General features: G+C 31.4%; 6 protein-coding genes across 10 annotated transcripts; 2 read left to right on the forward strand and 4 right to left on the reverse strand.

Moving 5' to 3' along the window:
- Positions 1-9,740: 9,740 nt before the first annotated feature.
- On the reverse strand, positions 9,741-11,516 carry LOC125873302 (protein CASPARIAN STRIP INTEGRITY FACTOR 1-like). Of its 2 annotated transcripts, none has more exons than XM_049554220.1 (3): positions 11,340-11,516; positions 10,934-10,992; positions 9,741-10,132 (listed from the first exon to the last, which is right to left on the reverse strand). In XM_049554220.1, the coding sequence occupies exons 1-3, from the start codon at positions 11,419-11,421 to the stop codon at positions 10,022-10,024; spliced, it is 252 nt and encodes an 83-aa protein (XP_049410177.1). In that variant the 5' UTR covers positions 11,422-11,516; the 3' UTR covers positions 9,741-10,021. The 2 variants fall into 2 exon arrangements, with proteins under 2 accessions (XP_049410177.1, XP_049410171.1); XM_049554214.1 differs by having other exon boundaries at positions 10,934-10,995; positions 11,340-11,514.
- A 2,709-nt stretch (positions 11,517-14,225) lies between these two features.
- On the reverse strand, positions 14,226-20,085 carry LOC125873228 (chaperone protein dnaJ 10-like). Its single transcript, XM_049554131.1, has 10 exons — positions 19,785-20,085; positions 19,123-19,258; positions 18,149-18,208; positions 17,727-17,806; positions 17,277-17,439; positions 17,069-17,198; positions 15,740-15,898; positions 15,455-15,624; positions 15,154-15,234; positions 14,226-14,660 (listed from the first exon to the last, which is right to left on the reverse strand). Exons 2-10 carry the CDS (start codon positions 19,207-19,209, stop codon positions 14,577-14,579), a joined length of 1,014 nt encoding a protein of 337 aa, XP_049410088.1. The 5' UTR covers positions 19,210-19,258; positions 19,785-20,085; the 3' UTR covers positions 14,226-14,576.
- A 10,988-nt stretch (positions 20,086-31,073) lies between these two features.
- On the reverse strand, positions 31,074-32,426 carry LOC125873279 (bZIP transcription factor 11-like). Its single transcript, XM_049554184.1, has one exon. The coding sequence runs from the start codon at positions 31,844-31,846 to the stop codon at positions 31,346-31,348; it is 501 nt and encodes a 166-aa protein (XP_049410141.1). The 5' UTR covers positions 31,847-32,426; the 3' UTR covers positions 31,074-31,345.
- A 5,471-nt stretch (positions 32,427-37,897) lies between these two features.
- On the forward strand, positions 37,898-42,180 carry LOC125873287 (uncharacterized). 3 transcript variants are annotated; one of them, XM_049554197.1, is made up of 3 exons: positions 37,898-37,969; positions 38,074-38,244; positions 41,783-42,180. In XM_049554197.1, exons 1-3 carry the CDS (start codon positions 37,952-37,954, stop codon positions 42,017-42,019), a joined length of 426 nt encoding a protein of 141 aa, XP_049410154.1. In that variant the 5' UTR covers positions 37,898-37,951; the 3' UTR covers positions 42,020-42,180. The 3 variants fall into 3 exon arrangements, 1 of the variants encoding a protein (XP_049410154.1); XR_007447199.1 differs by lacking the exon at positions 37,898-37,969 and having other exon boundaries at positions 38,037-38,106; positions 38,189-38,244; XR_007447198.1 differs by lacking the exon at positions 37,898-37,969 and having other exon boundaries at positions 38,037-38,106.
- A 10,499-nt stretch (positions 42,181-52,679) lies between these two features.
- Positions 52,680-57,923, forward strand: LOC125873156 (phosphatidylinositol/phosphatidylcholine transfer protein SFH8-like). Of its 2 annotated transcripts, XM_049554041.1 has the most exons (15): positions 52,680-52,885; positions 52,996-53,094; positions 53,652-53,955; positions 54,340-54,439; positions 54,561-54,827; positions 54,938-55,015; positions 55,113-55,214; positions 55,304-55,353; positions 55,465-55,564; positions 55,765-55,854; positions 55,947-56,063; positions 56,461-56,593; positions 56,833-57,236; positions 57,327-57,401; positions 57,648-57,923. In XM_049554041.1, the coding sequence occupies exons 2-15, from the start codon at positions 53,061-53,063 to the stop codon at positions 57,669-57,671; spliced, it is 1,878 nt and encodes a 625-aa protein (XP_049409998.1). In that variant the 5' UTR covers positions 52,680-52,885; positions 52,996-53,060; the 3' UTR covers positions 57,672-57,923. The 2 variants fall into 2 exon arrangements, with proteins under 2 accessions (XP_049409998.1, XP_049410007.1); XM_049554050.1 differs by lacking the exons at positions 52,680-52,885; positions 52,996-53,094 and adding an exon at positions 54,151-54,184 and having other exon boundaries at positions 53,730-53,955.
- A 271-nt stretch (positions 57,924-58,194) lies between these two features.
- Positions 58,195-61,494, reverse strand: LOC125873169 (phosphatidylinositol/phosphatidylcholine transfer protein SFH12-like). Its single transcript, XM_049554061.1, has 13 exons — positions 61,376-61,494; positions 61,028-61,289; positions 60,825-60,924; positions 60,480-60,746; positions 60,307-60,384; positions 60,119-60,220; positions 59,986-60,035; positions 59,803-59,902; positions 59,559-59,651; positions 59,402-59,482; positions 59,205-59,286; positions 58,687-59,060; positions 58,195-58,599 (listed from the first exon to the last, which is right to left on the reverse strand). Exons 1-13 carry the CDS (start codon positions 61,419-61,421, stop codon positions 58,513-58,515), a joined length of 1,722 nt encoding a protein of 573 aa, XP_049410018.1. The 5' UTR covers positions 61,422-61,494; the 3' UTR covers positions 58,195-58,512.
- Positions 61,495-63,660: the final 2,166 nt, after the last annotated feature.

A 63,660-nucleotide genomic window follows, 5' to 3' on the forward strand; every position in this document is an offset into this window, starting at 1 on the left:
ATAAAGGCGAAATAGTCTGGTGGACCTTTGTACTTGTGTCAGTTTGTATTCTTAACCCTTCTACTTACCCTTTTGTCATCTGGACCCTTAAACTCAATAAAACACAATTTATCGAACCCCTCTAACCATTGACCACGCTTATGTGTCTTTAAGATGACTGAGTTAGCAAAAGTGTGTGACTTTACGCTCATATCAATAATTTGTATATTAGTTGGCAAAAGAGAAATACCTAACAAAACGTAAACAAATATTAAGCCTAATCTTGCACGTAATTCTAATTCCTAATTATTTCCTACAGAATATTCTTGTTCTTATCGATCTGGTGAGAAATGTGGTTGAGCATATCGTCAAACTGATCAACCCATGTACCTTAAAATGTGTAAACAGATGCGAAGTCACAAGTTTTGTAAAAGGGTATTTGAAAATTAATATACAAGCATGAAAAATAATTTGTGACCCATGCACTTTAATTTTTCGACGAAGGTGGGCGGGGGGGGCTACGCCAGTAGTTGTAACACCACGCGTACACTTAACCTTCCCTGATTCGTTTGATTGGAACACCTCTTTTTGCTTTGTTTTTGAATAGTATACACGGAGAAGCAGAGACGACAACGAATTCTAGAGGCACTTAGATATTGCAAGAGAAACAATCTTCATTGTAGAAACGGATTCATTAGGCATAACAAAAATGATTAGACAGGATCCCATGAGGCCCTGCAGATAGATTCAGGAGTTACAACAACATGTTCAGGCACACATACAACAGGGAAGCAAATAACTTAGCAGATAGATTAGCAAATGAGGCATGAGGGGAAGATTCAAGGGCAAACATATCAAGGGGAATTCTAAATAGTACTGATAAAGCGAACAAGGAAGATGAGAGTACATGGCCAACATCATGAGTAGAGACAGACAGCACAGATATGATAATTACGCCTGAGCTTTGTCAGCAAAAATTGATTCCTTCAAATTCAAATGGGTTAGATCTGGAGCAAGCCTCTTGGAATCTCTTTTTCTACCTCAGCTGACGGAACGAGAACAGAGAAGAAAGGATCAACAGTAAAGACTAGGCATCTTGGTCAATAGCCACCGGGGTATATATCTACGCAAAAAGGCAGATTTAGACGAAGAAATACATATTTCAATTGAAGAAAGAGGCGGAGGAAATAAGAAATTTATTTTGTCTTATTTAGACAGATCCCAACAAAATTAGCAGAATAATAACTTACTTCTTTATTATCTCAATATCATATTGATCCATCAAATTTAATTCAATCCACCCATTGGATACCCTTTTCCTAATCCTAAGTACAAATAAGTAAGTGATGTTTTATTTCAGGATTATTATGAGCTTTAACCATTCGGTCATTTAGTTTACAAAACAAAGTGTATAAGTTGTGTATATTTTATACTAAATATACATATACATAACATGTACACTAATAGTATATATTTTTCGATTATATTGATATACTAGTTGGTGGAACGATATATATCCGTAACTTTTCCTTTTATTTCCAAAATGATGAAAATGTCAAACCTTTGGACTTTAATCTATGCTGATTGGTGAGCCTCTAAAAATGTTTTGGGCTTGTTGATAAGTAGGTAACTTTTGGGTCTTATTGAGACCAATGGGCTATTCTTGCAGCAGTTACCACCAGCCCAGTAAGTTTTGGGTATCTGACCTTGAGAATTGAGGCCCAATGAAATGTAAAGATGTTTTCACTTTATTATTATTTATTATATTAATAATTGATGAATGAGTGTAGTAGTTTTTTTCTCTATTAGTATGTGTATAATTTTACAACAAAATTAATTGTACACGAAAAAATATAGTTCATTATCCAAATATATAAATAACTTGTATGTACGTTCACCTTAGTGGGTGAAGAGGTTTTGATATTTGGTGTGTATGTGTATGGGACGAGAGGGACACAATCGATAATAATGAAATCTTATACCTAGTGAATTTTTCACTCTACCTATTCCGAACAAAAAGGACTAGTGATATAACGATGGTGTATCGTTATATCATCGTTATAAGCATGAAAAATAATTTGTGACCCATGCGCTTTAATTTTTCGACGAAGGTGGGCGGTGGGCGGCTACGCCAGTAGTTGTAACACCACACGTACACTTCACCTTCCCTGATTCGTTTGATTGGAACGCCTCTTTTTGCTTTGTTTTTGAATAGTATACACGGAGATAGTGATAAGGTCTTGTAAATTCTACCCTCCTTTGCCCTATTTTGTGGGATTATACTGAATTTATTGTTGTTGAGTGTTGTTATACACGAAATTGCACATTTTATAGTAAGCTTTTTCTTTTTTGAAGTACATGCATTCAGGTAAACTCTTTGTATGTAATTATGTGTATATATATTATCTCCCTTTCAGTTTTTTAACCTTTTAATTCATCTTTTTCTTTAATATTTAACACTAACTGAAGCTATTCAATTGTTCTATGATCCATCTAAAGTAATTCTTGGGCCCAAAAGAATAATCTTGTGCGTGTTCCTTATTATTTTTAACTGCCTTATACACGCTTAAATTGGTGAAATTTCTCATGTAGTCCCTTTTTGGGACAGGTATTTACTAAATGATCCCTTTTAATACTACTCTTGCAATTTATAACCTTTTTAGACCATGGTCGGAACTTGGAAGATTCATTTGAGAAACTTAATTTTATGAGGAAATGTTGGATCGCAATCTGAAATCTTATGAACGTTAGATGATAATCTGATGTTTCGTTACTCGTTAGGACCAAGGTCTATATTTGTACAAGTATTAAATATATGGACAAAATCTAAATAATGGCCTACATTTTGAGCCATTAAATTGAAGAGGAGTTTTCACAAATATACAGCCCCAGCACAATATTTTGCTCCTACACAGCTATATATATATATATATATATATATATATTTAAGTTTGCATCCACATACTCAACATTTTTTTTTTTGCAACGATGGTGATAAACCCTTTATACATTATTATATTGTACAATATTTATACACTTATACAATAAATAATGTATCAATCATGTATATAAGTGTGTAATAATTTAAACGATGTATGTTTTGTATACAAGTATATAACATGCATGCCATTAACTACTAGCTTCATATAGACGATCTATAGTGATTTTTAGTTGCTCATGCAGTTTTTGTTCAAAACCAATCCAAATCTCCACCAAACGAGTTCAAGTTTCGTACACATGAACTTTCATAAACTATCTCCAACAAGTTTAAGCAGTATTCACTCCAAATTTCTCATTTTACGACCTATATCTTACAAAACTAGTACTCTAACTACGATTTGTCGACTAACAATCAAGAGGTGGTTAGGTTAAAGAAAAGAAATAGGGAAATGGCCTAGCTTTCAAATTAATATAACCTATTATTAATTAATGAGGAATTTTCGTAAATAGCCACTATAATAAAATTTAATTGTGCTCCATAGCTACAATTTACATATTTACGGGATGTAACTACAATTTAAGCTGTCTCGTTTGATTAATTCGCAAGTGCATAATTTGCGGGTACATTTGTATAATTCAATTATTTTTGTATAAACTTGAAATAACGAATTTATACAATTACAAACATCAGGAGTGTAAACAATTATACAAATTATATTATACAAAAGTTATACAAATTTTGAATTATACAAACGTGCGAACTATACAAAACTAAAAAGTTGAGCCGCGTAATTATAACTAAAAGTAGTTTTCAACTTCTACTACTAGGCATGCTTTCTCTCTCGGCGCAAGTTAGCTTAACCTGCGCCCACCATGGGTAAGCGAGTTCGTATGCCCACACAGAAAGCGATAATGGCACGGGAAGCACTGCAGATGAAGGTTAACTCACAACGAGGACGAAAACCAGGTCAGGGAGAGGGGAATACAACTGAAACAAGTAAAATGGAAACTGAATCGAGCAGCAAATCAATAGGATCTAAAGGTGTAGTTGAATTGAGTATGCAGAGTGGGGATTTAACTTCAAAGCAGCTAAAAAACAAAGCTCCAATAGGTACAGGGATGGCCAGTACAACGGAGAAGACACAGAGTAATGGAACAGTACCATGCAATAAGGATATGGTGAGACAACAACAAAATCAAGCGTCAACCATCTGGAAGGGGATTATGCAGACTACTGGTGACAGGAGCCCTATGGAATCGAGTGGGAGTAAACAGTCATGGGCAGATGAAGTGGAAGAAGAAATTGCATCATCAGGTAAATCAATTTGGGATAACTTTGATATTGCAAAATTGTCTAATGCTGGGTACAAACTGGATTTTGTTCCTCCAAAAAAGAAGGGGGATATTGTTGAAATAGAACTGGAAGATATAGAATCCGAGATTATGTATTGGGGAAATGCTGTGGTATGTTACGTGTTGGGTGCACATCCTCCATTTCAGGTGATACAGGGGTACATTCAAAGGCTATGGGGGAAACATGGAATTGATAAATTGGCTATGCTAAAAAATGGGGTGATTGTAAGATTTGAGACAATTATTAGTAAGCAAGAGGTGTTACAGGGAGGGATTTATCATTTTGACAACAAACCATTCATAGTAAAGGAATGGACAAAGGAGCTAGAATTTACTAAAGAGGAATTACAAATTGTACCAATCTGGATTAAATTTCCAGGGCTTGATTTCAAATACTGGAGCAAGGCTGGACTAAGTAAGATTGGAAGCTTGGTTGGCAAACCAATGATGGTGGATCATAACACGGAGGCTAGGAATGGTCTAAATTTCGCTCGAATATTGGTTGAGGTGGAAATGGGTACACAACTACCAGATGTAGTGAAGTTCAAAAATGAGAAGGGCAAATTGGTTGAACAATCTGTGCAGTATGATTGGAAGCCAATACTTTGTAAGTTTTGCAATAAATATGGTCATGAGGAAGAAGTGTGTAGATTGAAGAAGAAAGGGCCTCAAATTACTCAACATCCTCCAAAGATAGATGGTAAGGGGGAAGGACAAAATAAACAATGGCAAACTAAAGAAGGTCAAATTGGCATAGTGATACAACATCAAGATAAGGGACAACAAGAGAACAAAAAGACAACTGACAACATGAAAGAATGGCAAACTCCAGCTAGAACAGGGAAATCTCCTCCAAGGACACCTCCAGGTCAGTCATCTCGGATAGAAAGCATGAATTCTTTTCAGGTACTACAAAGGAAAAATGAGTTGAAAGTTGATGCAGAGAAAGTGGGTGGACAGACTATTCTTAAGTCTGGAAATGGTTAATCTCCTCAGCTGGAATGTGAGGGGTCTGAATGGCCCTAATAAGCAAAAGTAAGTTAAAATCCTTTGCAATGAAGAAAAGGTAAGCTTGATAGGCCTACTGGAAACAAAAATAAAGAGTGGAAAGATTGGACAATTGGCTGATAATATGTTTGTTGGCTAGGAATATATCACAAACTTAGAAAGACATTATAATGGCAGAATATGGGTTACATGGAGGCCAGATTACTATCGAGTGTCACTCATTAGTATGACTGCTCAATAGATTACATGTGAGGCTATGTTTATTCCCCTGCAACTTTCTTTTGAAATAACATATGTATATGTTTTTAACAACAAGGAGGATAGAAAGGATTTGTGGGCAAGTTTATTAACTCAAAGCAAAAGTTGTAACAAACCTTGGCTGGTGGTAGGTGATTTCAACTCCATGTTGAGTGCAGATGACAGAATAGGAGGAAACCTTGTTACTTGGGTTGAAATCATGGATTTCAATGAATGTGTGACTGAATGTGGACTGATGGAATTTCCAACTCAGGGGAATAGATATACATGGAGTGACAAGCATGAAGAACATAGAATTTTTTCAAAAATAGACTGGATATTCATTAATAGAGATTGGTTGGATACAATGCCTTGCTGTAAAGCCTTATTCTTACCTGAGGGTATTAGTGATTATTGTCTAGCAAAAGTGATGTTGACTGAGGAATATAAGACCAGGAGGTCTTTCCAGTTCTGTAATGTATGGAGCAAGCATCCACAGTTCCAAGAGATAATACAAGAAGGATGAAATGTAAATATAGAGGGATGTATGATGTACAAGGTAGTGAGAAGATTAAAGTTGCTCAAAAAGAAGTTGAGAGTATTACACTCACAAGCTTTCCAGAATATAGTGAGTGAGGCAAATGATGATAGAGCCAAGCTGCAACAGGCTCAGGTAAAACTACAAACAGATCCAAGTAATGTAGAATATCAAAAAGGTGAGAGCCAACTGTATAAGAAATTCAGAAGATCTTCATATATGGCTGAAATATTCTTACAACAAAGAAGCAAGGCTACATGGATAAGACTGGGAGATGATAATACTAGGTACTTCTACTCAGTCATTAAACATAGAAAGTTGAAGCATGCCACAACACAATTGAGAGACAAATCAGGAAACTGGCAAACTGACCCTGTTGTCATTGCAACACTATTTGTGGAGTATTATGAGGAAATTCTAGGCAATAAGACAGTGAATAGAAGGCCAGCAGATGAGGAACTAATAAGGAAATGAATGGTGCTTGCAGAGGAACAACAGTGTAAATTAATTAAGAGTTTTGAGTCAGCAGAAGTGAAGAAGGCAATATTTCAGATAGATAGTAATAAAAGCCCTGGACCAGATGGATTTGGAAGTGGATTTTATAAATCAGCTTGGCCTATTGTGGGAGAAGATGTTACAAATGCAGTGCTAGAATTTTTCCACTGAGGCAGATTAACTCAACCAGTATTGCACTTATTCCCAAGATTGATAAGCCTGAATTTGCCAGTCAATTCAGACCTATCTCTTGTTGTAATGTCATTTACAAGTGCATATCAAAATTAATTTGTAGTAGGCTGAAATCAGCTATTAGTATTATAATTGCAGAGAACCAATCAGCTTTTGTCCAAGGAAGATCAATGATGCATAATGTACTCATTTGCCATGATATCTTGAGACATTACAATCGGAAGAATGCATCTCCTCGATGTCTTATGAAGATAGACCTGAAGAAAGCATACGATATGGTTAGCTGGGAATTCCTGGAGGAAGTACTTATTCATTTTGGGTTTCCTGGACAGTTTGTGAAGTGGATTATGTTGGGAGTAACAACCACCATGTTCTCAGTCAAAGTAAATGGAGGAAGCCATGGGTTTTTTGCAGGTAGAAGAGGATTGAGGCAAGGAGATCCAATATCTCCTTTGTTGTTTGTACTTGTGATGGAGTACCTGTCTAAAACACTACATACAATGAGTCAATTACCAGACTTCAAGTACCACCCAATGTGCAAGAAACTGAAACTTACACACCTTATATTTGCTGATGATCTGATGATTTTTTGCAAAGGAAATGTGGACTCAGTGAATAGAGTGATGGAAGCATTAGCTCACTTCAATGCTGCTACTGGTTTGGAGGCCAATTTGGAGAAATCTAATGTGTATCTAGCTAGGGTAGATGAGAGGGTCAAAATGCAAATCCTAGCCAGAACTGGATTCTCAGAGGGTGTGTTTCCAATTAAATACCTAGGACTCCCTTTGTCACCTAAGAAATGGAAGAAGATTGAGTGTTGGTCCCTGATAGACAAGATTACTCACAGAATAAAAGTAACATATTCTAAACAACTTTCATATGCAGGGAGATTGCAAGTGATTAATGCAGTACTGTTCTCAATTCATAGTTTTTGGGGAACAGTATTCATCCTTCCTCAGAGTATTCTCAAGAAAGTGGATCAGATATGTAGAGATTTCCTATGGGGAAGCAGTGCTGATAAGAAGAAGGTAGCATTGGTTGCATGGGATAAAGTGTGTCTTCCAAAAAGACAAGGTGGTTTGAATATTAAAGGTTGTAGTAATTGGAATAAGGCATCTGTGGGACAATTATTGTGGCAAATTATAGTTAACAAAGAGTCATTGTGGGTTAAATGGGTTCACGGCATATATATGAAGAGTGACACTTCAATATGGACTCATAAAACTCCTATTGACTGTAGTTGGTATTGGAGGAAAATTAATGCACTCAAAGAGCACATGCAGGGCTGGTACAATCACAGAAGATATATGCTGACTCAAACTGGTAAGTATTCTATTACCAAGAGCTATCAAGCGCTCATGGGAACTAAGCCTAGATGGAATATTGCTGAACTAGTCTGGACATCAATGGCTATACCAAAGCATAAATTCATGACATGGTTAACAGTTCAAGGAAGATTACTCACACAGGAAAGAAAGTTGAGACTGCAGATTCATGTGGAGGATACTGCATGTTGTTTATGTGAGGAAAAAGTAATGGAGACTAATGTTCATCTCTTTGAAGATTGCAAATGGACATCAACTGTGTGGCAAGCTATGCACCAATGGACAGAAGTACCAGTGCATAATATTGGTATTGTACAGGTCCTGGAAAACATAAAAGGGAATCGTTGGAAGCAATTCAAAAAAGAGATCATGGCAGCTATCTGCGGAGCAATCATATACCACACTTGGCGTGCTAGGAATTGGAGGAGATTTAGAGACATACGTGTACATACGGAAGAGGCAGTAACACAGATAAAGAAGGAAATCAGTGAAAGATTACACTTACTTAGTAGTTCTAAGAGAGCAAATAAATGTAGACAATTTATTCAGCATTTGTTATGTAACTAGGTATTTTGTTTTGTTAGAGGCCTATTCTCTGTTTCAGAAATAGGTGCTCTTTTATTTGTATATGTTCTTTGGTGGTTATGGTAATATTTTACAGTTGTTACCAAAAAAAAAAAAAATTATAACTAAAAGTAGGTCGCAAATTGTAATTAAGGCAAACTATAGCTATGTTAACTACTCTCTCGGTCCCAATTTATGTGACTTACTTTCCTTTTTAGTCAGTCCCAAAAAGAATGACACATTTCTATATTAAGTAACAATTTGACTATAAAATGCCTATTTTACCTTTAATGAAATGATTTACAGTCACACAAATTTCTATCATTCATTTTGAACCACAAGTTTTAAAAGTCTTCCTTTCTTTCTTAAACTCCATGCCGAATCAAACTACATCACATAAAATGGGACGAAGGGAGTAATTAACTAGTATATGTTTGCTTAAACACATAATTTTCCTTATTAATTATTTACACTAGCTATTTAGTATTAATCTAGAGTAACATAAAATTTTCCTTATTTTCATTTTACTTATTTAATTTTCAATTCACGATTACATGTAACAATCTTTGCAAAATATATAAAGATCATCATTCTAAATTTGGCATGTTTTAATTCAAAATTCCCCTAAACTATTCGTAGTCTTAATTTCCCACCCGCAATCTCTTCCTACTAAAGTAAGATATACTCGTCCGCCATGGACAAACACAAATTTAAACCAAGCATGTATTTTTAGTCCTCCTGTCGGAATTCTTGTCTCTAATGCCCGTTAATTAAAAGAACTTATTTCGTTATGCAAAATTTGCGAACATTTTTGTAGATAGATTAACCGTTATCTGATATACAAAGACTAGAAGATACTCCCTCCGTCCATTTTTAGTTGTCATGATTTTCTTTTTTTCAGAGTCAAACTATAAGAATTTTGACTAATATTCTACGATCATCATATTAATATTCAAAAGATTGCAATTTATAGTACTTTTGGTATAGTTTTTGAATATTAATTATTTTGTTTAAAAATATTGAATTAATGTAATTTAATTTAAATTTAAAAATTAGTCAAACTGACTTTCGAAAAAAACAACATGACAAGTAAAAGTGGACGAATGAAGTACATAATTCATTTATTTTCTTATATATATATAATAATTACACGGATAATTAAGTATATATTACAGACAAGAAGAAAACTACATATCCAGTACTCATGCAAAAATATAAGCAAAGTTTACTAGGATTAGTATATCGATCGATATTAAAGTAGTACTATATATAACTGCAAACATATATAGTAGTAACGTAACACATATGTAGTATTAGGGTAACTCATATTCAACTATCAGACTAATTAGGGTTTCCACAAACCCTAATTATAATATGACATCGATCATGATTAATTTGGTATGAGTTTGAAAGGAGGTTTGGATAGAGCAGGTGTTGGATCATATCTTCCATAATCCTTTGTGTTCATCTTAAGAACCCTTTCATGCCTTAATTGCTCCTCCTGTTTACATACAAATTACAATTAATATATTTAAAAGTTTTAAAGGAGAAAAATAAAAATATTTTTTAAAAAACTTGTTTTTAAGTAAAGTGAAGGGTCAAAAACAGACCTTTAACTATCCAATTTTTCGAATTTCATGTGTGACCTATGAAGCATGCGACTTTTCTATAACTAACATAACTCAACTATCAATCGTTTCATTTTCGTACCTTAACGATGGTGAATCCAGGTAGGTAAAAAAGAACAACTAATGGTTCAGGTGTACTGTTAAATAGTTGCTGATAGTTCATGTATGAAACTTGTACACCCAGTGGCGGAGCCACATGTAGTTGAGGGACACCTCTCGTCGGAAAATTACTACACACTGTGTAGCTAGAGTAAAAATACTTTTTATGTATATATATTACATATTGACACTCCTTGAATTCTACGCGATTTTACTTTTTTATATTTTGACACCCCTTAGTCAAAGTTCTGGCTCCGCCTCTGTGTACACCTAATATAGTTCAGATATGAAACTCAAAAAATCAAGATATTTTAGGTGTGTTTTTGACTGTTAACTTTTTTAAGGTATGCAATTTAAATTTTCTCCAGCTTCATGAAGGGAAAAAACTAAAGAACTCTAATCAAGAAGACCAGAGATCAGTACTGAACTCTTTGGCCATAATACATAGCATTTGATTAATCATGATTACTCAAGAAACTGAAAGTGATTTAACTTGCAAACAATTTATTAGCCTCAATATTCCAAGAAATTGTTAATAAAATGATGATTATATTATATACTAATTAAATACAAACCTCATGAGTTGCACTCAGCTCTTCCTGATCAAAGTTGTTCAAAAAGCTCGACTGTCGACCTGCTGCATCAAAGTAATTGTGCCACATAGTTTTACTTTAATTTGCCTTAGTCTTATTGTTCTTGAAACTCTAACAAGATTAAATATTATAGCTTAAACAAACCAAGTATAAACCTAATTAAACAGCATTTTATAAGTAATTACTATTATAGTATTTAATCAAATTCATCTCTACATGCAGGAGTTTCGCCTAATTTGGCCTATAGTATTAAGTGGCGTAGCCAGAAATTTTAACCAGAAGACCGGGAAAAAATGCAAGAATATGATTGTACTTAGTATATATGTCTTGTTGATTCTAAGTAAAGAAACCTAATTATATATGAGTCATTATAGTTAAGTTCATGTACCTGCAAATGAAGTTGAAAAAAGGGATGCAGATATGAGAAGGAAGAAGAGACTAATTTTCTTGATTAGCATGAGACCCCCCATTATCAGAAAATTTTATAAATTATTCTCTCTTTTTCTCTGGCACTCTCTCTTTTTAAGTATAGAAGCAATGATGCTTTACTTTCTCTATGTTGCACCATACAACATTTAAATATATAGTACTACTATTGGCATGCTTTTGGATAGAAATTGAACACAAATATTTTATTCTAAAGAATTCAATCATCCTTATTTGCTTTTGGTATTAAATTTGGAAAATTATCAAAAAGGTGAGTGGCATCACTTTTCTTTTTGTTGGGGCACTATTAGTCTAAAGAGTTAGTGGAATTAATTATTTAATATTATATCGTTTAATTAAGTCCATAACAGGGAGCATGGACCCCTAATACAAGTTTAACTGTATCCCATTTTGTTTTTAGTGTTAAATTGTGATAATAGACCGAAGAGTCATTAACATTGATTCCCAAGAGCAACGTATTTACTAGTTTCTCCATAACGATACATGTCTTGAACGATCATAATATATATAAATAAACAATCATCGAGATTGAGGAAGCTATTTTAGTAATGATTCAAATAGAGTGATGATACTTCTCAAAATAATTAATGGGATAATTATGAGTTTGAATCAATTGGATATCTATATATATACACACTTTATGTATAATATACACAACATATACACTATTAATATATCTGCTGTGTATACTTGGATCATATTAGTAAACTAGCTAGTTGACCGAGGGTAAGTTTCTCATAATTAATCCTTATATATGTTTATCAAAAGAGAGAAGATAGTACTATTCAATTACTCCAATGACAATAATTTGTACTTGTCAAAGGATAGAATGTGTTGATTTGTCTTTTTTAGGTCTAGCTATTAGTTATCTATAGATTTGAATATGTACGAGGCCGGGAAAGCAAAAGAAACCACATTGAACAATGCTCGATGAATAGTAGGGTCTTTATAGGATGTGTTTTTGACATGTAAGTGGAGTTTTCAGATAATATTATTACAGGTAATATAGCTTTATTGTTATCTCCTGTCTCATCGATGTGGGATTCATTTCATTCATCACTTTCTCGTGTCTAGATCTGGCCTTTTTTTTTTAATTTGGGGCATCAGTATTTAATTATCCGGTGCATGCACATCCCACGATATATTGTTCAGGACCTGGGGGTGCTGACTAGACCGGACCTGACTCTTATATACCACATCAAATTAGGCTTCTTACCCCTAAAAAATTAGTTCAAATGGAACAAAATTATTCAAGCGTTATTAGAAGATCATGAAATTTCATCCCTCATCCACGTGGAATTCATTCTATTTGTCAATGCGGATACATATATTAAAAATTCTACTTAATATCTACTACCTTCAATTAACATAGAAACTTGATAACTATTTATCGAAAACTTAGGTGAATGGAAATAAATTGTATAGGGAGTATACATTAGTATCTTTTAGAGGGGAGTAAAGGTGGAGGTTACGAGGTGAAATTCGAAATTGAATCGTAGTCAATAAAGTAAAGTTTATCACTTATGATTTTTACTTCACATTATTAACCGGTAAATTAAATTCCATGGAAGCATCCTTTCACTGGTAAATTAGGTAAGCATAAAATAGTTTTTTGGGGATTAGTGCTATCAATTATCCAATACGACAAAGAGAACCTACCAAATGCCATATTGAAATTTGAAAGGACATTCATGGTGGAGGATAAAGTGAAGCTAATTAAGCATATTATTGGTAGATAGTGAATTCTTTCCATTTAATTTATTCATTTAAAGGTACAAATAAAGTTATTTGATATCCCTACCTGTATGTTAATTATTTAGCAACTTGTCAACTGGTTATTGTAAACAATAATAATTCTTCATAAATTAATGGTACTAGAGAAAGTATCACACTTTTTTCCAGTGAACCTTATTTTCCCTCTAATTTTAAAATGAAATTTTGATACATTTATAAGTAATTTAAATGCATGGGACAATAATGTTCATTGGAGAAAAAGAGAAATATTTCATAGTCCATAGCCAATTCACAAATGCATAGGATCTTTAAATTATTTTGTTGCAATCCTATATGTCATTGACATGATATTTCTACTAGTCCTATTGGATACAAATACAAGCAAGTGCTTTAGTACTATAGGTAATTATTGACTACATTATTCTCAATATATTCAACGAAAATTTTATAATTATGGCTATCTGGGCCAACATATGCACAAATCGATTAATTTCATGAAATATCTTCAACATCCCATTAGTATATGGGATTGAATAATTTTATCCGCTAAAATTTGAACAAATGGGAAGAAATCAATTTTCCTCTTTCCTGCCCATCCAATAATCATACCTTCAATCTTTCTTACCCTCACCTTTCTTTTCAATTCTCTATTTCAAATAACAATTGACTTTTGACAACAATTAACAGATTGAACAAAAAGATTATGTTTTTTATCCAACTAAAAAAGTTGAAAAGTTAAAATAGTTCTTAGTGCTATGTATTGCAAAAGCACAAGTAATTGAATCAAAGTGTCTCAAATTATCTGTTATGGTTCACTTTTACACTTGTTAAAAAATGACAAATGATTTAAGATTACTATTTTAAAAAAGAAGGACAAATAATTTGAAACAAAGAGTGAAGACCAAGTCTCAATTGTTATTTCCTTCTTTTGCTTTTTGACTACACCTTCCCAGTTTTTCAAGCTACTCCTATGGATCCCACGTATCATAAAACAAATTATTAAATAAACTAAAGTAATGCAACTATCAGCATCTCATCAAATAATAGATTATTATTTAAAAAATAAACAATATCCAGCAAGAAAGCTTAATTAATAAGTATTAAAAAGAAGAAGAAAAAAAAGAATTGTACCACAAGAAAGTCAAAAGAATGCACTCAAGAAAGCAAGATTAGACTAAGATCGAGCAACTAGCTGTTGTACGATTGGATATCGATCTAATCTCATCAGAAATGTGGTCAACATCATGAAGAATAAAGAGATACAGTCTACACGAATGTTTTCACAAGAAATATGTCAAAAAATTGAGATTTTGGTTACAGAAGGATCAAACTGTTTCTGAAGAAGAGAGAGATACCTAAATGTAATAACAGAGGCGCACAACATTGAACAAATCCCGAGCACAGATACAGCTGTTATAAGTCTCTCTACACCAAAAATTACTTTTCATTTAGAGGATGGACCACTATCAACCATGTCTGTGTTTTCACTGCGCAAACTGCTATCTCTTCTGTACATTGGTTTTGCACCCTGGGAGAACAAAAAGGAACAGTATTTATTTACATACCATGAAAGAATCTTAAAAATTGATACTTTTTAGAACTACTTACTACTCCCTCATCCTAATTCTTATGTCTTGTTCTATATATTTGGTAAGTTTTTCAATTCCAACATCCTACTGGACAAGTTTAAGACTATACACATCTTAAATTTAAGATCATAAGATTCAAAAGTTTCCCGTTATTGCTTAAACTTCGTGCCACAGTCAAACAAAGACACTTAAATTGGGAGTATCTTTTATCACCCAAATGATTATTGATTTTTCAGTTATATCTATGTCACTATTAGTCATACATCAAGACATCCAAAGCCGTTACAGAGAAACTACAATTATGATCATCTTTTAGAAACTTCTAATGATATTTTCCAGGGACGAATGATACAAGTTATGAATACAAAGTCTAAAGCTATCTTGTCTTGCTGAAATGCTTAAAAAAAAAATAAAAAAATTTGATCCACTCACCTGAAAAATTGTCCCCAGCTTTTTCATGGCCCTAGCACGTAGCCTGACAGTATCCTTAGGAACATTGGGCTCTTTGAGGACCTAGGCCAAAAAAAAGAGAAGCAAACAAGTGAGTTTGATAATAAACATGAAGAGGCTCTTCAATTTGGAGTTAATATACTTGACTGAACAATCAACTTTATATAGGCAGCAAGGCAGGAGCATCTGTAGACTGTAGCAAGTCATAAATAAGTACCCTACCGCAAGTCGAGCAACAATAGGATCCACCAGAATTGGATAAAGAAGAATTGGCAGTTCTTACCGCTTGGCAAACACGTGATAAAGTTGACTCAATATCCACGACGTTAATTTGCCACAGTGATTTAATCATGATATCTTTCTTTTCTTCCATTGTTTTGATTGCATCCTCTACTTTGTTCTCCTCATGGTACTTCTTTTGCTCTTCTTGTATTTGAAGTAAAGAAACAGCCCCTGGAAAAAAAACAGAAGGCATGTTACTGCTAACTGTATTAATCAGAAAAAAGGGGGAATTTCACTGCTAAATGCATCTATGAGAAGTTGAAAAGAGTAAAGCCTGTTTCGTCACCTGAAGCCGCCATTGCTTGTGATTTTATTAGGTGTCCTTTGTCCCTTACCCATTCTGCCAAAAATGGCACCTTCATGAATCTTTTAGTTTTCCCAATTTCTCTGGCTGCTTGCCTTGTGTAGATATAGCCAATAGTATGCAGCATGGCCTCACCAAAAGCTGAAAATATGACCACGCAGAGAAAATATCATTTCAAAAACTGAAGGTCCTTGATAGTTTGGACACATTGTATACTAACACAAACATTAATAACTGATCTTCCATCCCCAAACCTTTACCGCCTCTAATATCTGATCTTGGATTGCAGAATCGAATCACAAAGACTACAATGAAGAAGAAGTCCTCAAAGTAGACAAATCTCCTGGTCTCTTAATTTTTTCCGAACCAGCTCATCAAAAGCATTTGAAAAACAGTGCAAGCAATTTAATGAAAAGCTGCTACAAGACAAGAATACAGCACCTACTCTTCCAAGGCCTTCAGGGAAAGTCAGAAGAGAAGGCTTTGAAAGCTCGACAGTAATCAGAGAAAAAAGACACAGATTGCTGTTCTAACGGCTGTCAGAGGATGAAAAGTGATGACGTAGTTCTAGAAAATGGAAAAAGCTAATAGGAGATCCAACTCAACTAAAAAGACTTGCAGTCAATGGCAAGGCTGTAGAGAATTTTGGAAGCATCAAGGAAGAAATTTTATAATTTTGTTAGGATCTGTATACTGAAGAGGAGAGTTGGGGATCCTAAGTATATATAATTTCTTATTCACAAATTGGATAGCCACTTGAACTGGTGTTAGAGGATGAAAAACATATGGACTACATAACAACTATGATGACTGAAGGCGTTAAAACAGGAATGAGGTAGACCTAAAACACATGAAACGAAGTCGCCTCAAAATATCTACCTTTTTCTCAAAATTCATGAGAAGCTAAAAGCAGAACATAAGGGCGCAAAAATGTAAAAAGAGCATACCAGTTAACTTGGATTAATGCTTAGCTATCATTACGCTTGCATTAGGTCCATTGTTTGTGGGAGCTTTTAGATAAATTAGAAAAATGTATGCTGATTGCTGATGCAAGAATTGGTATCAGATTTAGAGAACTTCAACCTCCTTTTTTTTTAATCTTTTGCTAAGTAGAGAACTTCTACCTTCAGAGGAACCCTAAATGTCTTAAATGAAAAATTATTATGTAATGGAATTAAACAGGCCTAAAAAGAGCAGCATGCATATAGTGGATGTGTTATGAGGCCAACACTAGTTCAGACTATGGCGCGCATTAATTGATTAAAATTTTAAAGAAAACAAATAAGGGACAAGCAGGTGAAACAATCTAACCAGCTTGAGCAAGATGTTGTGCTTCTGATTGTGCCCATTGTAAGAACTCATCCTTCCGGCCTTCTACATATGGCTGAAGATGTTCTTTTAAAATTGTCGTGAGCTTCTCTACCCTTTCCTTTTGCAATTTCTGTAGTTGAAAGAGGATTGCCTCAGTCTATCGCATGAACAATTGAATTTTTATGAAAACCCTGTGAAACAAGAATACCTTCAATTTCTCCTGAATGTTCTGCCTACGAAGCTCAGGAACAACTTCGTCCTCTTCATCTTCAACAGTTTGTATGGAAGCCAATCTAAGTTCCCCGACATAATCAACAAATACATCGCTCCCAAACAGCATCCCAAATACAGTTGCAGGGTGCATCAGATCCCTTACAAAGGAGAGACAAAGTAAACACAAAATAGTTTTTGCTAAGCCTAAATTCTAGAATGGGAAAGTAAATGAGTCACTATTTTACTGATGATGTTCTTAACGTTTACTCCACAAGATCATTAGAAGGATTTTCAGTTTTCTTACCGTTGGGACAAGTTGACTAGGAGCCTGTTACTAGGTTTTCAGAATGACAAAAATACAAAAGGGCCAAGAACAAACGGATGTAGCTTTAAATTAAAAGGTGGATGAAATAAGTTAATGCAGCACTTCCTATTTCACACTTACTTTGCATCTTCTTTACCATATTTGTCATAAAGTTCACGTTTCTCAGGATCACTCAGCACCTGATAAGCCTCCCCAAGGACCTTCAAAAGTGAACAATAAGCAGAAGAACAATGAGACAGAGGCAAAGGAAATGTAAAGAAGTTTTGTGACACCGCTCCACTCACACAAGCATTCCCTCCATCCCAATATATTGTTAAGCATTTTGACTCATCGGATTCTTGGAACATGTTCGAGCACAGTGCTCTGTTTTCAACTCACACACACAGCCGGATGAATGCATGAACCCAAATAGGAGCTTTAAAAGATTGAAATTTCTGCGACGTTGATGCATTCAAAAAATTTAAAGTATGGCAACTCAAGTGTCCAATGGTACCTAGTTGACAAGTAAAACTAAAAGATCTAACAGATCTTAAAGGTTGTACCTGGAAATTACGAGCAGCTTGTGGGTCCCCAGGATTCTTGTCTGGATGTGTAGTCCTTGCCTGAAATAGAACTACTATTAGTGCAAGGAACTATTTGACTCGAATCCAGAGATCTTTGTGCAGATAAATATCAAGGAAAGTTAACTGTCCAAAAGAAAATTTTCAAGGATAACTTAAGGTTCCTTGCAAGTGTAAACTACATAAGAAAGTAGTTCCAGGCTAACTCTAGGAATCCCCTGATCTTTATGCATTGCATACTTGAAGTGCAGAGAATGTCTTGGAATCAGTCACGTATACTAGTAGCAAATAGTTGTCTTTCCCAACTAACCATTGATTTATTATAGTTACAACGTGTTAGTTTGCAACGCAAACTTACTTGGTGCTATCCAGCCTAGAATTTCAAGTGATCCTTTCGTCTTACATCTTTCAGCATATAGTTGCAACATTGGGATTAGAAATGAAAAACACCAAGGAGCATGGCTTTAGGAACTGCATCAATGCTGATAACAGAAACCCAACCTTGTTCAGATGGCGGGAGATTGTGATAAACAGACCAATCAAATGCACATAAACAACAATTACATCTAAATTCCAAGCAAGTGTGGTCAGCTATACGAGTCCATGGCCATGTCACTTCATTTAAGCCTCAATTTAATCTCTCTAGCACGAGCGTTCTCTTTATTTTCTACTAGCACATAAATCTCTAACTAGTCTAACAGACTCTTGCAGACATTGGAAATAAAGTAAACTTAAACATGACTAAGAGAAATGCACATCCGAGTAGGAAATAAAAAACGATAACTAACTAAGTTGAGAGAGAAAGCAAGAAAATTCAATTTCAGGGAATTCTACATGTTTGTCACATCAAAAGGGTAGATGATCATCTAGTAATAAATTCAACAAACAATACGAGTGCATTCTCAAAATTGAAAGTCTCCAGAAAAAGAAAACAATAAGCTAAAATGCTATATCACCTTGAGATAGTAAGCTTTCTTAATTTCAGCAGGAGTCGCGGTTACACCAACCCCCAATATGTCATAGTACTCTGTGTGCTTCACCATATCTAATCAAATGCAAACTTCCAATAGACTTAAACCTGCAATCACTCAACTGAGAACAGAAAGCAAATAACAATTCACTCTCAAAATCAAACACAGACGTAAAAAATCAGTCACAAGGTAACAAAAATTCAACAACCGAACACTAAATATTTAACCCTAAAACATTGTGAAGACATATTCCCTCCTTCCCAATTCAAGTGTCTTACTTTCCTTTTTGGTCTGTCACGAAACAAAGTCCCTTTCTATATTTAGTAAGTTTTCCAATTTCAACATTCTATTTAGCAAGTCTAATACCACAAGATTTACAAAACTACACAAATATGACCACAAGATTCAAGAATTTCCCTTTATATCTTAAACCCCGTGGGCGGCAATCAAACTAAAACACTTTAATTAGGACAGAGGAAGTAAACAAAACATCTTCAAATCCAAAAACAAGAAACTTGATTACTGAACACATAAGTGAGGGGATGATGAAAGAAACAAGATTTAGAACATGGGATTACCACCAGATGGAACATTGAATTATCAAAAGAAAAAAAGAAACAAGATTAGTAATAAATCAAGAAACTCACTGTGTTGCCAATTTGATTGAAGGGTCAAACTGAAAGTGATTTTACAGAAATTTGAAACTTGGGTCTTGATATAAATGTATAAATCTTGATGATCTTGAAATAATTAGACGTGTGGCTGTAAACGCGTAAACCAATCGCCGATACTCAGAAATTCAAGAAACCTTAACCGCGGATTCTGCTAATAACATTTAATTTGATGATTCTTTGTTCACAGATTACGACAAGATAGATTCTTTGATTCGTTAAAAAAATCAAAGATTTGTTCTTCGCAGGATTGAGACCGACAACCCGCTTAAGGAATGAGTTGGGCCTGTGATAATGATGAAAAGGCTCACTCAAATTACACAAATATTCCTACCAATATTTACTAAGAAAAACTTTCACATAGCAAACACAAAAATCATATTTGTATGTTATAGTTATAATTTGCATAATTGTGCTCCATAGCAAATATAAACATATATATTTCGCTATACATATACAAAAGAAAGCAGTTGTATATAATTTGTTTCTGTTTCGGTATACATATACAAAAGATCAATTGTATAATATGTGTTTGTATAAAGCAAGAAAGAGAGAAAGGCAAAACAGAACTGGGTAGGGAAATATTTGTATTGTATAATTATAAGTGTATAGGATGAAGATATATGTATTTGCATGTGTATATACAATTTTCTCTCTCTTTATACAAACAGAAACGCAATTTATATATTCATGTTTGTATAAGCGAGAGAGACGAGGAAGAAACTGGCGAGCGAGATCTGGGAGAGGAGAACAAAAATATATGTATATATACAATTTTCTCTCGCTTTATACAAACACAAACGCATTTTATACATTTGTGTTTGTATAAAAGCGAAAGAGGCGAGGGAGAGAACGAGAGTGGCAAGCGAGATTCACCAGGAGAGAGGCAAAATAGCAACAGTTTGCTATTGAGTACAATTAAATCAAACTATGTTTATAGCATTTAATTTGAATTAATAGTTTGCTATTATATACAATTTTCCATTTACTAATCTTCTTTGTAATTTGAAATAACTATATTTTATCTTATTTTGTTAATAATTTCATGCTAGATTTAAAATCATATACATATATTTAGCGAACTTTGCATGTAACTAACTTGAAATATGCTTTACAAATTATTAAATAGTGAAAATCACACTAGATGCACGCTATATACATGTATCTGGTGTGATTTACATATACTGGGATACCATATTTCGGGGGAGAATTGTCTATATGTCCTAGATACAAATAGATTCACTTAGATATAATATATCTAGAACAAACTACACCTAATTTTGCCCACCATGTATCCCAAGATATATGTATCTCGACATTTCTAGACACACCAAGATTTGATAAGATTTGTAATATTGGAAATTAGCATGTATTTAAGTGATTAGCTTCTAAACTAGTGAAATTCCTGTAAGTGTTAAATATTTCAATATTTCATCAACATCCAGTTACTAAAATTTAGTATTTAAAAGAAAATACCAAAATAAAGAGTATCTGACGTCCTCGTAACAATAGCATCTTCCAATCATGAAATTAATCTAGACCTTTATAACCCATTATCTGGCCCAACCCAAATAATTTAATCGTGAGCCAGCAAATAATGCTTGATGGGCTGACATTCATATGTTTTTGCCTAGAATATGCATTATATACACATATTTTATATGTAATATGCATTATGCATACACTCCGAGTATGTGATTGTTGTATTTTTTACATAACCGTGTGTATCTTTTTTTATATATTTGACTAGAAATATTATTTATTTTTAGCCATCATCGAAATGTATAACTTCCACATAAATATTTTAGTAGGTACAACTTAGATTCAAATGGCATGGAAGACGAAATTATGCAAAGAATAACAATACATTAGTTATATAATTAAAATAGAAGACTGTAACGGGAATGCTATGGGATTTGAAGAAACTCAATAAAATGAAATAAAAATTCCACTAGACTAAAATCTAAACTATATTATGAGATTGAATGTTGGGCATCTAAGTTTCAACAAATTATGCATAAAATAAATCTGCGGAAATGCTAAAATATTAAGATAATGTACATTAATCATACAAAAATAAATCAGATTCAAGATGATCATGGCATAAGATGCTAAGTAGTACATACTAAATATAATGTTTGAAATATATTATAATTACAGAAGGTGATAAAACGGGACGAGATAAACCTAGAATCATATAGAAGAAAGGTGATATTAAAGTGAAAATTTTTATTATTAGAAATTATGAAATTTATCGATAATTTCCAGCTAATTCATTGTTAAATGGCTCCTAGCTAATTAATTTTTAGTATAATCTGTCACTAATTCATAGCTAAATAGAATTACATTAAATTTTTACTATTTAGCTACGAAATTTTGTCGGTTACTAAATAGTAGTGGAGGCATGTGACGAGGGACCATATATTGTCCAAAAAAAACAGTGATTTTTCTTGGGGATAGTGTAACTGAATACGGCTTTGCCAAGTAGTAGTGATTAATTAATTATACTTGGAAGATATAGAGTATACTTTACCTTTTTAAGTCTAGTAGATAAATTGAAAAAGCCTATCTAGAGAAGTCTTATTGCTCTTCCTTTTCTAAAAGCTAGGATCTTCAATTTTAAGTCATTTTTGTGCATGCCTATCACTGCCATGTTTAATTTTTTACAAAAAAAAATTGTCCAAATTTTAACCCCCTTTATTACATGAGATATCTTCGTTTACTTTTGATAAAGAAATATATTTTGAGTCCAACACAATTTCAGAACTAGTTTGTTCGTGAGAGAAAAATTGATCAAAATAATATAAAAAGTCCATGTTCCAATTCCTTAGTAGATGTAGGACAACAACTTTATTAAGTTGTATATTAGACCCTGACTGGTCGTTTGGTGCCTAGTTAAGACGTGAACTATTCATTTATTAAATTAAAGTCAAACATAATTATATGGGATTTTTTTATGTATATATATTCTGTCAGTAAAAATTTCACACACTTGATAACAAGTTACAAAATTGTATTGATAGTGTGTACCTCCACTCATTAACTACTTGAACCACTATGGTTCCAAACTTTAACTCAAAATCCCATATTGTAGACCAAAAAAGGCAAAGATCTAAAGTGGAGCCCATATTGTGTTATGTAGGCTTTATCTCTACAAAGGAAATTAAGACAAGTAGAAGGGGACCCTATTAAGAAAGAGAAGCACCTAATTCCTCTGTTGGTGCAAGAAATGGCAGCCTGGGAAATTCTGGTAATAACTTTCTGCAGAATCAAAGAAATGGACTTCATATTTTAGGGAAAATGCTCATTTTGTCTTGTCACTATTCATTACCATCAACACATAACAAACTTTATGACTATGTATTCTTCATTTTTACTAAAAAAAAAATTGGTGCTTTCCACGTCTTAATTTGCTAAATTTTGTACTTTTCTCTAGAGGAGTAATTGTTCTGTGTAAAGACATGTTCAGAAATATCGACCAAAATGAGCTTTTTCACTGCCTCACACTGATACTATTCTGGATTTTATGTTACATGGCTATCAAGTCTCGAGTTCGAGTGCTCACTTATTCTTGAATTTTAGTATGTGTATTTATATATATATATATACTATCCTCTTTTTCCTGCACTTTCAGGTGATTAGAAGCAGGGGCGAAGCGAGAGGTCGGGCACAAAGAGGTTCAACATTAGTATATATATAGAAGGTCAACATTAATTTTTATGTAAATATAGTATATGTCGAATTTTCTTCATTTTTTTATTTCTATATTTATTTAGGACTTTAAAAATACATCGTCATTATAATTTTATTTATTTTTTATAATATTAAGATTTAGGTCATCCAAAATCCCAAAGGATATTTATACATGAATATCATATAAAGATGACATGACAATGTAAAAGTTATTTATATTGATGATGTGAATATTACTTAATTCAGTTAGTAAAAATCTTAACTAACATACTTATAAGAAGTTGAGTAAAACTTATATGTAATTAATTAATTATGGAATTAGGACTTCCATATACTTGTAATTAATTACACAGAGAACCTCTCTGTTTTGGCTTCTTTAGAGGCACAAAAGTCTTCATATTCCCACCAGAACATCATATGATAGATTTATATATATGCCTCTATCAGGCTCTTAATTAATTAATTACTATTTTACTCAATATTAATTTATCACTAATTAGCTATTAAGCAAAACTAAACAAATAGACCGTCTTTTTCTGCATTGATCATGTGAAGACTTTCGAGTGTATGGCTGGCCACATGCTATCACAAACACTTTAATAATTTGATTTTTGTTTTTAAATAATTAATCTTTGCTACTCCCTCCGCCCCATTTTATATGATGTACTTTGATTTGGCACAAACTTTAAGAAAAATGGAAAGACTTTTAAAACTTGTGGTCCAAAATGAATGATAGAAATTTGTGTGGTTGTAAATCATTTCATTAAGGATAAAAAAGACATTTTATAGGCAAATTGTTACTTAAAATAGAAATGTGTCATTCTTTTTGGGACTGACTAAAAAGGAAAGTAAGTCATATAAATTGAGACAGAGGGAGTAATATTTTATGAAATCTTGAAGAAAAAAAAAAGAGACATGACATGAGATTTCATCATCTTTGTCCCTTTTGTAAAAAATCATGGGCCTAATTTAAAATGTAAAAAAAACTGCCATTAACTTCCTGCCACTTCATTATACAGTACACCATTCTCCACCAGTCAGCATGAATAAAAGTAGAATATTATAGAAACGTATCCTCGATCGCGGAGATTGAGAATTTAAAGTTTATGCGTCTAAGTTTAGAATTTATTGTAACAAACTATTTGATTACATGATTTAGATCTAGTTTTATATTGTTTTGGTGAGTTTCTTTAAATTCAGAGAAGATTATCTTCATTTGAAGTAATATTGTAACAAACTAGTTATCTTCTGCTACTTGCAAGATCATTTATATTGTTAAAATTATGTGACCATTTTATGGAACAATTTAAATTATTACAGTGCGTATTTTTAGCTATTTAATTATAATTTAACACACAATTTTACGTGTGTATCTCTTTTTTTTTTCCATGGACTAAACATGTGAATAATGACTATTTTAATCCCTCGTTTAGTAATAATTCTTACTTTACTCCTTGTAATATTTAACTAAACACATTTAATCTTGAATCAACTCTTAAAATATGTGTTTTTGATCCATTTAATGAGGAAATATGTGACACTTAGTCTATTTAAGAATCATATTACTCTCAAATATATATGAGGTAACCATACAAATTTAACATAATGAATCAGTTGGCACTCAATAATTCATAGTCATAGGGGTTATAAGTGCACAATCAATTAATCAAAGGTTAAATATGTTTAACCAAAAACTACAAGGACCAAAATAAGAATTTATCAATATTTAGGGACTAAAAGTGCCAATCTCCCCTCACCCCCCACCCCCATACCCAACCAAAAAATATATCAACGAAGAAAAGAATTTGCAAATATGTACTCTCTTTTGGTGCAATTTTTCTGTACTGCAAGTCTATAAATATGTCTTCAATAGAAAATTATCAATTATAGCCAAACATATAGTTTGAAGCATCAAAGAATTTTTCTTTTTGTGTTTATATATCATTTACATTTTTTTAATGCTAAAAGAAGATGTTTTATCAAAAAAGGATAAAATTACTATGAAAGACCTAAGATTTGCTTAGTGGATAGCCACTTATATAAAATCTTAATTATAAAAAGATAGCAAAGTATTGTTTGTGGCTCAAGTATTTTTATGAAATTAATTTATTGTAAAGAAGAATATTTTGACAAAATTAAAGTTATTATTCTCAAAACAAACAAATAGAGGGAAAAAACGAAACCATTGGATTTCAAATCTTTAATTTTTATGATGCCTATATTCGAGATGATGGAAGAACGGTGCTCTTTAATTCTCTTTAATTTCTAAATATACTTTATTTGTAAAGAAAATTTTAGTCGTACGTCAATTCTATATTTAAAATATTACTACTCCATTAGCTTTTGAATGTGCTTTACTTTAATTTCCTCCTTTCTAATTGCCAAGCTTGTGAAAATTTTCCCAACAAGGGCATTGATTAAATATGATTGAAAAAATATGGTCTGGTCTGAATCTTCTCTGAGTTTAGCTTTAACACTCATATTGTTTGAATTTTTATACGATTAGATCATTTAAAACATAACTTAGGGTAGTAGCTTATAAAAGTTAAAGTTAGAAAGTTGAACAATTAAGACTAGTAATATATTGTAACACTAAGAGATCGTTTGATAGTGATATAATTAGTTCTGATTATAATCTCACTAAAATCTCATGATTAGTGAGATTCTTTATTCAATATTTTAATTATAATTTTTTATTCTGAAATTAGTGTGATGGCTCAAATCACATTTGTTGCAGTATTTTCTAACATATTTTATGTAGTATAAACATTTCGAAATTACAAATTTTGAGATAAACAATTTCTCCCTTCTCCAAAGTTTTTAAAGAAAGAGTAAAATTTAAAATAGAAGTTTATCTCTATTAAACCAAATACATATTTGATATTATACCATGTATATTTTATATATTTCGGCATTTTCGCCCAATGAACCAAACATCTATTAATGAAAAAAATAAACTCACTCACTCTCGTCATTATTTAAATCATGACCCATCTTGTTTTTGTTGCTTTTGACAAAGGTTAATTCGAGTTTGGGAGAGGCACTTTGTAATTAACCTGTCATTTCATGTGTGATTAGACTAATGTAATAGGGATTTATTGAAATAATTCAGCATTATTGAAAGTGATTAAGGAAATAATGGCCGTTAGTTGAGCGTTTACTTTGTGACTAATAACATGACACCATTAGTCATGTCTTATATTAATTTATTGTTTCTTTCTTTTCTGAAAGGATAGAACTAATAAGAAAGAAGACTTAAGATTTTTTTCTCCTATTACTTTCTATTAGTTAAATAAATTTTATGAAATACCAAGACATATTTTTTTCAACTTTTAGAGATCTCGAATATAAAATTTTCTTTATTAAGTAAGCAAATTAATCTCATAAAAAGACTCGACGTAGATATGAAATTTAATATTGCATTCTTAGTACATCAAACAACGGACGGAAAAAACAAAACAAAATCAAGTTGCAGCCCCATTAATTTGACATATTCCAACTATGGGCACTTAATTTCTTCACACGAAATGAAAAGTGAAAAGAAAAAAAAAGTAGTAAAAAATGAATGCATTTCATTCTCACTTACCTAAGTCAAAGTTCAATCAATTTCTATGGATTACTTGTTCATTTTCCTGTTCAATAAATATTTGGGGGTATATAAATACTGATTTTTAGTAGAATAAAAATAATTGTCAATTAAAAAAATTAACAAATTCTGTTAAATGGCTATTTTGATCAATTATTTAAATAATGATGAGAAAATAGTTACAACCTAATGTTTTAAGTGTAGGGTTCCAATTACGTAAACTTCCCCTTTAAAATGTTTTTTCATATTTTATAATTTTGTCCAAATATAGGACTTGAGAGTGACAAATACATTTTTTTTTTGGTTTTCTCAAAAAGAATGTTTGTAATATATACACTTCATAATAAAAATAATAATCATTTACTTCAAAAAAAAAAAAAAAAAATCTTCTCTCGTAATATATTCATCAACTCATCTCGCTTTTAAAAACTTATTTGGAAAAGAAACTATTCAATATTTTATGTTTATTTTTTGTTTCATCTAGAAGCATGTAAATTTAACATGTTGTTCTCTTCTAATAATAATAATTATTATTATGTTGTTTTAACACCGTATAAATTTTCATTTTTAATAGGGGAAAAGCATCGTATCACGTTGTATTGTTCCTGTAACATGGACTTAATTATGGGCATTATACAAGGATCTAGTGATGTAATTACTTGTATATAACTAGGATTTGTACTTGTCCTGAAAACTTTGTTCCCTGCACGTGCCATTTGTTCTTTACTTTTTTTTATCGTCACAGTTTTGTCTGTTTTTAAATCGATAATTTATTAAAAATAACCTCTCTATTTTTACAAGATAGAGGTGAGGTCGTACGTACAGTTCACCCTCCTCGATGTTCTCATCACAAAGTACTTATCCGAAGGTTAGAAGTGTGTTTATCGATTTTATGTTGTCTTTAGAGAACCTCCGCCCCTATCTCTTAAAGCTACGGCTTCCCACCGATCTTCGATTTGAGCGACTCTTGCCTAGAAAAAGCCGATGAAATGGGACCGCGAAGACAGCCCACCACTGAAACTTGCTTTGCTCTCGCTCGGCTCGTTCCCACCTGTCATCTTTCCACTATAGTAAAGATCTTTCACTTCACCATAGCACGAACGTGTGGTTCACTGGTTCCACCGACTAGACCAAAAGAGTGATTCAGTCGATACAGAGGTGCGCTTGGAGTGGGGGGTGTGCTGTCCCTATTGGGAAGTTTTCTCTGTATTTGAGTCGATGATCTATTAAAAAGACTTCATTTCATTTTTTGCAAGATAGAAGTAAGATTGCGTATGTGAAATCTACGTTTTGGAAATTACAAAAGTTTCTCTTACATTTATCACTTTTGCTGCATTATTTTACTTACCGATTTTATGTTTTCTTTCCTAAATATGTTACAACTCCATTCTAAGTCTAGGTCGATTCTTCAAATCTAATGTACCATATACGATAGCGTTGCTTTATTGCTAAAATGTGACATTATACTTTATGTGGAAAAAAAATCAAATATACAATATTAATTAGTGGTTGTTATAAAAGAAAACAGAAACAACAATAATTTAACAAATATCGACCAATCGAATACAAAATAATACTAATTGCATTAATTTTTCCAAAACAAAACAAAAAGGCCCTATGATTTGGATGCTTTGAAAAGGAATAGCAAACACATTTCACATGCAATTTCCTTAAGAACGACTAATTAGATTCTATAATTGACACTTAAAGGGTGTGTTCGGTACGAAGTAAAACAGTTTTGAAGAAATTTATTTTTTGTGTGCAAAATATATTATTTCAAAATTGTTTTGTATATAATTTGACTAAATACTATGAAATATGAGATGGAAGATAGGGGTGCGCTGTTGTGGCAATGGGTTGAATTTGATGTGTTGAAGGGGTGAGGAGTATATAGAAATATCATTTGTATAACTTAATTTCTTACATATACTAAGAAATCATTTTCCTAGTCTTAAGCAACTTATTTTTTCAAATAATTTTAAAAATATATAATAAATAGAACATAAAAAAAATGAAATAATTTCCTCCATACTGAACACGCCCTTAAGTTTAGAATTAACTCAATTGTTGCTAAAAGTGTTCTCAACGTAACTAGGAAAACAAAATTTGTTTGGTTTCTTTTTTGGGTGGCTAGAGACTTGTGTGTAGAAGTAGTCAGTAATTTAAATTTCATGGGTTCGGAATTACATGATGATAACTTCAAGTGTTAATACGTAGACAATAACTTCAAGTGCTAATAAATAAAAATTCTAAAATTTATTCATATGTGGTGGTTACGCTATATATATCAATTCATTGACAAAACGACATCTTCTTTATTTAAACTTGTATCAATCAACTTTTTAGTTGATTGATTGCTAAATATGCTCGTCTTTATTTGTTTTTAAATAATAATAAAAGTAATGTAATTTGATATAAATGATAATGAAATTCTTTTGTAGATTTTATTTAGTGGGGAGGGTGTTTTCAAAAAAAGGAAGGAAAAATGATGGACTATAACTGCTCAGATCAATTGTAGTTTGTACTTGTCTGAAGTAGGGTTGTATATAGGTCGATTTGGTTGATTTTTTTTTTAAAAAAATTAAATTAATTATGTCGGTTTATTAAATCAAAAAATCAAATCAAACCACATAAAGTTGAGTTTTTCAGTTTCAGTTTTAGTCGGTTCTTTCGGTTTTTTACAACTATACGGTGTTTGAAAAAAAGATCAAATATATTTTCACTTACCTGTGTGATAAGCTAAACTTAAAAAATGTTAAACGAATAAAAATCTTCGAAAAGACGATAACTTCACATAAGTACAAAATATATTTTTTTTTGAAATATCAACATTCAATATGTTAAATTAATAAGATCACAGGCTACAATCAAACTGAATACAAAAAGAAATATTTACAAGGTAAATTGTTAACTACGAATTTGAAAAACTATAATAATATTATTGTAATTTTTGATCTTATTACAAAATAAAATATTTACAAAATTTTACAAGCCCAAATTTGAAATAATATATATAAACATTGAAAACTATAAACTAACTAAAAATATATTAACAAAGTAGATTATAAATAATATTTTTTATCTATAAATAAAATAAAATTATATGTTTATATTATATCAGTTTGGTTTGGGTTTGATTTGACTTTTTTTCATATGTGGTCGGTTTTTTTTTTCCAACGCCAAACCAACCAAACCAAACCACAAATTTGTTTTTTTTTGGTTTGAGTTGATTCGTCGGTTCGTCGGTTCGATTTGACTCTACGATTTGACTTGTACACCCCTAGTATGAAGAATCAATGATCATCACAACAAAAGCCAAAAATATCTCAAAAATCATTTGTGGGTGGTGTCTATGAACCACTTTTGTTACATGACTAACTATTTACTAGATTCTGCTAACAATATATTCTTGTTCAAAAAATATGTTCGTAGAGACAACTTTATATCATCCTATCAATCGTTAGTTTGAATACATTTTTTGTTTTTACTGTTATAGTGAAATATTGTTATAAAATATAAATATACAATACATAAATGTATATGTACAATACATAGATATTTCATATTTTTAACATAACATTGTTTGAAGTTGTATCCATATTTTCATCAAGTCAAATAATTTAATTTTAGAAGTAATGGCGTGGAAAATATTAATCATCTAATCTACATATGTAAAAAAAAAGATCTTTATATCAGTAACATGACCCTCTAGCTCCATCCTGCTTAGAGGCTAAAAATAAAATAAAAATATGTATCGCGTAATCATAATTAATAAAAAATACTCTAGTTTGTACAAAAATATGTATCTTGTATTCATTTATTGCGAATAAATTTTTATCAAAACAACTCAAAGGAGATAATTTAGTGTGTGTACCAAACTAAACCGTCGAGTAAGTAAAACAAGGAGCAATTCTTGAAATTGTTATTAACATACTACTACCATAACTACAAATCAAGAAAAAGACTTTCCAATTACAACTGCATAATTCAAGGAAACTGAAAATGAGATTACAAACCCCACATTTACAAGAACACCTATATTCCTCGAGAGGATTTATTCTTAATAAAATAATAATACTACTACTTGACAAAAGAGAAATCTTAGCAAGATCACTAATATTTCTACTACATGATGATAATAATACATAAAAAGAGGATTCTCTCTGTTTGATTTTTTTTTTTTCCCTCACCAACCATGTGATATCCGAAATTAACTAAATTTTTTTTGAAATTCATTGGCTCGACTAATATTGCCACGTCAGTACTGCAAGACATCGGCAGTCATAATGGGGTGATTGGCAGATAGATAATTCCAAGAATTGGTCACGTTGAACCCATCAAGCATAATGTCATTTTGAACAAAATTGAAGCTATAAGGCTCATTGTGGTCCATGACAAGTCCATTACAATTGTTGTTTGCATCCAAAACTGCAATGATTTCATTAAGTGACTCAAGCCTACGGCTAAGTTCACTTAATTGAGCTCTCAATATTGAATTTTCAGCCTCAACATTAAGATAATGTTGTGTGGTAACATTCATACTTGTCAAAATCTGGTTATTTTCTTTTCTTAAATTTGATACTTGACCCATTAAATCATCCAAATGTTTCTGTTTTCTCATTCTTGATCTTCTTGCTGATTCGCGGTTCGATATCATTCTTTTTCTCTTCCTTTGATCCATTAATTGCTGAAGATCTTCTTCTGAACCTGAGTTTTGTAAAAACGATGAACCTGATGATGTACCACTTGACGAAGCCATGACCCAAATTTTTTCAAGAATAATTTCAATAAAGTTAAAATTAGCAGGACCCAGATGGAGTTTTTAATTTTAAAAAAACAGAGCAGAATGAAAAATATTTTTTTTGATTTAAGTTTTTTTATTTTTATAGATTAATAAAATTATATAAAAGTAGTAGCTATTAAGCTGGCGGGGCTATGAAATGAAGTAAAACCAGTAGAGAAAAACAACAGAGAAAGATTGCACCAAATGGGTCCTGCGCCTGTATGTGGAATTTATCATAAACCCCGAAAGAAACAGTTCACTCAGAATTGCAGACATGAATTTCAAAAATTAAAAATAATTGGGGTAGCATTAAGATTAGTTTAAAAGATTTAAAAACAAAAACCCCTTTTATGATTTTGTTTAGTAGAAGAAAAAAAAAAAACTTTTTTGGGAGATTTTGGGTGGTGGAGATTCCAAGAAAAACTTGAAACCAAAAAAACAGAGGAAAGGAAGAAGAATTAGAGAGAAAAGGAAGGCGAAAAGAGAGGAGGGGTTAAAGAAGGTGTTTTGGCTGGGATTTTATAGCAGAAAAAGTGGGTGTCAACATATTAAAAAAAATTGTTCAAATCGAAAAAGTTACAACTTTACTTTCAAATTTATACGAAATAACTTTTCACTCGTTATATATTAGGATTGTGGTAATAAAATAAATAAAGTATATATATATATATATATATATCAATAAATTAATAATACATTTCTCTTTTTTAAATTTATTTGTCAAATTTTGACTTAAAATACTATTAAAAAAATAATACTGATATAATGAATTTTCTATTTTACCTCTATTAATTGACAACATTACTAAATTTTTCAAAGAGGTTAAGTCAATGTTAATATAAATTATTTTATTAATAATAAAATAAATTAATAATAAAACAATGTCATATTGAGGATCTTTAATCACATAGGTGAGACTTTGAGAATGTTTTTAACTTGTTCATTTTTATTGAGAAAAAAAAAAGTGAAATAAAAAAAGTAAGTTTGGAATATAGTGTAAGAAAAGAAAATTTAGAAGGATGAAAGGGACATGTGGGGTGGGAAGAGAAACCTCCACGACCGTCTAGATCCAGCTGGGGAGCAACAACATTTACTATATTTTCTTCTCTTACCTCGTTAATCCTCCAACTTGCACCAAATTTCAATTAAGCCCACGTACCTTGATTAATTTTCCAACAAGATTTTCTTCTGGATATTAACCCGAGACTTTTGGTTAAGGGTGAAACACTCATACCAGTGCACCATAACTCATGTTAGTGGATGACCACGAGAATTATTTCTTCTTTTGTTTCTTTTTTTTTTTTACTAATTTTTAGTGATTTTGAATAATTTTAATTAAATTCAATGTTATGTTCTCTATTTTAAAATAAGTAAATTGTTGAGTGTCCTAAATTTTTTTCACATAATAAATATACATTTGTCTTTTAACAGTTTACTTATTTAAGGTATATCTTTCTATCATTTCCTAACTTTTACGTGTAAATAGATTATTGTAACACGTGCATCCGTCAATAATAAAAGGAATTGCAGTTCACGTTATTTTATTTTAAAACTTTTTGACTTCTTTTAATAATGATGATAAATAATTATTTATCTCTAATTTAAATTAATAGATATAATGTTTATTCACATACAAAATATTTTGGAGCAAATACAAGGTGCGTAAAAGCTTTTCACACCCATATTAATCACTTAATGGTTAAGTTATGTATATTTAAATTTAATTAATAAATTTAAGTCATTTATTTTAATATAATATATAAATAATAAGTGCAAATAATATTTATAAAAACAAAGTATTCAAATAGGGACTTGCTTTATTCTCCCATCTTCCATAAGTATATTGCATCACTAGAACTTTCCCAAAAGTAATTACATAATTTAAAGACACAAAGTGATATTTTCCATTTCGGGAAATAACAAAAAAGAAAAAAAAGATGTAATTATCTCCAAGCGTCCAATTCTTTTTTGAGAAACAACTTTATAGTATAAGAAAAAAAATACAATTACAATAAGTTTGATCGATCATTACTATTAACTTTTCCCATTTTGTGTTAAACTTATCGAAAAAAACTTTAGCAAATGTTTGGTTATTAAGGAATTTCATCTAATAAATGTGTCACAAGCTTATTCTTATTTTATTTTTGTAAAGATTTTTAAGAAATGATTTTATAACGATGGAGAATTAAATTATTACTAAATTTATTCATTTTTTTTACTTCTTGTGTCAACATATTATTGGTGCTGGTAGTTAAAAAGTTTATTTCCGACTATAGTTAGAAAAATATAACTTTTTTTTTTCGTTAAAAATAAATAAACTTACAGTAAACGTTTTCACTTTTCTTCTTTTCATCTTTTTTTTTTCCTTTTAATTTATGCTTTTTAAGATGTGACATTATAAAAATACACGTGTCACCTCGATTACTGTGATATCATTGTGAATTGTGATGTAGGTAAGCAGTAGTATTTAAAAAAGCTTCGGAATTTGAAAGCAGCATGCCAGCATGAGAGGAATTGTCCGAAATAGCCCTATATGATTCAGATTTCCGTACATATATGGGGGTAATTGTGTCATTGAATATTAAGATTCCTTCAACCTTTGAGTCTCTGTTTGATCTGCAGATTTCTGGCGGTGCCACTAGGAATTTCAAGAGAGGTTAAAATACTCCCACGGAATTATATATTTTGATTATTTTATTTTTATTTAGAATTTTAATATCTTTTTAATAAATTTCTTTCTATTGTTTTTAATAAATAAGTTTTTCCTCAATCTTTCTTTAATAGATAAAAAAATATATATATTTTCACTCATTTTTATTTGTTCACTTTACACGTTTTAAGAAACAACGATTGATATGAGTATTTTTAACATATAACCATATTAATTGATATTTAGTATAATTTTTAGATTTTTTTTTTTTTGGAAAATAAGAAACTAATGTTAAGAATAAAACATAAAACTTTGTTTGCTTTTTTTTCTAAATATGTTAAAGTGACAAATAAAATTAATAATATATACTTAAAATAGGAAAAAATTAAAAGTAAAAGTAAGAGAAATATTAAAAGCACTCCTGAACTTGGAGAAAATTATTAGTTTTGTTTCTGAACTCTTGACAGCCTTAAAACACTCATTTACTTGACTAACTAAAGTTAGATACACTTTTGATTTGCTAAATGACATAGCAAGTGGTCTCACTTTCTTGTATGAACATGTGACTCTTAATAAAAAGTCGAGAGAAGTGATAAAAATACGCCTAAATTTTACCAAAAATTAAAGATATATTTTACTCGTATTATAAAATTAGAAATGTATTTAATAAACTCAACGCGAATTATCGGAAACGTACAGAGTTCAAATTTTAAATTCATAATAATATTTTATTGCTCTTTATAATTCATTATTTTCACTTTTAATCTCAACCAAAAATGGCTTGAAGATCAACATCATAGTGTGAGTGTAGAAGTGGAATCTTCAACAGTTTAAACTTTAAAAAGCAGTTAAAAAATGAATAAAAAAGAATTGGTGTCCCCTACGAAAATAATGTAAGATGATGGAAATTAAATGAAGAGAAAAAGACAGCAACGGTGGAGCCATTAGTTTTATTACTCGTAAAACAGAAAAAGTACTTGGGTCACTATTGCTGCTGAACTTATTATTCTTTATAAATATAAATATAATCGAAAAAAATTATTGATTATAAATTAAAATGACGTATCCCTCTGTTTCTAATTACTTGTTCATTTTTAAATTTGCACATCTATTAAGAAAATAATAATTAACATAGTGAGTTTACCATTTTACCCCTATTAATTATGAAGTGGATGAATTAAAAACTTAAGATTTTCAAAAATTTTTACCTTTTTCAAAGTAATTAATTGAAGGTATAATAGGTAATTTTGTTTTGTCTTTTCTTGATTTGTCAAAATGGACAAGTAATTAGGGACAACTAAAAAAAGAAATATGGACAAATAATTAGAGACAGAGGGAGTATTAAAAATGTACACACGTACAACACATGTACAATAGTATTTAGGATTAATTACAGAAATTTCACATTTTAGTATACTTATTACTAATATCCCCTTATAAGTTTTAAATCTCCAAAATTCCTCATTTTCACCCATCAGATTAGTGTATCTCGCGCATCAGATTAATGTATCAGCGCATCAAATTATTGTATCTCGCGCATCAGATTAGTGTCATGTATAAAATGTACATCAGATTAGTGTATCATGTATAAAATGTAATGTATCTTACTTAACGATTAATGTATCTCGCGCATCAGATTAATGTATCAGCGCTGATATTATTGTATCCGTTTGAGAATTTTTTGTGATTATAAACTTTTAAGGGATAAATTGTAATTTTGCCTTAAAAGTATGTGATTTCTGTAATTTACCCTAGTATTTATGCTAAGTTTGCTTGAATTTTGGTTATTCTGAATTTTTGAACAATATGTGATACTATATTTACATACAATATTTTCATCTAGGACCATGTACAAGTACAACATTAATGTAAACTAATCATGTTAAGTCACTCAAGTAACATAATCTTATTTTAATTATTATTTTTTTGTGTAGCCAAGAAAGAAGCTGGATGACATAAATTATGACTAAAACAAATTTGGGCACGTATCCAAAAGTGAGAAGACAGTACCTTTAAAAAATCATGGTAGTGAAAAGAAAAAAAACAACAATAAAGTTATTATCTTTTGAAATATCGGTGGGGAAGACCTCGTACTCACGACACGTGTCTAAAATCATATTTAAAAATAATAATAAAAATGTTATAATTTTTTATTAAATTAAAAAAAGTTATTTTAAAATATTAATTAAATTATGACAATAAAGAAATAACAGACAAGTAATTTGAGGAAAAGGGAGTAATGTTCTATTTAGTTCCTCTAGGAAGTAAACTTCAAATATATAAAAGATCTTTGTTTTTGCTTCTTACTATTCTCTTAGTTCCTTTATAATCGTCATACATATTAAAAATACTTATTTTATGATAGTTATTAATTTAAACAATCAAGAGAATTAGTTATCTTTTTCTAACTTTGTCCTAAATCATAGATCAAACAAAAGTCAAATCTAATTTTGACAAATGACAACTAAAAACAAAGGGATGAAGTATTTGTTTGAATTAAAGTCTGTTTGTGATTAGTAGAAAAGCGCCGTCAATTCATTGTCATAAGTTTAGAAATTTTGTTCTCCTAACCAACTAATTTATCTTTTTTTTGCGTGATTAATTGAAGTGTTTGATATTGATGGAACTAATAGTTTTAATAGTTATAAAATTAAACAAGACCGTCCACTTACTTATGTGTGCCGCAAAAGGCAAGTTGCAGTAGCAAAATGACAAGCACTGTCTGGAGTGCAATGTGGTACATTTAATACGTTTTCAATTTTAATCACTTTCTATCCATAAAAACAAGAAACACTGATTAAATATAATTAATCCTTCACTCAAAAAATGTTCTGATGCAATGTATAGTACGTACATTTGGTCCTTCCAATCAAATATAGTTGTCGACAAAATTATATGGTCGGTCATTAATGTTTCATATGACATTGGTGCTATAACTTATCCCACAATCGAATGAAAAAGACATTGTGATTTTTTTATATGCTTTGAATAAATAATAATCGTACTATTATAACTAAACTTATGGGATTGAGTTGAATTTAGTATTATCATATTTTTAAAAAAATTTATTTAGGGTAAATTTTGATCTTTTATTTATGACTCTGCAAAAGAGTTACACCATCTTACACTTCCACATGCAAAGCCCAACCCTCACTAGCTCATTCATAAAAAAAGAGTAAATTCAAACTAACACACAACAAATAAAATCCAGGCCCAACCCAATTTGAATACGGATATAGATCTATCTATTTCAGAATAGGGTTTTCTAAATAGGTCATCTTCATTTCTTTTTGTTCCCTCGCCGCTTTCTCATTCTCTTCTGTTGCTTTCCATTTCTTCACCTACAATGTTGTCTTCCTGAACTAATTCAGCTATTTGTCTCTACTTGCTAGGGATTATCAATGTGATGCTGATGTGTTTCCTGGTTGCTGATGAATCAGCTAATAAGAGTAAGTATCTTGTTATCTGAGCTCATCTTCCTTTTGACTTCATTGTTCTTTTCCAATTGTGCTCTCAAGTTTCATGGGTTGTGCTCTTTGTTTTTTGCTGTCAGATCTTGTCTAAAGGAGAAAAGCCTCTTCTATTGGTAGGTCCTCTCACTTCCGTTCCTCCTTTTCCTTTTCCTCCGATAGCTACTCATTATCTTCCTGCAAATGGTCATGTGACAGAGTGCAAGGGTAGCTCTGCTCTGACGCCCTTTAAGAGTGTTGTTGGCTTCCTCCAGGTTTAATAGTTCCATTCCTCCAAATCCACCATTTTGCCGAGTCTTTTTTTGCTGACTGAAATAACATAGGCTAAATAGCTTCTTTTTTTTTTGTAACCTTTGGGGCCTTTAATTATGTTGCTTATGAAAAAATTTAGTATTATTATAGCAGACTTCATCGACCCAATTAATATTAACCAATTATATGAGGACATGTGTATATATATATATATATTCTACTTTAGTAAAATCGGTTGAAGTTTTGGAAATCCTTGGTCGCGATTGCTCCACCATTCTAGAAGATCAATAATAATAGGTTCTGTATTTTGATTAATTTATGCATCAAAATCATTTCTATTATTATGAGAAAGTTCAGTAATACAATCTATCATATCATCAATATCATCTTCATTATTATATCTATTCCTAGAACTTTGAGGCTCTTCGTTATGTACTACACTCCTTATATTAGAATTATACAAGTCGTACAATTTTCTAGATTCAATTTTTATACTATCTTTAACATCTTGACAACTATGTGTTTCATTATCTTCACTATCAATACCCAAATTAAAATATATTTTATCAGTCATTCGTGATGCACCTTCATCTTTGTAATGTGGGTTTAACAAACAAACAGTTAAATAAATTTGAGGAATATGATTAAAATATTTTTAAAATTTTTCAACAATTTTCTTAACAGATTTTTCAAATCTTGGTTTATTTTTGAATTTATAAAATTTACTAGAAATAGCACAAATATTAGGTAAAACAAAGCAAATAGTTGGTTAATAAAGTGCAAATATTTTTTTCGTAGTTAAATAAAAAACTTTTAAGAATTCTATAAGTTTTTTTATGTCATTCCAATCATTATCATCAAGTCTATATGTCATATTTGAATTATGAGCATTTCAAATCATTTGTAAAGGTTTCCTGTATTCATAAGCAACTTCAAGCATTTCAAATAAAGAATTACATCTAGTAAACACTGAATATAGAATTTTTCTAGGTGGAAGATTAAATTCACGACAACGATTTTCAAAATCTCTACGTTTAGAGTTAACTTGACATTTAAAAATAAAATGACATGCAGTTTCAACTTTTGTGCAACCATCATCATACATTGCTATATCATCTCTAACAATCAAATTATATATATGTGCAGCACACTTAATATGAAAACCATCAATATAAATAGAGCAAAGAGACGGTTTTAGTATTTCAACAACAGTTCTATTATTAGAAGTATTATCTAATGTGACACTACTTATTTTATCACAAATTTCATAGTTTTGCAAAACATCTATAATTGTTTGAGCTATATAACTTCCGGTTTTATGCATTTCACAACATTTATAACCTAAAATTCTTTTTTGCAAAGTCCAATTTTCATCAATCCAATGCACAATAATAGTGAAATAATCATTACCATTTACACTACGGCTCACATCAGAAGTAATAGCTATTTTACAATGGTTATAATAAAATAAACAACGAAGATATTGAAAATGTTGAGCTTGATAATCAAAGATAGCCTTTTTAATTGTATTTCTAGTAAAACTTTTAAAATGTGGATTATACACATTTTGAATATAATGAATAAAATTGAGATTTTCAGCAAAACTAAATGGCAAACCCATAACAATCATTTTAACTAATTCTTCAAGATTTTTTTCTCTACTATATAACCGTTGTATACTAGAATCGGAAAAATTAGAAGGATTTAATTGTGTTTGGACCATATTAGGGTGGTACCATTTTTTTTAGCTTCGGCTACAACTTTAGCATGCAAAAATTCATTTTTGCAACATGACATTAAATGATTACTCAAATGTCCGGTCCCACCTTGTTTTCCTACAGTTTTATGATTCATTCTATGTTTACATTTATTACAAATAGCTTGTGTTTTATCTTCATTCTGAATCATAAATTGCCACACAACTGATTTTTCAGCGCGTTCTACCTTAGTCCTAGGATGCACGGGAGAATGGGAAGCAGGACAACGAAATGGAGCGAAAGTCGGGGAAGAGGGATTGGGAGTGGGACAAGTAGCCGACGGTGGCTCAGTTTCATCATCATCATATTCATCAACATTATTATCAAAACTATCAACATAAGCATTAACATCATCATGTTCATCATCTTCAGGTAATTCCTCTTCAAAATTACAGAATTTGCGTTGTAAATGTTTATGATAAGGATATAATCCACTATTACTATCAATATTAAAAACAGATTCATCAACATGCGTGTAATCATCCGTATTTATTCTTAATTGACAAGTTTTTTTAGTTTTAGATTGAGAAGTACTATCGATTTTTTTATTTTTCTTGAATTTTGAGGTAGATAAATTAGTGAAAGAATTAACTATGGTTGTTTTACCCTTTCCAATAATGTTTTTTTCGAAATCCATATTCAAATATCTAAAGGGAGTAAATTATATATAATACGAAAATGATTAGCAAAGTTTTAAACAAACAAATAACTAAATAAGTAGAGACTAGAGATTAATTACTCACAAAATAAATAATTAAATACAAACAAATAAATAACTAAATGAAAAGTGAGTTGGAAGTTGGAACGAATGTACCAAACGTCTACTTAAAAAAGTAGACGTGTATGACCGGAAGCCGAAAATTGAAAGTTGAATTTTGAAGCACCAATTTCCAAAGACCAAATTCGTAATTTTAACGAGAATTAGAGAATTTAGAGAGTAGAGAGATTAGAAGATATTTTTGTGAGTGAAAAGAATGAAAGATTAGGGGTATTTATAGTTTAAAAAAAAGGATGAAAATGTAGTTTTAAGAAGTTTGGGGTATTAAAAAATGTTTGGGCGGGTAGGGAGGTGTAAAGGGGAGTTATGGGGGTGAAAGAGCCGTTGGTGGGGCCCAAAACCCGTTGCCCAACGGCTCTCAACGACTATAATTTGAAATTTCAGATTAAAAAAAAAAAAAAACTCAACAAACCGGACCGGGACGGAATTTGGACTAACCGGATCGGAAAAATTCGGTTTTCGTCCTGTTACCCCTCCCGGACCGGCACAATACCAGATCTAACCGGTACTATCCGAAACCGAGATGGGACTGGTAACGGACCGGAACAGATCAGAACCGGTACCGGTACCTCCCAGTTCCGTTGCCAGCCTTAGGTGGAATAGTTGGTATCAACATACCTGGTTTTGGTCATTAAAATTTCAGCTACTGGTAATTTTGACTTTTCATTAAATCATTGTTACGTGTGTTCTATCCAGCATTTGAAAAGCCACGTATTGCTTTTCTATTTTTTTTATTCTCTATATCTAAAAATCTTCCATAACGTTGTGCCTTAACTGAAGAAAACGCAGGCCGCCGACCACCAAGATTTTAGGTTTGCTATTTTTAATTTTTTCCAAATTTGCCTCTCCTCTTCTCTATGTCTATTTTTTGTATTTTCATTCTTTGGTTGTACCTTTCTTTTCCATATGTATGTGCCCATCTTTCATCTGAATTTTCTAAGTTATTTTTAAATTTGAACAGTTTGTTGTACTGTAAATCTTAAAAAATGCTTGTATTGTTGTCAGAGTTGGTGGGAAAGGAGATTTGGAAGAAGATGGGTGATTGATTTATGTATACGAAAAATTATGAGGATTTTGCTCGATTTTGAGATCGTCGAGAAGATGCCCAGGGCTGAAAATAAGCTCCGAAAGCACATACATTGTTGTTGTCTTCTCCTCAGAGTGCTCTACTCAAGTTTTTGTTTCACCCTTCAGGTTAGTTGTTCATTCAAATTATTGAAGCTTAAGTTACCAAAAAAATAATTAGTATCATAGTTTTATGATAATTAATGAACTATTCAGAGGCGATAAGAGCAATTTTATTCGCTAGACTGACATTGTTAATCTGTAATTTTGTTACTATATAGACAATTTTAGCATATACATTGATCCTTTTTCATGTGATTTTACATGTGAGTTTTGAATTGGTCAGAGATCTTAATAATATGGATTAATATGAATTTTTCATGGAGAGTATATATTCATTCATGAGGTACCACTCCAGGTGACACTTGAACTTGTCCCGAATTTTCAAAAAAACACTTTAACTATGCGAGTGTCTTATTATCCCACTAAACAATATTGGACTGATATATTACATCATTTTTTGTCCACCTTACATAGAGAGTGTGTGTACTCTCTCAAAGAGAATGAACAACCTAAAATAACTAATATAATTTTATTTTTACAAGTATTTTATTATAAAATATATTTTCTTATTATTTTCTAAAATTTATTGTCATCTCTATTAAAGTTTCTCACTTTCAATATCACCGTTTTACTATAACTTTATCTTCCTTTTTTACTACTATTAGTTTTACTCTCTTTAATTTTAAAACTTTATCTAAATATTTTCTTACTTTTCGAACAATTTGATTAATCCATTAGATTTCAAGATGATTAGGAGGTACTCCATATAGTTTTTTTTTATCCAATTTCAATCAAGTTCTTTCAATTTTCGAGTAATTCATTGATTCTTTTAAAATTATCATTTCTAATTTTGAAGTTATATGAAAAGAAGTAATTGATAATACCTTCAAAATTTAAAATTTTCTTAGATAAATAATTAGTTTTGATATCAATAATTCAATAAAGTCTAGAAAATAGTATGGAAATAAAGAATTTGATTGGAGAAGAAAAAGAAAAAAGAAGGGGGACAGGGGATCAATTTGACATGGGGAGGTGGGGTGAGGATGGAAGGTGAAAGTGCCGGGGGGGGGGGGGGGNCGGATGAAGTGGAATTTAAGATGAAATCAAAATTAAAATAAGTCAAAAACTAAGAGAGAGAGAAACTTAAAATTTAAAATAATAAAAAAACTAATTAAATTAACACGTGTCACGTAATGATTTGTGTGTGAACACACTTACTTCTTAAAATCTGGGGGTGATCGAAAAAGGATATAATAATATCAATTTATAATGTTTAGTGGGGTAATAGGACGGTTGCAAAGTTCAGGTGTCTTTTTGAAAATTTGGGACAACTTTAATGGTGACTTTATGTCTTTTCTCTACAAATAACATCATACATAACACATGAACTATTTCTCCTAATACTTCCTACCAAACGACCCTTAAAAGTAAAAAGAGTAAAATCTTTTTTGACCAATATTACTATTTATCTTTATTTTCCTTTTTTGTACTTTATTTTGCCTCATTTTGACCCTAAAGGGAAATTTCAATCTATTTTTTATTATTTTATAGAAATTAAATCTAGGTATTGTATCTCCTGTTTTTGTTGTCCTTCAAATTTGCTCTCGTGACTATATATTGTAAGATTTCATTTCAATCGTGAATTGATTACTGAATTCTAGTACAAGAAAGTGATAAAGATATCACTTTGTAAAGAAAAAAATTAGAGTGTATATATATATATATATATTGTGGTATTTAAAAAATAATATTTTTAAGTTTTAATTGATGCATTTTACCTTTGAACCTTTAGTCCAAATTCACTAGTCAAACAATTAAATCATAAATTATTACTGAAATCTAGTATAAGAAAGTAAGTAGAGATATAACTTTTTTTTAAAAAATTAATCAATTAATTAAAGTAAATATATTTTTATTGTGATATTTTAATTTTAATATTTTTTTTTGTCTTAACTAATGCGTTTTACATTTGAATTATTAGTCAAAAATCAACAATCAAACCGTTACAATTAGGATAAAATTTAGTTTTAATTATAATTTGATCATTGGAATCTAGTACAAGAAAGTGAATAGATATAATTACTTTTTAAAGAATGAAGATTACAGTAGATATATTTTAATACTTTTTAAAGAATGAAGATTACAGTAGATATATTTCAACCTCAAACTTTATAAATAAATAAAAAAGTAAAAACGTACTTGAATTCTATCGACAAAGGCCTAGTATGTTTTGACTTCGAATAATAACTTTATAAAAGTTTTGTTTGACCTTAGTACATGTTCCTTTCAATTGCAATCTTTTTCTACTTTTGTATTAGCAATTAGACAAATTTAAAAAGATACTTACGGTTTTATCTTAAAATGACGATTTAATTAGAGTTATGTGAACTTGTGGGCTGTTGCTTGAATGGGCTTGGCCCGCAAGTCCAGCCCAACCCTACCTTTATCTTAGTGGGCTTGCACCAAAATTTTTTAGCCCTTTTAGAACTGAGGCTCAATTGCCCAACCTCTCTTGACCCGCTAACCTCAGGGTTTAAGACAAGGCCAGCCCATGAGATCAGGAAAAATATACTTTTCCGGATAATTACATCGAAAAATCATTTTGGTCAATTTAATTACACAAAAAATGACCAATTCATCTTCGACCTTGAGCGAAGTATATATCAAAAGACTCGAAATATCGAGATGATTTCATATCTAAAATTTTGGAATCGAAATGGGCTATCATTAGGTCTTGATTGGACTGGGCTGGGCCATCCCATTTTGACATGTCTAGTTGTGGCTGCTTTAGTTCCAAACAGAATTCCAATCAATTATTGGGCCTGCAATGTAGTTCTAGGTAGCCCATAATAACAATTATAGTGATTGTTGAAATATATACAATATACAATGAGTGTTTATACACAAATTATATACTGATTATATCCTACATACTTTTCTAAGTAAAATTTAAGAATTAAAAATTGATTATATCTTGTTGGCGACTTTATTGGACGGTTGTGTCGTTTAGAAGTTCCGAATTTAATTGGCAGAATTGGAATTTAGAAAAAGCTATCATAATATTCCACTAAATCGTAATAGTACAAAGTATACCGAAAGAACATTAATCTTTTTGTATTTTATCATTTGTGAAAGAATATAACCATTACTAAAAAAAATAAAAAAGATGTAAGTTCAAATTGAGACAAAGCATAGTACTTTTCTTCATCTTTTTTTTTTTTTGTTTTCTTTTCCACCGTTTTAAATAATTAATGATAGCACATGCCAACAAAGTAAAAGCATGGTCAAAAAGAAAACGATTGGGTCACTAGTGTCTGCAATTAAATGCCACATGTCAAAAGATGACAGTGTTATCTATTTTTTTTTTTAATTATTCTTTAGTGTTCTTTCATACTTATTATATTAGTAATTCATTTCTTTCAAATTTATTCATATTATTTTATTAATAGATAAATGACTTTTATGTAATTAAAAAGATATATGTAATAGATACTAATTAATTAAGGATAAATTAATAAAAATATTCTTATTTTAAAAAAATTGTTATTATTTTTTTGTAAGTCCTAGCTAAAGAACTATTTAGCATTTATTGCAAATAAATTATGGTTAGTTCCTTTTTTTTTTAATATTGAAATGAAATTGATATTATACCCAAAAGTGCCCGAAGCCGGCGTTGAATTTTCTCTTGTATCCCAAGTTTGAAAATTTGTTTATAATGGTCCCCTATGCTTGAGGTTGATTTAAATTGGTCCTTGAATATATCTAAAAACAATTTTAGTCATTTAAATTCGTTAGAATTGAATATTTTTTGTCTTTGTCGAATACTTGTTAAATTTAACAGGAACCATTTTTCATATTAAAAAATAACTACAAAAAGAACGGCCCTTTTAAATATGAGTTTATGTTAAATCCTACTATTTTTTTCACAAATCCTACTATTTTTAATAACTTAAATTTGTTAAATATTTGATGATACCAAAAATTACATAATTTTACCAAATTTAAAAGATAGAAACTTTTCAAAAAATATATTTAAGAAATAATTTCGAACCTCTTTCAAATATAGAGTATTAGTATGTTTATCATTTTCTTATCGTGGTGTTAATAGAGTATGCCAGCAAAGAATTCAAGAAATATTGGCATTTGAAATTGTAAGTCAAAAGTGTCACATACTTTTGAGGAGAAGACCATTATTTTTTATTCTCAATTCTTTGTTTGTTTCACCAGGAAAGTCAATTTTTGTTAATTTATACTATCATTGTTTTTGATTCCTTCTTTTAAAAAATTCTCATCATTTTGTTGGTTTATGACTTTATTAATGTCAATGATTTTTTAAAATTTATTTTTCAGAATATTTTGTCATATTTCCTTGTATAGTATTTTGGTTATGATTATTTTAATTTCCTTTTTAATTTATCTATCACTATGGTATAAATTGTGAGATATGTTATCCCAACATAACAATCAAACAAGACATCAAAATTTTATCTCTGAACTATTATTTTTATATCTCACACCAAACGATCATTTAAAGAATATATAATCAATAGAATGAGTCTGAACTAAATTTTATATTTATTGTTGGGTGTTGGATTTGTTTAGCAGCCTTTTCTGTATGCGCAGAACATGTGTTTGGTGGAGTTAAAGTACTACATCTACGCGTACAAAAATGTACTACCTAGCTTGCAATTGTTGATGATATATGATATGTCTACTAGGACATAAAATTTATTTTTTAAGAAGATATTTTTATTTTATGATGTTTGGTATATTAAGAAAAAATACTTTTTCATAAAAAAAATTAAATAAAATTCCACGCTTATTGTCTGAAATTATTTACTTACAATGATTTTAGCCTTTTTAATTCTGTATTTTTTTCTCTGGTTATCGTCACTTTGACATTATTATTAATCTTTCATCACTTATTTTTTTGTTTTCAATTGGTTAATATTAATATTTATGAATAGAGTAACATGGCCTACCGGCTACCACCACAATTTTTTTTACTTATATATATATATATATAATAGAAGGGGGGGAGGAGATATCAGCGCCTGCATTCAAGGAGTCACCCATATATTATTAATCTATCTAAAAATTTACATTATTGGTGATGATTTAATTTTCTGTCGCGTAATTTTTTTTTTATTTTTTCTTCTATTACAATTTTTTTTACACTCGAGCACTTACTTCAAAAGTATTACTTCTCTTGTTTCAATTATTTGTCTTTTTTGATTTCGATACGTCAAATGTATCACAATATCCTTTAATTTTATAGTCTTATACATATAATCTGAAAAGTTGAAATTAAAAGACTATCAAACAGAAAAAGGTCATTTTTTAAAGAATAGACCAAAACGGAAAATAGGACAAGCATTTAGTGGAGTAAATTTTAGGTTTAGCAAACATAAAAATCATATTTGTATGCTAAAGCTATAGTTTGTATAATTACGCTCCATAGCAAACTTTATGTTTGCTATGACTATTAATCTGTATATTTCGGTATACATATACATAAAAAATAGAGCAACTTTCACATATAGCAAACAAAAAAATCATATTTGTATGCTATAGCAAAGTTTGCATAATTGTGCTCCATAGCAAACATATATATGTATAATTCGCTATACATATACAATTGAAAGTTATGTCTATTTCGCTATACATATATACAAAAAGAAGCAATTGTATAATTCACTGGCTCCTCTTCCGATTTGTATAATTTTGCTGGTAGGATAATTGTATAAATTGTTGTTAGCCTCTCGTTTGTATAAATCGTTGACAAAAATATTTGTATATCGAAAATCGCTCTCTCTTTCGCTTTATACAAACATAAATTATACATTATATTTGTATAATCTGTGTTTGTATAAAACGAGAAAGAGAGAAAGACAAAAGAGAACTGGGCAGGGGAATATTTGTATTGTATAATTATAAGTGTATAAGGCGAATATACATGTATTTGCATGTGTATATACAATTTTCTTTCGCTTTATACAAACATAAAGTATACATTATACAAACATAAATTTTACATTATATTGTATAATATGTGTTTGTATAAAACGAGAAAGAGAGAAAGACAAAAGAGAACTGGGCAGAGAAATATTTTTATTGTATAATTATAAGTGTATAGGACGAATATATATGTATTTGCATGTGTATATACAATTTTCTCTCGCTTTATACAAACAGAAACACAATTTATACAATTCTGTTGTATAAAGCGAGCACAGAGGGAGCGAGCAAGAAAGGGAGAGTGGCGAGCGAGAATTTGGAGGGAGAGAGGCAATTGGCAAACGTTTGCTACAGGGCGCAATTAAATCAAACAGTAGCTACTCCATTTATTTTAGATTATAAGTTTGTCATTCTGTACAATTATCCCTAAAAAATATGTATTTGGGTCTATTTGTATATTTCGGTATACAAATGGGTCCTGCATTGTATATTTCGGTATACAAATGGGTCTTGCATTTGTATATTTTGGTATACAAATGAGTCCTGCATTTGTATATTTCGATATACAAATGAGATGACAAAAAACATGAAATATTTGCTGCGAATTACAAATAAAAGAAACTATGGCTATAACATTTAATTTGAATTAATAATTTGTTATTTCATATAATTTTCCCTTTTTTTAACACATAAATAAATTTGATTTTTTCTTTTTATATATAAAAACACACAACATATACATACCTATCAGGCTATCACAATAAGGACTTGTCACTGGAGCAAAATACTGAATTCCTTTACCGTTAGAATACTGCCAATAATTCAAGAAATTAAACTGAAGTCTCTGTGACCTCTTGCATGTATTATAGTACACTTTGCAGAATTTCTACCCAACTTAATAATGACGTGACCAAATTTATGTAGGTCCAAATATGTGATTATATGATGCATCTTTTAACTTTTTACTTGAAAAAATATAGAAAATTTCACCTCTGATCTGTTCATATAATCGGTTTCAAGTTCAAATAGAGAAGGAATGTGGTTCAGAGATAATTGAAAATAATTATCTCTATAACTCATAAAGCTAGGAGTAAAGCTATACGATACATATAGATTATATTGAGTTTGTTATTGTTTTATGAAAAAAGAAAAAAAAGCTCATTGTTTTATTTGTAATTACAGAAAATCAGCCAGTTGGATCTTACGTAAAGGAAAATATTAAAATATCTTGCGTGGTCACCTAGGTAAATTAAAAAATCTGTCTTTGTCCTATTGCAAAACTGTCCATTTTAAGCGTTCTTTTCAATTTTTAGGATTAATCCATAATATATTGTTTTCAGAAATTAAAATTAGCATTATTATTTTCTGAAATATAGAGTACCATTGTCCATTTATCTATCATTGCTCTAATAAAAAAGACTATACATGCTGACGTGGAGGAAAAGTGTAATTTAATTAATTTTTTGTATGATTAATGTTACTAATTTCCTTTAATTGGGTTAAATTTTACGTAAAATGAAACGAATATCTTAAAGTCAAATTCAAGAATTATTGATTTGTTTAGCTGTCTTTTCTGAGCGGTTAACCTAACTCATTTAGTTGGTAGGAAGGATAAAAGTGTGTTTGTAAATTATGGTGCCACCGGATTATAGAAATTAGTTTTTAAATTTGTTTGTAATTTTTTACTCATTTCCTTCCCATATTTTAAATACTAAGGGTCTATTTAAAAAGTCATCAAGTAATTGGAATTGGTGTAATTACTAGGGTAGTAATTACACAACCCAGTATTTACGCTGATGTATTTGTTTGTCACAGTGTAATTACAATGTAATTATAACTGTACGATTTGGTTGCACAAGTATAATCATAAGGTTATATTGAATTTGAAATGAATTATTTAAAATTAAAATTTTATATCAAACAAATAAGAATCTTTATAAATAATATTAAATTAAATATTTAAGATATATATTATCTCTTGAAAATATATTAATTAATAAACATATGTTCTTAACTAATATTATAAAAAATAATTGATTTATATTTTTCAATCTAGTATATCTAAATTAAAATTAATCATAAAAATTAAAAATACATAATTTCTATAAACATCATGAAATGCATGTTTGACAAAAAGATTAATATTATAAATATAATATCATAAAATTATAAAACATTTGACAAAAAAATAATCTATCAAGTCTAACTTAAAAAAATAGCTTGTAATGTAAAATATCGAATCAATAGCATGAAATCACATAAAGTAAAAGTTGAGAATGAAAAGGAAATAAAATATAAATAATATAAAAAAATATTTTTAGAAAATATCTTCGAGTACCCCAGTCTTCATGAAAATGAAACCATACAATTCATTTAGCGACTCCATAACCACTTTACCTATCTATATCAAAATTTTGCAAAAATCTAATTTCCGATTAAACTTTTCTAACTTAATACACCTAATTTTTATAGTGCTCTAAATACATGTTTCCACTTCATTTAATAGGGGCAATAGAAAACACATATATCATCTTCATTTAATATATTTATCTCTTCCATCAATACTTCTTTACCATCTTTTTTAATGCACCTCACTTGATTTAGTAGGCGTTTGGCCATGCGATACCATATCACGATATAGTATCGTGAGATGGAATCAGCGTTTGGACATGCGATTTTACACTGATTACATCTCATGATTCCATATCATGAGAGGTGATACCATATTCTCCAAAAACCATGATATGGAATTATATGGTGATTCCATATCATGATTTGAGATATTTTAATACAATAATTGATCCATGAGTTTATATTTTGTTAAAACAACCCCACATTTATATCTACTAACCATTTGTTTCATATGTAAATAAAATTAATAATCACATCATTACTTTTTAAAATTTATTATTCTCACCGACATAAAATTTATTATTCTCACCAACATATAGTCACTTTAACTCATACCTCACGATTGTGAAACTTTTCAACATTCACTTGAAACAATTAACCGGCATGTTAAAATAGTTGCCGAGACAATTAGCAAGATGACACCAACATTTATACAACAAAAAAATATGACAGGTGTACATTCCAAAATTCGACATAATACTCGATTTTGGCCTTGGTTTAAGGTAAAATTTCAATCACATTAATAAATTTATGTTATGGCCTTAATAAGTGAACATTTATATTTTATGTGTAAGTTATTAGTATTTAGTCAACTTTGTTTAAAGAGATAATATTTATTTTATGACTTTGCATTGCCTTGGAAGTACTATTTTTATTACTCTTACAAACATTATTTTTATGAAGTGCATTCTATAATGCTTCCAATTTATTTTATGTTCACTAAACTAATATTGATGTATTTTTTATTTGGTAGGATTGTGTTGGTGAGATTGATGGAACATATATAGAGGGGGAGGTTCCTAAAGCGGTGCAACAAGCATATCGTAATCGCAAAGGAAGAACATGACAAAATGTCTTATGTGCTTGTGATTTTGATATGCCATTTACCTTTGTTGTTGCTGGTTGGGAAGGTACTGCACATGATAGTAAAGTACTTGAGAATGCACTTGTTGAACCAACGTCACAATTTCCATTTCCACCACATGGTAACTTTAAATTACATCCTTAGAATAAATATTATTTATTTACACAAAACTGTCTCATTTACGTCACATATGCTTTTAGTAATTCTTTATAAAATGTTTTTTGGTAGATAAATATTATGTTGTTGATGTTGGTTTTCGAAACACAAAAGGATTTTTATCTCCATACAAAGGACTACGCTGTCATTTGCAAGATTACCGAGGAAGTGAAAGAGAGCCTCAAAATGCCAAAGAACTATTTAATTATAGGCATTCATCTTTGAACAATGTGATTGAACGAACTTTTGGAGCTTGGAAAAATAGATTTAGAATATTGAAACAAAGCATGAACCATTATGATATTGATACACAAGTGAAAATTGTCATAATTTGTGCAGTGTTACATAATTATTTGCAAGAATAACAAAGTAGTGATGAAATATTTATGGTCTATGAACATGAAGATATAGTTGCGGAGGATATTGACCAACAAATGGCTCAAAGTAACAATGTTGGTTCGTCTTCTCGGTCACATGATCGAGAAATGCAAGTTCAACGTGAGAAAATTGTCCGTACTATGTGGGAGGATTATATTAAAGACTAGTACGTACACTACAATTTATGTTCAATTTTTTTATTAAATTAAAGTTAGGTGAAACAATTATTTAAGTGGAGAAAAAATAACTTTGTAATAATTTATTATGCGATTTTATAATTTTTTGTTTATTTGATAAGATTGAATAAACAATTGAGACTATTTTAATAGTTTTACAACTTATATGATTTTTATGTTTATGAGAAAATATACAACACAAAAATTTCATATCGCATATCCAAACAAACCTTTAATTTCATCTCATGATTCCATATCATGATACCATATACCATATCGCATGGCCAAGCGGGCTCTTAGATCGCGAGCTCTCCCTTCTCAACCTCTATTGAAAAAATAAGAAAAAAATAATTTCAAAGAACTTGATATAGTGTGAAAAAGGGGAAAAGAAAAAGGAAATATTTATTTATCGAAGGTAATACGTACATGGTAACAAAAATAAGAATAAAAAAGTGAGAAAATGATTACTCAATCAATCCATTTGGCATTTTTTACTCCAACCCACTGTCGGCACATTAAATAAAATTCCTACCACGACACGTGGCATCTTTTTAGGGTCCCACAGTTTCCTATTTCTCTTCAAAATCCAATTTTATACAGCTCACAAATTAACCCAACCAATCTCTCTCTCTCTCTCTCCTCTTTCTCTCTCCTATATCGCCGTCGTGTTATCCGGTGATAAATATATTTTCCTACGGCGTCTGTAATTTTATTATTCCCACAAATACCCCCTTCCTCTACGTCACTTTTCGGTTACACTTCATTAATTTTCTTCTTTCTTGCTTATGCAATTAATTTATTGCTATCTTTTCAAAGGTAGATGCACCAAAAATTCAAGAATCAAGATTATGCAATGTATTTTTAGAGTTTTTTCTCTTTTCTTTTTTTGCCCACTTGTCTTGCTGAATTTTTGAAGGGTTTTACAGGAATTTTGTGATTTGTCGATCTGTTGGAGTTGGGATTCTTGAATTTATAGTCGCCGCCGGCAGCCATGTCGGGTCCATTAGATCGGTTTGCTAGACCTTGTAAGTTGATTTTCTTGAATTTTACGTGTTTTTTCTTATTTTCAATTTTGAAGTGCATTACGGGTCAACTTTAGTCTACAGTTATTTTTCTTGATTAAAATTAGGGCTTCTTGAACTTCTTTGAATTTTTCAATTTGTTGACTGTATTGGTCAGATGTGTTGGTGGTTCTTGTTGTAATTCTTTTTACCATCACAAGAACGGACAAAAATATATTATAACGAAAAATTGAGAAGAATAAATTTCAATGGAGACAAAGTTGTTAATTCTTGGAAAAAAATGTAACTAATGCCTTGTTTTTGGTTATGTCCTGTCTGTGTCTGTTTAGGGCATAAGATACAATTGCTTGCAAGTTATATTCTTAAGATGTAAAGAAACACTAAATAAAATTGGAAAATCATGTAGTAGAGACGGATTGCTACTTGGTACTGCACTTGGTGAATTCTAATTGACTTGTTCTGAGGACTTGTTTGGTCTAGTTTGTTTTCCCTACTACGCCTCCGCTTTATCTTTTTCGATAGTCTGGAATTGATTTTCGTGCTCCTATTTTTTTTTATAGGCTTTGAGGGGTCATCTACACATGATGAGAGAAGAGAAAGAAAGTCTGATTTTGAGAATTCAGAGGATGAGAGGAGGACGAGAATTGGTTCCCTGAAAAAGAAAGCATTGAATGCATCAACGAAATTCAAACATTCTCTTAAGAAGAAAAGTAGTAGAAGAAAAAGCAATGGACGGTTGAGCTCACTTTCCATAGAGGATATTCGGGATGCTGAGGAGCTTCAGGCTGTTGATCAGTTTAGGCAATCATTACTTTTGGATGAGTTGTTACCTGAAAGACATGATGACTACTATATGATGTTGAGGTAATGTCCTGGTACCTTTAGCATCTACATGTATGTCTGCCCAAAAGTGATAAGATCTATGCTGCATTGAGTTAGTGTGATACTTAGTGTTTAGAGACATTTGGATTATATCTTTGATGTTTGAAACTTTATTCATATGGATCTTCTGTGGAAATTGGATTTGTTTGTCAACTTTATTAAAAGACTTTCTTACAGGCCTGCCACAATTGGAACAAAAGATAGATCAAATGTGAGTATAGATGTTTAAATCTATACATACATGCATGCAGGCGTATGGAGAATTAAGCAGGATCTGGGTCTGGAGTTTTCTGGTTGTTTCTTCTTGGTGTTGTCCAGTTTTAGCAGCATTCCAATTTATTAACAATTGTTCCATGTGTGTTGCAGGTTCTTAAAAGCAAGAAAGTTTGATATTGAGAAAGCCAAGCATATGTGGGCTGATATGCTTCAGTGGAGGAAGGATTTTGGAGCTGACACAATCACGCAGGTAATATTATTCCTCCCCAATGTATTGGCTAGGAGCCTAGGACAATGTTCTTTATTATATACTTATCATATCTTTGTCAAATCGTTTAGACTGAAATGCTTTATGTACTTAATTTCATCAGGATTTTGAATTCCCGGAGTTGGAAGAAGTGGTAAAATATTATCCCCAAGGTTATCATGGGATTGATAAGGAGGGAAGGCCAGTATACATTGAAAGATTAGGGAAAGTTGATCCTAACAAACTCATGCAAGTCACAACCATGGATCGTTATATAAAATACCACGTAAGGGAGTTTGAGAAAAGTTTTTTGATTAAGTTTCCAGCTTGTACAATAGCTGCAAAAAGGCAGATCGATTGTAGCACTACTATTTTGGACGTTCAGGGAGTGGTAAGTTACTTTTGTCGGTTTTTCTTTCTCTAACCTTGATGATTTGAAAAGCAGTTTTTGTGCGAACAAGGTGTTATTCTTATCTTTATTCTTAATCATTGGTTTCTCAGGGTTTGAAAAACTTTAGCAAGAGTGCAAGGGAGCTCATTTTGCGGCTCCAGAAGATTGATGGTGATAATTATCCTGAGGCATGATTTTATCCGCACCTGAATAAATATTACTAATGAGGGTCTCTTAACTGTGGGATCATTCACACATTTTCCTATTTTTCTTTGATATGTGCAGACGCTTCATCAGATGTTCATAATCAATGCTGGGGCTGGGTTTAGGCTCCTGTGGAATACTGTTAAGAGTTTTCTGGACCCCAAGACGGCCTCCAAGATACATGTCTGTCAATGCTTTTCTCCACTTGTGTTGTCTCCGTTTTAAAAAATGTGGTTGCATTTACGTTACTTTTGTTTTGATGTCTCTTATAGGTTCTTGGGAACAAGTATCAGAATAAATTGCTTGAAATAGTTGATGCTAGGTAAAAAGAACTGAATTCTTATCCATTGGTCAAGGAGTTTTTTCTATACTTATTTGTTTAGTAGTATTGCTGACAATCTGTTCAATGTTTTTCTGCTGATTTTTTATGCAGTGAGTTGCCAGATTTCATAGGTGGTAACTGTACATGTGCAGATCGAGGAGGCTGCATGCGTTCAGATAAAGGACCATGGCAAAATCCAGATATATTGAAGGTACTTTCAAGGCCTTCACAGCCGATGTAACGTTATTTTCTGATAATGCTCTGTTCGTCACATCTTCAGGAAGATGTTCATCTCTAAGATGTTTTTAAAAATGAGAAACCATCTCTTTTGGTGACTCAGAGATATTATTTCAAACTAATGGAATCCCACCCCGCCCCCTACCCCCCACCCATTTTCTTTTTGGGATGTAGATGATTGGTGAAGCACGACGTGCCAAGCAGCTTGTTAAAGTTCTAAATAGTGAAGGGAAGATAGTTTATGCTAAGCCTCGCTACCCAACGGTAGAATTTCTGCCACATTTCCAAATTATTAAGAAATATTCCATATTGTTTGCTTTCCGGAAGGTTGGTACTCATATTCTTTATTTTTGCAGGTGAAAGGTAGTAGTGACACCTCTACTGCTGAATCTGGATCTGAAGCTGAAGATATTGCTTCCCCAAAAGCTGTAAGGAGTTATTCACATCTCCGGCTTACTCCTGTACGAGAAGAGGTATACTTTCCATTTTCGCTTAATTTCATGAATTGGTTTTTCTTTTAGTGTTTCACTTCTTTTGTGCTGACGGTCTATCCAGAACTGCCTCTTTGTACCTCACAAAGGTATGGGTAGGGTTTGCGTACATCCTACCCTCCCCAAACCTCACTTGTGGGACTACACTATGTATGCTGTTGGCTTTTCTTTTACTGAAAGGGCATTGTTTGGACATCACTTTATAAAAAAACCTTCTGGACATCAAACCACAATTGATATCTGATGTTCTTGTTTGAGATGAGCCTGTGATTCAACCTTGTGTCACTTAGATTAATCACATTCACGTTCCTTGTTTGATTATGAAGTTGGGTATAGTATTTGTTATTGTCATATTTAAGTTTTGCTCTCCATCAAACAGGCTAAGGCTATTGGAATGCCTGGCTACACCTCAAACTTCCCAGGATATGATGAATATGTTCCCATGGTTGACAAGGCTGTTGATTCTGCATGGAAGAAGGAACCATCCCTTCAAAGACCCTCCACCCCCAAAGGTTAGAATTATTGAGAAGAGAATGCACTGCTTATGTACACACTATGAAAGGGGGAGGGGAGGAAGCATAAGCATCACTGAATTCATATAGTTAATTTGACTGGTGGTTATATTTTTGCACCTAATCATGGAAAAAAGAGAAGCTCACATTATGCTTCTTGTTGGCTTACTACAACAGTTGTCTTGATAAATTTCTTCTTTTGTATTGACATTATTTCCATCTCTATTTACCTTTTCCAGTGATGCTTCCACCAGCAGGCTCTGTAAAGCCTGTAGAAGGTCTTCATGCTCGAGTTTTAGGACTTCTTATGGCCTTCTTCATGACTGTTGTGGTGCTTTTCCGCTCAGTTACATGCCATGTTACCAAGAAACTTCAAGATGCATCGACTGTTGAGAACCAAGATGTTCAAGACTTTACTTTTGATGCCAGCCCTAAAGAGGAGTTTCGACCCCCTTCACCTACTCCAGCCTTTACAGAAGCTCAACTGCTCTCCGTTGTTCTCAAGAGACTGGGTGAACTTGAAGACAAAGTAAATACTCTTCAAGAAAAGCCATCTGAGATGCCTTATGAAAAAGCGGAATTGTTAAATGCAGCTGTTTGCCGGGTGGATGCCCTAGAAGCTGAGTTAATAGCAACCAAGAAGGTAACAGTTTATGATGTCTCTCTAAATAGGCAAAGGGAAATCCCGTTCTTGAGTTGATAACTTTTTTCCTGCTTGTTTATGGTTGAACAGGCATTACATGAGGCATTGATGAGGCAAGAAGAACTTCTCGCTTACATTGACGGTCAAGAAGCTGCCAAGTTCCAGGTGAGCTTCTGTTATTGCATGGTAGTTGAATATCATCAGTGTAGGACTTTAGCCTAGTTAGGATTTTGTTGCCATAATATCTTACGTTTTTTACTCGCTGAGAAGAAAAACTAGTATGAGAAATCAAGTTTTTTGAACAGGAATGCGCGTGCATTTTCCTCTTTGTGCTATTAAGTTGGTGTATTCGTGTGGTTCCATAAATTGAGTTTTGTTTCTAATTTGCATCCATAATGCCTTGTTCTGCAGAAAAAGAAGAAGTTTTGCTTTTAAGATGACGGGGATCTCGGATTTTCCACTGTAGTATCTCAAATGAGATACATATTTGTAATGTGTTGTCAAAATACTCCCAGTATCCGTGTTAAGTAATTCCTTTTTGGATCGTGTATTTCAATTACAAAATGAGGTGAACACTTGCTCATAATGTGAAAAATTATATTTTCTTTTAAGTTTGTTGTGTGTTTGTTTTTGACATTCTGAAGTAATATTTGAAATGATGATATAAAGTGAACAAAGTCTGGATCATATAGCCGGCTATAACTTGTTTGAGATTGTAGTTGTTGATGTAATATTTGAAGGTGATGTGATTCACAATCACCTTATGCCACCTTATATTCAAGTAGAAATGCACTAACTTTTCTAAATGGGTAGTGATTTTTAATTCCTTAACACTTAACCATCTGTGTGAATTGAAGTGAAATAATGAAAGCTAAAAGCTCAATTAAAACAAACAAACAAGCAGACAATATATTAGAAGAGGTAAAATGAACAATGTTGCTGTATCAAGACTGTAATATGAACAAAAGCAAACAGCAAACTGCTTCCATCTTTATTTACAGAAAAAAATACAAGCTGATGTATCTGTAATGTGCCATAATATATGGCATTTACAATTAGAGCTCCAATGGAGAGGGTGAACAGTAAATCTCGCCGAAGAAGATAGAACAAAGCTACTGCAGTAGTGCTGGTGAATAGCACAACAAGTAATGTAAACAATGTTCAAGTTTACAGAGTTAAATTTTACAAATATGTGAGAGATCATTCAAACAAACTTTCTTGGGCCAAAAAAATAAAATCACCATCTCTACATCTATATATCTAAAGAAATTCAAACTTAAAAAACAAAGAACTTCTTCTTCTTCTTTTTCTTCTCAAGGACGGATAGGAGCTCTTGTTGACGGACAAGAGCTTCATCAAGAGCCTGTTAGTTTAAAAGTAAGCAAAAAAAGGTTTATTAGGCAATGGAGTATGAAAGATTCCTTCTAATCTGAAGAAAAGCAGATAATACCTTCTTGGTAGCTAAAAGTTCTTCCTCCAAAGTACCAACCCGGTTGATGGCTGCGTTAAGCATGTTCTCTTTCTCAGGTGGCATAGAAGAAGGTTTCTGGCTAAGTGTAATGACCTTATCCTCGAGTTCTTCCATGCGTTTCATCATGCTAATGTAATCTTTTGTCGAGATGACATGTCCATGAGTCTGTTCTTTAATCATGTCAGCACTATACAAAGAACCAGCCAAGAGTGTAGCATCTGTAAGTTTCCTTGGCATGTTTTTAGTCATCCGAACCAATGTCACAATGCCCATCACTAAAGTCATCACTCCACTGAAAACAGGGTTGCCAAATCCTTCTGATGACTTACAAGCATCGTGGACAGGGAAGAAATCTGTTTCTCGAAAAAGGAATACATGTTAATATAGCACAGAGGAATGAGCAGAAAGAGAAAAGTACTGAACTCAACCATGAGGTAAGGATTGCTCAACATCATATAACATTTCCTCAACATCAAGGGGGATTTGTATGTATGTACCTTTAGAATTAGCTAAGTTGCCAGCTTTTACTTGTTTAGGCCAAGTCGCATAGACAGCCTTGTCCACGATAGGGATATCAAACTGAAAAGCAAAACCAAAACGTAGAATTTAGATTAAGGTATAGATAGCACTGTGAAGAAGCTAAAAGAAGTCTGAATTAGTTGGAAAAGTTGTGTCTGATGAAGAAGCAACTTACTTCCTCACGGACAGGGGAAAGCTGGCCATTATCCCTTTGAACCTTGGAAGAGTCAGTTTCCTTTCTAAAAGAAGTGCTCTTCTGCAACATTGAGGGACTTTGTTACTATATTTAACAAAGAATAAAAGTAACTGAGAAAAACAGCAGAGATACACACCTTGGTGTTGGCATTGTCATCCTCTGGGATAGTTTTCTCATCAATAGAGATTACAATTTTGTGTGAACATTTATGCTCACCATTGCGAACCATCTGTGCATCAAATCAATCACAGATTTCAGAGGACATTGATACTACTAGCAGTCTTAAAGGTACAAATGAACCAAAGGACTTACGAATTAGGAATTCATCTTATAGTATTACTAATCTTATGAATGCAAAAAATTACAAAGTTGAAAGTTACCCTCATTATTTCTGGATCATTCCATGGACCTTTATCAGAAACCATGCAACCTCCTTTATCAGCACAAGTACATGTTCCACCTAAGAACTCTGGCAATTCACTGGTACAATATCAAACCATAATTAGGCTCTATGCAGATAATCTAGTCTGAAATGTATAATTTCACCTCAAGTTAAGAGTTACCTTGCGTCAATTATTTCAAGCAACTTACTGTGATATTTATTGCCAAGAACCTAGAAAAAACACAATAAGACTTGTGTTATACTACATGACAGACAAAAATAGTGCTTAGACTTGTGGTTGAGTATGAGCTTACATGGATCTTTTGAGTGGTCTTTGGATCAAGGAATGACTTGACGGAATTCCATAAGAGCCTGAATCCAGAGCCAGCATTGATGATGTACATTCGGCACAAGCTCTAGAAATTGAATACATGATTTAATTAAACATAAGGACTTAAAAACTCTTATTTAACATATGATATGAATGGCTGCCCTGTTGTACCTCGGGGTAATTGTTGCCATCAATAGCCTGGAGGCGTTGAATGAGATCCCTTGCTGACTTGTTGAAGTTTTTAAGTCCCTGAGGCAGGCATTCATGTAAGTTATATTAGTAACCCGAAAAATGAGGCAGGGTTCACAGTGATTGATTGTGAAAAATTTATCCTATGATCATACCACTCCTTGGACATCCAGGATAGTTGTGCTTGTGTCAATGTGTCTTTTGGCTGCAAGTGAGCAGGCTGGCATCTTCTCATTAATGGTCCTCTCGAACTCCTGTACATGATACTTGAGATATCGGTCCATTGTTGTGGCTTGTAATAGCTTGACCGAATCTACTTGACCAATTCTTTCAATGTAAACTGGTCTCCCTTCTTTGTCAACTCCATGATGGCCTTGTGGATAGTACTTTAGGACCTCTTCCTTTTCCTTGAAGTCAAAGTCCTAATCAAGATGCACAAAACATCATCAGTTCCTAAAAACTTGAGATTATATTGTTCTCAGTAGCATTATCAAAAATACCTCCGTGATGGTGTCTGCACCGAATTCCCTCCTCCACTGGAGCATATCAGACCACATCTGCTTTGTTTTCTCAATGTCAAACTTTCTAGCCTTCAAGAATCTGTCATTTTTCACATGTTATTTATTATACACGGAAAAGGTCCAATTATGATCTGATGAGAAAGGTATGTCATAAGAAAACAAGTAGAAATGAGTTTGGACACCTTAGCATCAAATGATAGTCATCATGTTTAGCAGGAAGTAATTCTTCAAGGATGAGAGCTTGGCGTAAGGCATCAACTGCCTTTAATTCCTCCGCATCATGCTCATCTTCTAAAACAAGGACAGACATGACTCTGCTGTTTCTACGACCCCTTTTTGTTAGAGAATTTCTAAACTTGGTGGAGGCATTAATTGCCGCTTTCTTGATAGATCCAAGCCTTGTCTTCCTCTCATCTTCTGCATCCATATCAAACTTTTCTAGACCTGTGAAACAAAAAACATAAGCAGATGCCATATGCTACCTAACAATCAAGATGATAGCCATAGACTAACAACAACACAAAACTTACTTGGCCTGACAGGTCTTTCAAGAGGTCCTGACTTGTACTCACTCATGATTGAATGTTATCTCCTGGAGACAAATTAGAGGTTTAATCTTTTCGTTTCTTTTCTTGCTGAATTCCTACACCTTTTCAAACAAAAAGTTAGAGAAGAAAAAACCAACAAAAATAGGCACTTGAAATTTCCTCAATATAAGAATTAGTCCAAAAGCAAAACAAAGTTAATTCATGAAGCGAGAATCATCCCAAAGAGACAATAGTTCAATCATCAACCAATAGGGGACAATCTAACATTGCGCACCTTAGGAATGAAGTCTTTGATAACATGTTATGAAAATAAACATCGAACCTAACTCAAGCTAAAAAACATAACGATACGACAATTCAATTTCGGTATCTAAACCATTAATCTTATGACATTCAAGAAAAAGTAGGAAGAATATTATTATTATTATTACCAGTGACATAAGTGTCAGGGACATTTGAGAAAATTGGTAGAGAGTCGTCTTATATAACCGAATTATTAGTCTCCGAAAGTATTGCTGTCCCAATAACTTAGCTAATGGACAAGCGATAATATTTCTTTCTATTTTTCTAATCAGATAATAAATGCTGATTTAATTTGGATACATTAATTTGATAATAATTACTACTACTTTTAATTTGACGAGGTCCTCACATTAGTCAAATATACAGCTAAGCTAATATCTTCTTCGTGTTTTATGCGTAATGCAAAGCACTATCTTCAAACTATAGGTACTCTCCCCACGCTTATAAGCCTTACATTTTTTTTTTTTTTTTGGCTTTATCAATGTCATTGTCATAAATGACACGAATAATTTTTAAGCTATTGTACTTTTTTTTCTTTTTGTGTGAAATCATTCGCATTGTCGGTTTCAAGTCTGGATAAATAAGGAGGATTGTTGATGCATGGTCAATCGAAAATAACTTTTCTACCTTAGTAAATTACATTGACTTTGTTATTATTGATATACAATTTACCTGTTTGAAGTGGAGAAGAACCGATTATTACCTTATCCAACTACCTATATATAGACGATGGTTGATCCTTCTACAATCACTTGAAAAGAAATAATATTGTACTCTTCATGATATGAGAGTTAATTATTCATGTAAGTAAGAGACTGAAAATATAGTCATAAATTATAATAATATGTTACATAATAATGCTGATGAATTATCATGTCTATAATTATTATGTTACATTTGGTTCAAGGAATAGCAATAAATTTTCCATTATTCCAAAATATACATGTGAACCAAATTATTGAAATTCATAATGCATTCTTAGATTGAGAATTATTAGATTGGTATAAATACATATGGGTGAGAGAAGGAGGTTGGTGGTTGATCAATTTATTTTGTTCAATATGATATTTAAATTTGCTAAGGGGTTAATTGAAATTGATGATTAATAAACCAACATTATCAAGCTTAGATTACCTCAAGTCAATTTGTCAATGAATCTAACATTATGCTGCTCCACTAAGTGGCATTTCAAGCTTGCAACTTGTTGGCAATGGATTATGGACAGTGTATCACTAATTATTATATTAAATGTTACCTTATAGTATCAAATACTGAATTATAAAAATATTATATTTTGTGATTTCTTTCTCTTGATAACTGGCACCAAAGTCTATCATAAAATTTACTATGTCAAAAATAAAATAAAATTTAGCTCTACAAGAATATTCTCATAGAAAGGAGGTTGACTTCTTTGGTCACTTAACCGTACAACACTTCTTTAGTTTAGCTCTCGATGAATATTTCCTTTAGATTAGCTTCTTACACTATGATCTTTTTAATAGTAGTTTATATTCATCGTCAACAATCATATAAGCTTTCATTAAAATTTGAGAGTGAACTTATGAAAAAAATAAACAAATCAAAGCTAGTCATGTTTGTATTAGTTTGTGCAAGGGGAAAAGCCTCATTTATGATGGTAATATGTATAAATCTGGCAAAATGAATACAAGTGAAACTAAAGTGAATGCATAGAATTCCTAGTATTTTTTGTTGTTTATATATTTGTATACACGCAACCTGAATGTGTACATGAATACAAATGATAGAAGAATGAATGAATACAAATACAATTAGAGTGAATGAATATAGTCTATGGTAGTTTTGGTTGTTTCTATCTTTGTATACACGCAGACAATATTCATCGATACAACATGTATTCGTTGATACAATTTGTGTTCATCAATACAACATGTATTTGTTATACAACCTAATACGTCAGACATCTAAAAAATATAAAATATATA

Source organism: Solanum stenotomum, chromosome 1 (assembly GCF_019186545.1).
Source record: "Solanum stenotomum isolate F172 chromosome 1, ASM1918654v1, whole genome shotgun sequence".
Taxonomy (NCBI): domain Eukaryota; kingdom Viridiplantae; phylum Streptophyta; class Magnoliopsida; order Solanales; family Solanaceae; genus Solanum; species Solanum stenotomum.

What these genes read in the sequence shown, in the direction of transcription:
- LOC125873302 (XM_049554214.1), bottom strand. Translation starts at nt 11,421, where the DNA reads ATGGGGGGTCTCATGCTAATCAAGAAAATTAGTCTCTTCTTCCTTCTC. An exon ending in TTTTTCAACTTCATTTGCAG is followed by an intron (nt 10,996 to 11,339) that starts GTACATGAACTT and finishes ACTTTGATGCAG; the next exon opens with CAGGTCGACAGTCGAGCTTT. An exon ending in AGCTGAGTGCAACTCATGAG is followed by an intron (nt 10,133 to 10,933) that starts GTTTGTATTTAA and finishes GTATGTAAACAG; the next exon opens with GAGGAGCAATTAAGGCATGA.
- LOC125873169 (XM_049554061.1), bottom strand. Translation starts at nt 61,421, where the DNA reads ATGAGTGAGTACAAGTCAGGACCTCTTGAAAGACCTGTCAGGCCAA. An exon ending in TGAAAGACCTGTCAGGCCAA is followed by an intron (nt 61,290 to 61,375) that starts GTAAGTTTTGTG and finishes TTTGTTTCACAG; the next exon opens with GTCTAGAAAAGTTTGATATG. An exon ending in GTGCAGACACCATCACGGAG is followed by an intron (nt 60,747 to 60,824) that starts GTATTTTTGATA and finishes CATCTTGATTAG; the next exon opens with GACTTTGACTTCAAGGAAAA.
- LOC125873279 (XM_049554184.1), bottom strand. Translation starts at nt 31,846, where the DNA reads ATGGCTTCGTCAAGTGGTACATCATCAGGTTCATCGTTTTTACAAAAC.
- LOC125873287 (XM_049554197.1), top strand. An exon ending in GTGTTGTTGGCTTCCTCCAG is followed by an intron (nt 38,245 to 41,782) that starts GTTTAATAGTTC and finishes TATTGTTGTCAG; the next exon opens with AGTTGGTGGGAAAGGAGATT.
- LOC125873228 (XM_049554131.1), bottom strand. Translation starts at nt 19,209, where the DNA reads ATGGTGAAGCACACAGAGTACTATGACATATTGGGGGTTGGTGTAACC. An exon ending in TATCACGTGTTTGCCAAGCG is followed by an intron (nt 15,235 to 15,454) that starts GTAAGAACTGCC and finishes TTTTTGGCCTAG; the next exon opens with GTCCTCAAAGAGCCCAATGT. An exon ending in AGCTGGGGACAATTTTTCAG is followed by an intron (nt 14,661 to 15,153) that starts GTGAGTGGATCA and finishes TTGTTCTCCCAG; the next exon opens with GGTGCAAAACCAATGTACAG.
- LOC125873156 (XM_049554041.1), top strand. Translation starts at nt 53,061, where the DNA reads ATGTCGGGTCCATTAGATCGGTTTGCTAGACCTT. An exon ending in TTTTGGACGTTCAGGGAGTG is followed by an intron (nt 54,828 to 54,937) that starts GTAAGTTACTTT and finishes TTGGTTTCTCAG; the next exon opens with GGTTTGAAAAACTTTAGCAA. An exon ending in CTTGAAATAGTTGATGCTAG is followed by an intron (nt 55,354 to 55,464) that starts GTAAAAAGAACT and finishes TTTTTTATGCAG; the next exon opens with TGAGTTGCCAGATTTCATAG.